The sequence below is a fragment of the Sesamum indicum genome, linkage group LG7, assembly GCF_026168435.1.
Source record: "Sesamum indicum cultivar Baizhima isolate 11 linkage group LG7, ASM2616843v1, whole genome shotgun sequence".
Lineage (NCBI taxonomy): Eukaryota > Viridiplantae > Streptophyta > Magnoliopsida > Lamiales > Pedaliaceae > Sesamum > Sesamum indicum.
Window position 1 is genome coordinate 550618 of NC_142663.1, and position 72089 is coordinate 622706.

The following is a 72089-nucleotide window of genomic DNA, read 5'->3' on the forward strand; positions in this document are numbered from 1 at the left end:
CACAAATTTTTGGAACTAGACCAACGTTTGGGTCGAGTTTCGTCGAATTCTGAGAACGTTCAATATTTAGCTGTTTTGCACGATTTTATTAGAGCATATTTGTTTCCCTTTTATACAAACTTATAGTTATTATTACGTTTAACAAATTTACCACACAAATTCTAGGGTCTTGACCACTGTTTGGGTCAAGTTTCGTCGAATTCTGAGAACGTTCAAAATTTAGCTATTTTGCACTATTTTATTAGAACAATTTTGTTTCCCTTTTATACAAACTTGTAGTTATTATTATGTTTATTAAATATACCACACAAATTCTTGGGTGTAAACCAGCGTTTGGGTTAAGTTTCGTCGAATTCTAAGAACGTTCCACATTTTGCTGTTTTGCACGGTTTTATTAAAGCAAGTTCGTTTTCCTTTTAGACAAACTTGTAGTAATGATTAAGCTTAGCAAATTTACCACATAAATTCTTGGGTCTAGACCAACGTTTTGGTTATGTTTCGTCGAATTCTGAGAACGTTCAAAATTTAGCTGTTTTTCGCGGTTTTATTAGACCAAGTTTGTTTCCCTTTTATACAAACTTGTAGTTATTATTTCTCTTAGCAAATTTACAATAAAACTTCTGGGGTCTATACCAAGGTTTGGGTGAAGGTTCGTCGTATTCTAAGAACGTTGAAAATTTAGTTGTTTTGCACAGTTTTATTAAAGTAAGTTCGTTTCCCTTTTATACAAACTTGTAGTTATTATTAAGCTTAGAAAATTTACCACATTAATTCTTGGGTCTAGACTAACGTTTTGGTGAAGTTTCTTCGATTCTGAGAACGATCAAAATTTAGCTGTTTCGCACGGTTTTATTAAAGCAAGTTCGTTTCCCTTTTATACAAACTTGTAGTTATTATTAAACTTAGCAAATTTACCACATTAATTCTTGGGTCTAGACCAACGTTTTGGTCATGTTTCGTCATATTAGAGCAAGTTTGTTTCCCTTTTATACAAACTTGTAGTTATTATAACGCTTAGCAAATTTACCACACAAATTTTTGGGTCTAGATCAACGTTTGGGTCGAGTTTCATCGAATTCTGAGAAAGTTCATTATTTAGCTGTTTTGCGGGGTTTTAATAGAGCAAGTTTGTTTCCCTTTTATAAGAATCTGTAGTTATTACTAAGCTTAGCAGATTTACCACATAAATTCTTGGGTTTAGACCAACGTTTTGGTCTAGTTTCATCGAATTCTGAAAATGTTCAAAATTTAGCTGTTTTGCACGGTTTTATTAGAGTAATTTAGTTTCCCTTTTGTAAAAACTTGTAGTTATTATTACACTTAGCAAATTTACCACACAAATTTTTGGGTCTTGACCAACGTTTTTTTTTTTGGGTAAATGTAATTTTCATTAATAAAAAAGAATATTACAACAATCATGTGGATCTTGACCAACGTTTGGGTCAAGTTTCCTCGTAATCTAAGAACGTTCAAAATTTAGCAGTTTTCCACGGTTTATTAAAACAAGTTCGTTTTCCTTTTATACAAATTTGTAGTTATTATTAAGGTTAGCAAATTTACCACATTAATTCTTGGGTCTAGACCAACGTTTTGGTCAAGTTTCGACGAATTCTGAGAACGTTCGACATTTAGATGTTTTGCGTGGTTTTAATAGAGCAAGTTTGTTTACCTTTTATACAAACCTGTAGTTATTATTGAGCTTAGCAAATTTAAATTGCTTTCATTGAAAGTTGAACTCAAAACCTCACGCTTACTAAACGAGTGCTCTAACCAACTGAGCTATGAAAGCTCATAAGCTTAGTAAATTTACCACATAAATTCTTGGGTCTAGACCAACGTTTGGGTCAAGTTTTGTCTAATTCTGAAAACGTTCCAAATTTAGCTATTTTGCACGGTTTTATTAAAACAATTTTGTTTACCTTTTATACAAATTTGTAGTTATTATTAAACTTAACAAATATACCGCACAAATTCTTGGGTGTAAACCAACGTTTGAGTCAAGTTTCGTCGAATTCTAAGAACGTTCCACATTTAGCTGTTTTGCACGATTTTATTAAAGCACGATCGTTTCCTTTTTATACAATCTTGTAGTTATTATTACGCTTAGCAAATTTACCACACAAATTTTTGGGTCAAGTTTCCTCGTCGTATTCTAAGAACGTTCCAAATTTAGCTGTTCTGCACGATTTTATTAAAGGAAGTTTGTTTCCCTTTTATACAAACTTGTAGTTATTATTAAGCTTAGAAAATTTACCAACTTAATTCTTGGGTCTAGACCAACGTTTTGGTCAAGTTTCGTCGAATTCTGAGAACGTTCAAAATTTAGCTGTTTTGCGCCGTTTTATTAGAGCAAGTTTGTTTCCCTTCTATACAAACTTGTAGTTATTATTAGGCTTAGCAAATTTACCACACAAATTCTTGGGTCTAGACCAACGTTTGGGTCGAGTTTCATCGAATTCTGAGAACGTTCAAAATTTAGGTGTTTTGCGCGGTTTTATTAGAGCATGTTTGTTTCCCTTTTATACAAACTTGTAGTTATTATTACATTTAGCAAATTTACCACACAAATTCTTGGGTCTTGACCACTGTTTGGGTCAAGTTTCGTCGAATTCTGAGAACGTTCAAAATTTAGCTATTTTGCACTGTATTATTAGAACAATTTTGTTTCCCTTTTGTAGAAACTTGTAGTTATTATTAAGCTTAGTAAATATACCACACAAATTCTTGGGTGTAAACCAGCGTTTGGGTCAAGTTTCGTCGAATTCTAAGGACGTTCCACATTTTGCTGTTTTGCACGGTTTTATTAAAGCAAGTTCGTTTTCCTTTTAGACAAACTTGTAGTTATTATTAAGCTTAGCAAATTTACCACATAAATTCTTGGGTCTAGACCAATGTTTTGGTTATGTTTCGTCGAATTCTGAGAACGTTCAAAAATTTAGCTGTTTTGCGCGGTTTTATTAGAGCAAGTTTGTTTCCCTTCTATAAAAACTTGTATTATTATTAGGTTTAGCAAATTTACCACACAAATTCTTGGGTCTAGACCAACGTTTGGGTCGAGTTTCGTCGAATTCTGAGAACGTTCAAAGTTTTGGTGTTTTGCACGGTTTTATTAGAGCATGTTTGTTTCCCTTTTATACAAACTTGTAGTTATTATTACATTTAGCAAATTTACCACACAAATTCTTGGGTCTTGACCACTGTTTGGGTCAAGTTTCGTCGAATTCTGAGAACGTTCAAAATTTAGCTATTTTGCACTGTATTATTAGAACAATTTTGTTTCCCTTTTGTAGAAACTTGTAGTTATTATTAAGCTTAGTAAATATACCACACAAATTCTTGGGTGTAAACCAGCGTTTGGGTCAAGTTTCGTCGAATTCTAAGGACGTTCCACATTTTGCTGTTTTGCACGGTTTTATTAAAGCAAGTTCGTTTTCCTTTTAGACAAACTTGTAGTTATTATTAAGCTTAGCAAATTTACCACATAAATTCTTGGGTCTAGACCAATGTTTTGGTTATGTTTCGTCGAATTCTGAGAACGTTCAAAAATTTAGCTGTTTTGCGCGGTTTTATTAGAGCAAGTTTGTTTCCCTTCTATAAAAACTTGTATTATTATTAGGTTTAGCAAATTTACCACACAAATTCTTGGGTCTAGACCAACGTTTGGGTCGAGTTTCGTCGAATTCTGAGAACGTTCAAAGTTTTGGTGTTTTGCACGGTTTTATTAGAGCATGTTTGTTTCCCTTTTATACAAACTTGTATTTATTATTACGTTTAGCAAATTTACCACACAAATTCTTGGGTCTTGACCACTGTTTGGGTCAAGTTTCGTCGAATTCTGAGAACGTTCAAAATTTAGCTATTTTGCACTATTTTATTAGAACAATTTTGTTTCCCTTTTATACAAACTTGTAGTTATTATTAAGTTTATTAAATATACCACACAAATTCTTGGGTGTAAACCAGCGTTTGGGTCAACTTTCGTCGAATTCTAAGAACGTTCCACATTTTGCTGTTTTGCACGATTTTATTAAAGCAAGTTCGTTTTCCTTTTAGACAAACTTGTAGTAATTATTAAGCTTAGCAAATTTACTACATAAATTCTTGGGTCTAGACCAACGTTTTGGTTATGTTTCGTCGAATTCTGAGAACGTTCAAAATTTAGCTGTTTTTCGCGGTTTTATTAGACCAAGTTTGTTTCCCTTTTATACAAACTTGTAGTTATTATTTCTCTTAGCAAATTTACAATAAAACTTCTGGGGTCTATACCAAGGTTTGGGTGAAGGTTCGTCGTATTCTAAGAACGTTGAAAATTTAGTTGTTTTGCACAGTTTTATTAAAGTAAGTTCGTTTCCCTTTTATACAAACTTGTAGTTATTATTAAGCTTAGAAAATTTACCACATTAATTCTTGGGTCTAGACTAACATTTTGGTGAAGTTTCTTCGATTCTGAGAACGATCAAAATTTAGCTGTTTCGCACGGTTTTATTAAAGCAAGTTCGTTTCCCTTTTATACAAACTTGTAGTTATTATTAAACTTAGCAAATTTACCACATTAATTCTTGGGTCTAGACCAACGTTTTGGTCATGTTTCGCCATATTAGAGCAAGTTTGTTTCCCTTTTATACAAACTTGTAGTTATTTTAACGCTTAGCAAATTTACCACACAAATTTTTGGGTCTAGACCAACGTTTGGGTCGAATTTCGTCGAATTCTGAGAACGTTCAATATTTAGCTGTTTTGCACGATTTTATTAGAGCATATTTGTTTCCCTTTTATACAAACTTATAGTTATTATTACGTTTAGCAAATTTACCACACAAATTCTAGGGTCTTGACCACTGTTTGGGTCAAGTTTCGTCGAATTCTGAGAACGTTCAAAATTTAGCTATTTTGCACTATTTTATTAGAACAATTTTGTTTCCCTTTTATACAAACTTGTAGTTATTATTATGTTTATTAAATATACCACACAAATTCTTGGGTGTAAACCAGCGTTTGGGTTAAGTTTCGTCGAATTCTAAGAACGTTCCACATTTTGCTGTTTTGCACGGTTTTATTAAAGCAAGTTCGTTTTCCTTTTAGACAAACTTGTAGTAATGATTAAGCTTAGCAAATTTACCACATAAATTCTTGGGTCTAGACCAACGTTTTGGTTATGTTTCGTCGAATTCTGAGAACGTTCAAAATTTAACTGTTTTTCGCGGTTTTATTAGACCAAGTTTGTTTCCCTTTTATACAAACTTGTAGTTATTATTTCTCTTAGCAAATTTACAATAAAACTTCTGGGGTCTATACCAAGGTTTGGGTGAAGGTTCGTCGTATTCTAAGAACGTTGAAAATTTAGTTGTTTTGCACAGTTTTATTAAAGTAAGTTCGTTTCCCTTTTATACAAACTTGTAGTTATTATTAAGCTTAGAAAATTTACCACATTAATTCTTGGGTCTAGACTAACGTTTTGGTGAAGTTTCTTCGATTCTGAGAACGATCAAAATTTAGCTGTTTCGCACGGTTTTATTAAAGCAAGTTCGTTTCCCTTTTATACAAACTTGTAGTTATTATTAAACTTAGCAAATTTACCACATTAATTCTTGGGTCTAGACCAACGTTTTGGTCATGTTTCATCATATTAGAGCAAGTTTGTTTCCCTTTTATACAAACTTGTAGTTATTATAACGCTTAGCAAATTTACCACACAAATTTTTGGGTCTAGATCAACGTTTGGGTCGAGTTTCATCGAATTCTGAGAAAGTTCATTATTTAGCTGTTTTGCGGGGTTTTAATAGAGCAAGTTTGTTTCCCTTTTATAAGAATCTGTAGTTATTATTAAGCTTAGCAGATTTACCACATAAATTCTTGGGTCTAGACCAACGTTTTGGTCTAGTTTCATCGAATTCTGAAAATGTTCAAAATTTAGCTGTTTTGCACGGTTTTATTAGAGTAATTTAGTTTCCCTTTTGTAAAAACTTGTAGTTATTATTACACTTAGCAAATTTACCACACAAATTTTTGGGTCTTGACCAACGTTTTTTTTTTGGGTAAATGTAATTTTCATTAATAAAAAAGAATACTACAACAATCATGTGGATCTTGACCAACGTTTGGGTCAAGTTTCCTCGTAATCTAAGAACGTTCAAAATTTAGCAGTTTTCCACGGTTTTATTAAAACAAGTTCGTTTTCCTTTTATACAAATTTGTAGTTATCATTAAGGTTAGCAAATTTACCACATTAATTCTTGGGTCTAGACCAACGTTTTGGTCAAGTTTCGACGAATTCTGAGAACGTTCGACATTTAGATGTTTTGCGCGGTTTTAATAGAGCAAGTTTGTTTACCTTTTGTACAAACCTGTAGTTATTATTGAGCTTAGCAAATTTAAATTGCTTTCATTGAAAGTTGAACTCAAAACCTCACGCTTACTAAACGAGTGCTCTAACCAACTGAGCTATGAAAGCTCATAAGCTTAGTAAATTTACCACATAAATTCTTGGGTCTAGACCAACGTATGGGTCAAGTTTTGTCTAATTCTGAAAACGTTCCAAATTTAGCTATTTTGCACGGTTTTATTAAAACAATTTTGTTTACCTTTTATACAAATTTGTAGTTATTATTAAGCTTAACAAATATACCGCACAAATTCTTGGGTGTAAACCAACGTTTGAGTCAAGTTTCGTCGAATTCTAAGAACGTTCCACATTTAGCTGTTTTGCACGATTTTATTAAAGCACGATCGTTTCCTTTTTATACAATCTTGTAGTTATTATTACGCTTAGCAAATTTACCACACAAATTTTTGGGTCAAGTTTCCTCGTATTCTAAGAACGTTCCAAATTTAGCTGTTCTGCACGGTTTTATTAAAGGAAGTTTGTTTCCCTTTTATACAAACTTGTAGTTATTATTAAGCTTAGAAAATTTACCAACTTAATTCTTGGGTTCTAGACCAACGTTTTGGTCAAGTTTCGTCGAATTCTGAGAACGTTCAAAATTTAGCTGTTTTGCGCCGTTTTATTAGAGCAAGTTTGTTTCCCTTCTATACAAACTTGTAGTTATTATTAGGCTTAGCAAATTTACCACACAAATTCTTGGGTCTAGACCAACGTTTGGGTCGAGTTTCATCGAATTCTGAGAACGTTCAAAATTTAGGTGTTTTGCGCGGTTTTATTAGAGCATGTTTGTTTCCCTTTTATACAAACTTGTAGTTATTATTACATTTAGCAAATTTACCACACAAATTCTTGGGTCTTGACCACTGTTTGGGTCAAGTTTCGTCGAATTCTGAGAACGTTCAAAATTTAGCTATTTTGCACTGTATTATTAGAACAATTTTGTTTCCCTTTTGTAGAAACTTGTAGTTATTATTAAGCTTAGTAAATATACCACACAAATTCTTGGGTGTAAACCAGCGTTTGGGTCAAGTTTTGTCGAATTCTAAGAACGTTCCACATTTTGCTGTTTTGCACGGTTTTATTAAAGCAAGTTCGTTTTCCTTTTATACAAACTTGTAGTTATTATTAAGCTTAGCAAATTTACCACATAAATTCTTGGGTCTAGACCAATGTTTTGGTTATGTTTCGTCGAATTCTAAGAACGTTCAAAAATTTAGCTGTTTTGCGCGGTTTTATTAGAGCAAGTTTGTTTCCCTTTTATAAAAACTTGTAGTTATTATTAGGTTTAGCAAATTTACCACACAAATTCTTGGGTCTAGACCAACGTTTGGGTTGAGTTTCGTCGAATTCTGAGAACGTTCAAAGTTTTGGTGTTTTGCACGGTTTTATTAGAGCATGTTTGTTTCCCTTTTATACAAACTTGTAGTTATTATTACGTTTAGCAAATTTACCACACAAATTCTTGGGTCTTGACCACTGTTTGGGTCAAGTTTCGTCGAATTCTGAGAACGTTCAAAATTTAGCTATTTTGCACTATTTTATTAGAACAATTTTGTTTCCCTTTTATACAAACTTGTAGCTATTATTAAGTTTATTAAATATACCACACAAATTCTTGGGTGTAAACCAGCGTTTGGGTCAAGTTTCGTCGAATTCTAAGAACGTTCCACATTTTGCTGTTTTGCACGGTTTTATTAAAGCAAGTTCGTTTTCCTTTTAGACAAACTTGTAGTAATTATTAAGCTTAGCAAATTTACCACATAAATTCTTGGGTCTAGACCAACGTTTTGGTTATGTTTCGTCGAATTCTGAGAACGTTCAGAATTTAGCTGTTTTTCGCGGTTTTATTAGACCAAGTTTGTTTCCCTTTTATACAAACTTGTAGTTATTATTTCTCTTAGCAAATTTACAATAAAACTTCTGGGGTCTATACCAAGGTTTGGGTGAAGGTTCGTCGTATTCTAAGAACGTTGAAAATTTAGTTGTTTTGCACGGTTTTATTAAAGTAAGTTCGTTTCCCTTTTATACAAGCTTGTAGTTATTATTAAGCTTAGAAAATTTACCACATTAATTCTTGGGTCTAGACTAACGTTTTGGTGAAGTTTCTTCGATTCTGAGAACGATCAAAATTTAGCTGTTTCGCACGATTTTATTAAAGCAAGTTCGTTTCCCTTTTATACAAACTTGTAGTTATTATTAAACTTAGCAAATTTACCACATTAATTCTTGGGTCTAGACCAACGTTTTGGTCATGTTTCGCATTATTAGAGCAAGTTTGTTTCCCTTTTATACAAACTTGTAGTTATTTTAACGCTTAGCAAATTTACCACACAAATTTTTGGGTCTAGACCAACGTTTGGGTCGAGTTTCGTCGAATTCTGAGAACGTTCAATATTTAGCTGTTTTGCACGGTTTTATTAGAGCATATTTGTTTCCCTTTTATACAAACTTATAGTTATTATTACGTTTAGCAAATTTACCACACAAATTCTAGGGTCTTGACCACTGTTTGGGTCAAGTTTCGTCGAATTCTGAGAACGTTCAAAATTTAGCTATTTTGCACTATTTTATTAGAACAATTTTGTTTCCCTTTTATACAAACTTGTAGTTATTATTATGTTTATTAAATATACCACACAAATTCTTGGGTGTAAACCAGCGTTTGGGTTAAGTTTCGTCGAATTCTAAGAACGTTCCACATTTTGCTGTTTTGCACGGTTTTATTAAAGCAAGTTCGTTTTCCTTTTAGACAAACTTGTAGTAATGATTAAGCTTAGCAAATTTACCACATAAATTCTTGGGTCTAGACCAACGTTTTGGTTATGTTTCGTCGAATTCTGAGAACGTTCAAAATTTAGCTGTTTTTCGCGGTTTTATTAGACCAAGTTTGTTTCCCTTTTATACAAACTTGTAGTTATTATTTCTCTTAGCAAATTTACAATAAAACTTCTGGGGTCTATACCAAGGTTTGGGTGAAGGTTCGTCGTATTCTAAGAACGTTGAAAATTTAGTTGTTTTGCACAGTTTTATTAAAGTAAGTTCGTTTCCCTTTTATACAAACTTGTAGTTATTATTAAGCTTAGAAAATTTACCACATTAATTCTTGGGTCTAGACTAACGTTTTGGTGAAGTTTCTTCGATTCTGAGAACGATCAAAATTTAGCTGTTTCGCACGGTTTTATTAAAGCAAGTTCGTTTCCCTTTTATACAAACTTGTAGTTATTATTAAACTTAGCAAATTTACCACATTAATTCTTGGGTCTAGACCAACGTTTTGGTCATGTTTCGTCATATTAGAGCAAGTTTGTTTCCCTTTTATACAAACTTGTAGTTATTATAACGCTTAGCAAATTTACCACACAAATTTTTGGGTCTAGATCAACGTTTGGGTCGAGTTTCATCGAATTCTGAGAAAGTTCATTATTTAGCTGTTTTGCGGGGTTTTAATAGAGCAAGTTTGTTTCCCTTTTATAAGAATCTGTAGTTATTATTAAGCTTAGCAGATTTACCACATAAATTCTTGGGTCTAGACCAACGTTTTGGTCTAGTTTCATCGAATTCTGAAAATGTTCAAAATTTAGCTGTTTTGCACGGTTTTATTAGAGTAATTTAGTTTCCCTTTTGTAAAAACTTGTAGTTATTATTACACTTAGCAAATTTACCACACAAATTTTTGGGTCTTGACCAACGTTTTTTTTTTGGGTAAATGTAATTTTCATTAATAAAAAAGAATACTACAACAATCATGTGGATCTTGACCAACGTTTGGGTCAAGTTTCCTCGTAATCTAAGAACGTTCAAAATTTAGCAGTTTTCCACGGTTTTATTAAAACAAGTTCGTTTTCCTTTTATACAAATTTGTAGTTATTATTAAGGTTAGCAAATTTACCACATTAATTCTTGGGTCTAGACCAACGTTTTGGTCAAGTTTCGACGAATTCTGAGAACGTTCGACATTTAGATGTTTTGCGCGGTTTTAATAGAGCAAGTTTGTTTACCTTTTGTACAAACCTGTAGTTATTATTGAGCTTAGCAAATTTAAATTGCTTTCATTGAAAGTTGAACTCAAAACCTCACGCTTACTAAACGAGTGCTCTAACCAACTGAGCTATGAAAGCTCATAAGCTTAGTAAATTTACCACATAAATTCTTGGGTCTAGACCAACGTTTGGGTCAAGTTTTGTCTAATTCTGAAAACGTTCCAAATTTAGCTATTTTGCACGGTTTTATTAAAACAATTTTGTTTACCTTTTATACAAATCTGTAGTTATTATTAAGCTTAACAAATATACCGCACAAATTCTTGGGTGTAAACCAACGTTTGAGTCAAGTTTCGTCGAATTCTAAGAACGTTCCACATTTAGCTGTTTTGCACGATTTTATTAAAGCACGATCGTTTCCTTTTTATACAATCTTGTAGTTATTATTACGCTTCGCAAATTTACCACACAAATTTTTGGGTCAAGTTTCCTCGTATTCTAAGAACGTTCCAAATTTAGCTGTTCTGCACGGTTTTATTAAAGGAAGTTTGTTTCCCTTTTATACAAACTTGTAGTTATTATTAAGGTTAGAAAATTTACCAACTTAATTCTTGGGTCTAGACCAACGTTTTGGTCAAGTTTCGTCGAATTCTGAGAACGTTCAAAATTTAGCTGTTTTGCGCCGTTTTATTAGAGCAAGTTTGTTTCCCTTCTATACAAACTTGTAGTTATTATTAGGCTTAGCAAATTTACCACACAAATTCTTGGGTCTAGACCAACGTTTGGGTCGAGTTTCATCGAATTCTGAGAACGTTCAAAATTTAGGTGTTTTGCGCGGTTTTATTAGAGCATGTTTGTTTCCCTTTTATACAAACTTGTAGTTATTATTACATTTAGCAAATTTACCACACAAATTCTTGGGTCTTGACCACTGTTTGGGTCAAGTTTCGTCGAATTCTGAGAACGTTCAAAATTTAGCTATTTTGCACTGTATTATTAGAACAATTTTGTTTCCCTTTTGTAGAAACTTGTAGTTATTATTAAGCTTAGTAAATATACCACACAAATTCTTGGGTGTAAACCAGCGTTTGGGTCAAGTTTCGTCGAATTCTAAGAACGTTCCACATTTTGCTGTTTTGCACGGTTTTATTAAAGCAAGTTCGTTTTCCTTTTATACAAACTTGTAGTTATTATTAAGCTTAGCAAATTTACCACATAAATTCTTGGGTCTAGACCAATGTTTTGGTTATGTTTCGTCGAATTCTAAGAACGTTAAAAAATTTAGCTGTTTTGCGCGGTTTTATTAGAGCAAGTTTGTTTCCCTTCTATAAAAACTTGTAGTTATTATTAGGTTTAGCAAATTTACCACACAAATTCTTGGGTCTAGACCAACGTTTGGGTCGAGTTTCGTCGAATTCTGAGAACGTTCAAAGTTTTGGTGTTTTGCACGGTTTTATTAGAGCATGTTTGTTTCCCTTTTATACAAACTTGTAGTTATTATTACGTTTAGCAAATTTACCACACAAATTCTTGGGTCTTGACCACTGTTTGGGTCAAGTTTCGGCGAATTCTGAGAACGTTCAAAATTTAGCTATTTTGCACTATTTTATTAGAACAATTTTGTTTCCCTTTTATACAAACTTGTAGCTATTATTAAGTTTATTAAATATACCACACAAATTCTTGGGTGTAAACCAGCGTTTGGGTCAAGTTTCGTCGAATTCTAAGAACGTTCCACATTTTGCTGTTTTGCACGGTTTTATTAAAGCAAGTTCGTTTTCCTTTTAGACAAACTTGTAGTAATTATTAAGCTTAGCAAATTTACCACATAAATTCTTGGGTCTAGACCAACGTTTTGGTTATGTTTCGTCGAATTCTGAGAACGTTCAAAATTTAGCTGTTTTTCGCGGTTTTATTAGACCAAGTTTGTTTCCCTTTTATACAAACTTGTAGTTATTATTTCTCTTAGCAAATTTACAATAAAACTTCTGGGGTCTATACCAAGGTTTGGGTGAAGGTTCGTCGTATTCTAAGAACGTTGAAAATTTAGTTGTTTTGCACGGTTTTATTAAAGTAAGTTCGTTTCCCTTTTATACAAACTTGTAGTTATTATTAAGCTTAGAAAATTTACCACATTAATTCTTGGGTCTAGACTAACGTTTTGGTGAAGTTTCTTCGATTCTGAGAACGATCAAAATTTAGCTGTTTCGCACGGTTTTATTAAAGCAAGTTCGTTTCCCTTTTATACAAACTTGTAGTTATTATTAAACTTAGCAAATTTACCACATTAATTCTTGGGTCTAGACCAACGTTTTGGTCATGTTTCGCATTATTAGAGCAAGTTTGTTTCCCTTTTATACAAACTTGTAGTTATTTTAACGCTTAGCAAATTTACCACACAAATTTTTGGGTCTAGACCAACGTTTGGGTCGAGTTTCGTCGAATTCTGAGAACGTTCAATATTTAGCTGTTTTGCACGGTTTTATTAGAGCATATTTGTTTCCCTTTTATACAAACTTATAGTTATTATTACGTTTAGCAAATTTACCACACAAATTCTAGGGTCTTGACCACTGTTTGGGTCAAGTTTCGTCGAATTCTGAGAACGTTCAAAATTTAGCTATTTTGCACTATTTTATTAGAACAATTTTGTTTCCCTTTTATACAAACTTGTAGTTATCATTAAGTTTATTAAATATACCACAGAAATTCTTGGGTGTAAACCAGCGTTTGGGTCAAGTTTCGTCGAATTCTAAGAACGTTCCACATTTTGCTGTTTTGCACGGTTTTATTAAAGCAAGCTCGTTTTTCTTTTAGACAAACTTGTAGTAATTATTAAGCTTAGCAAATTTACCACATAAATTCTTGGGTCTAGACCAACGTTTTGGTTATGTTTCGTCGAATTCTGAGAACGTTCAAAATTTAGCTGTTTTTCGCGGTTTTATTAGACCAAGTTTGTTTCCCTTTTATACAAACTTGTAGTTATTATTTCTCTTAGCAAATTTACAATAAAACTTCTGGGGTCTATACCAAGGTTTGGGTGAAGGTTCGTCGTATTCTAAGAACGTTGAAAATTTAGTTGTTTTGCACGGTTTTATTAAAGTAAGTTCGTTTCCCTTTTATACAAACTTGTAGTTATTATTAAGCTTAGAAAATTTACCACATTAATTCTTGGGTCTAGACTAACGTTTTGGTGAAGTTTCTTCGATTCTGAGAACGTTCAAAATTTAGCTGTTTCGCACGGTTTTATTAAAGCAAGTTCGTTTCCCTTTTATACAAACTAGTAGTTATTATTAAACTTAGCAAATTTACCACATTAATTCTTGGGTCTAGACCAACGTTTTGGTCATGTTTCGTCATATTAGAGCAAGTTTGTTTCCCTTTTATACAAACTTGTAGTTATTATAACGCTTAGCAAATTTACCACACAAATTTTTGGGTCTAGACCAACGTTTGGGTCGAGTTTCATCGAATTCTGAGAAAGTTCATTATTTAGCTGTTTTGCGGGGTTTTAATAGAGCTAGTTTGTTTCCCTTTTTATAAGAATCTGTAGTTATTATTAAGCTTAGCAGATTTACCACATAAATTCTTGGGTCTAGACCAACGTTTTGGTCTAGTTTCATCGAATTCTGAAAATGTTCAAAATTTAGCTGTTTTGCACGGTTTTATTAGAGTAATTTAGTTTCCCTTTTGTAAAAACTTGTAGTTATTATTACACTTAGCAAATTTACCACACAAATTTTTGGGTCTTGACCAACGTTTTTTTTTTTTGGGTAAATGTAATTTTCATTAATAAAAAAGAATAGTACAACAATCATGTGGATCTTGACCAACGTTTGGGTCAAGTTTGCTCGTAATCTAAGAACGTTCAAAATTTAGGAGTTTTCCACGGTTTTATTAAAACAAGTTCGTTTTCCTTTTATACAAATTTGTAGTTATTATTAAGGTTAGCAAATTTACCACATAATTCTTGGGTCTAGACCAACGTTTTGGTCAAGTTTCGACGAATTCTGAGAACGTTCGACATTTAGATGTTTTGCGCGGTTTTAATAGAGCAAGTTTGTTTACCTTTTATACAAACCTGTAGTTATTATTGAGCTTAACAAATTTAAATTGCTTTCATTGAAAGTTGAACTCAAAACCTCACGCTTACTAAACGAGTGCTCTAACCCACTGAGCTATGAAAGCTCATAAGCTTAGTAAAGTTACCACATAAATTCTTGGGTCTAGACCAACGTTTGGGTCAAGTTTTGTCTAATTCTGAAAACGTTCCAAATTTAGCTATTTTGCACGGTTTTATTAAAACAATTTTGTTTACCTTTTATACAAATTTGTAGTTATTATTAAGCTTAACAAATATACCGCACAAATTCTTGGGTGTAAACCAACGTTTGAGTCAAGTTTCGTCGAATTCTAAGAACGTTCCACATTTAGCTGTTTTGCACGATTTTATTAAAGCACGATCGTTTCCTTTTTATACAATCTTGTAGTTATTATTACGCTTAGCAAATTTACCACACAAATTTTTGGGTCAAGTTTCCTCGTATTCTAAGAACGTTCCAAATTTAGCTGTTCTGCACGGTTTTATTAAAGGAAGTTTGTTTCCCTTTTATACAAACTTGTAGTTATTATTAAGCTTAGAAAATTTACCAACTTAATTCTTGGGTCTAGACCAACGTTTTGGTCAAGTTTCGTCGAATTCTGAGAACGTTCAAAATTTAGCTGTTTTGCGCCGTTTTATTAGAGCAAGTTTGTTTCCCTTCTATACAAACTTGTAGTTATTATTAGGCTTAGCAAATTTACCACACAAATTCTTGGGTCTAGACCAACGTTTGGGTCGAGTTTCATCGAATTCTGAGAACGTTCAAAATTTAGGTGTTTTGCGCGGTTTTATTAGAGCATGTTTGTTTCCCTTTTATACAAACTTGTAGTTATTATTACATTTAGCAAATTTACCACACAAATTCTTCGGTCTTGACCACTGTTTGGGTCAAGTTTCGTCGAATTCTGAGAACGTTCAAAATTTAGCTATTTTGCACTGTATTATTAGAACAATTTTGTTTCCCTTTTGTAGAAACTTGTAGTTATTATTAAGCTTAGTAAATATACCACACAAATTCTTGGGTGTAAACCAGCGTTTGGGTCAAGTTTCGTCGAATTCTAAGAACGTTCCACATTTTGCTGTTTTGCACGGTTTTATTAAAGCAAGTTCGTTTTCCTTTTATACAAACTTGTAGTTATTATTAAGCTTAGCAAATTTACCACATAAATTCTTGGGTCTAGACCAATGTTTTGGTTATGTTTCGTCGAATTCTGAGAACGTTCAAAAATTTAGCTGTTTTGCGTGGTTTTATTAGAGCAAGTTTGTTTCCCTTCTATAAAAACTTGTAGTTATTATTAGGTTTAGCAAATTTACCACACAAATTCTTGGGTCTAGACCAACGTTTGGGTCGAGTTTCGTCGAATTCTGAGAACGTTCAAAGTTTTGGTGTTTTGCACGGTTTTATTAGAGCATGTTTGTTTACCTTTTATACAAACTTGTAGTTATTATTACGTTTAGCAAATTTACCACACAAATTCTTGGGTCTTGACCACTGTTTGGGTCAAGTTTCGTCGAATTCTGAGAACGTTCAAAATTTAGCTATTTTGCACTATTTTATTAGAACAATTTTGTTTCCCTTTTATACAAACTTGTAGTTATTATTAAGTTTATTAAATATACCACACAAATTCTTGGGTGTAAACCAGCGTTTGGGTCAAGTTTCGTCGAATTCTAAGAACGTTCCACATTTTGCTGTTTTGCACGGTTTTATTAAAGCAAGTTCGTTTTCCTTTTAGACAAACTTGTAGTAATTATTAAGCTTAGCAAATTTACCACATAAATTCTTGGGTCTAGACCAACGTTTTGGTTATGTTTCGTCGAATTCTGAGAACGTTCAAAATTTAGCTGTTTTTCGCGGTTTTATTAGACCAAGTTTGTTTCCCTTTTATACAAACTTGTAGTTATTATTTCTCTTAGCAAATTTACAATAAAACTTCTGGGGTCTATACCAAGGTTTGGGTGAAGGTTCGTCGTATTCTAAGAACGTTGAAAATTTAGTTGTTTTGCACGGTTTTATTAAAGTAAGTTCGTTTCCCTTTTATACAAACTTGTAGTTATTATTAAGTTTAGAAAATTTACCACATTAATTCTTGGGTCTAGACTAACGTTTTGGTGAAGTTTCTTCGATTCTGAGAACGTTCAAAATTTAGCTGTTTCGCACGGTTTTATTAAAGCAAGTTCGTTTCCCTTTTATACAAACTTGTAGTTATTATTAAACTTAGCAAATTTACCACATTAATTCTTGGGTCTAGACCAACGTTTTGGTCATGTTTCGTCATATTAGAGCAAGTTTGTTTCCCTTTTATACAAACTTGTAGTTATTATAACGCTTAGCAAATTTACCACACAAATTTTTGGGTCTAGACCAACGTTTGGGTCGAGTTTCGTCGAATTCTGAGAACGTTCATTATTTAGCTGTTTTGCGGGGTTTTAATAGAGCAAGTTTGTTTCCCTTTTTATAAGAATCTGTAGTTATTATTAAGCTTAGCAGATTTACCACATAAATTCTTGGGTCTAGACCAACGTTTTGGTCTAGTTTCATCGAATTCTGAAAATGTTCAAAATTTAGCTGTTTTGCACGGTTTTATTAGAGTAATTTAGTTTCCCTTTTGTAAAAACTTGTAGTTATTATTACACTTAGCAAATTTACCACACAAATTTTTGGGTCTTGACCAACGTTTTTTTTTTTTGGGTAAATGTAATTTTCATTAATAAAAAAGAATAGTACAACAATCATGTGGATCTTGACCAACGTTTGGGTCAAGTTTCCTCGTAATCTAAGAACGTTCAAAATTTAGCAGTTTTCCACGGTTTTATTAAAACAAATTCATTTTCCTTTTATACAAATTTGTAGTTATTATTAAGGTTAGCAAATTTACCACATAATTCTTGGGTCTAGACCAACGTTTTGGTCAAGTTTCGACGAATTCTGAGAACGTTCGACATTTAGATGTTTTGCGCGGTTTTAATAGAGCAAGTTTGTTTACCTTTTATACAAACCTGTAGTTATTATTGAGCTTAGCAAATTTAAATTGCTTTCATTGAAAGTTGAACTCAAAACCTCACGCTTACTAAACGAGTGATCTAACCCACTGAGCTATGAAAGCTCATAAGCTTAGTAAATTTACCACATAAATTCTTGAGTCTAGACCAACGTTTGGGTCAAGTTTTGTCTAATTCTGAAAACGTTCCAAATTTAGCTATTTTGCACGGTTTTATTAAAACAATTTTGTTTACCTTTTATACAAATTTGTAGTTATTATTAAGCTTAACAAATATACCGCACAAATTCTTGGGTGTAAACCAACGTTTGAGTCAAGTTTCGTCGAATTCTAAGAACGTTCCACATTTAGCTGTTTTGCACGATTTTATTAAAGCACGATCGTTTCCTTTTTATACAATCTTGTAGTTATTATTACGCTTAGCAAATTTACCACACAAATTTTTGGGTCAAGTTTCCTCGTATTCTAAGAACGTTCCAAATTTAGCTGTTCTACACGGTTTTATTAAAGGAAGTTTGTTTCCCTTTTATACAAACTTGTAGTTATTATTAAGCTTAGAAAATTTACCAACTTAATTCTTGGGTCTAGACCAACGTTTTGGTCAAGTTTCGTCGAATTCTGATAACGTTCAAAATTTAGCTGTTTTGCGCCGTTTTATTAGAGCAAGTTTGTTTTCCTTCTATACAAACTTGTAGTTATTATTAGACTTAGCAAATTTACCACACAAATTCTTGGGTCTAGACCAACGTTTGGGTCGAGTTTCATCGAATTCTGAGAACGTTCAAAATTTAGGTGTTTTGCGCGATTTTATTAGAGCATGTTTGTTCCTTTTATACAAACTTGTAGTTATTATTACATTTAGAAAATTTACCACACAAATTCTTGGGTCTTGACCACTGTTTGGGTCAAGTTTCGTCGAATTCTGAGAACGTTCAAAATTTAGCTATTTTGCACTGTATTATTAGAACAATTTTGTTTCCCTTTTGTAGAAACTTGTAGTTATTATTAAGCTTAGTAAATATACCACACAAATTCTTGGGTGTAAACCAGCGTTTGGGTCAAGTTTCGTCGAATTCTAAGAACGTTCCACATTTTGCTGTTTTGCACGGTTTTATTAAAGCAAGTTCGTTTTCCTTTTATACAAACTTGTAGTTATTATTAAGCTTAGCAAATTTACCACATAAATTCTTGGGTCTAGACCAATGTTTTGGTTATGTTTCGTCGAATTCTGAGAACGTTCAAAAATTTAGCTGTTTTGCGCGGTTTTATTAGAGCAAGTTTGTTTCCCTTCTATAAAAACTTGTAGTTATTATTAGGTTTAGCAAATTTACCACACAAATTCTTGGGTCTAGACCAACGTTTGGGTCGAGTTTCGTCGAATTCTGAGAACGTTCAAAGTTTTGGTGTTTTGCACGGTTTTATTAGAGCATGTTTGTTTACCTTTTATACAAACTTGTAGTTATTATTACGTTTAGCAAATTTACCACACAAATTCTTGGGTCTTGACCACTGTTTGGGTCAAGTTTCGTCGAATTCTGAGAACGTTCAAAATTTAGCTATTTTGCACTATTTTATTAGAACAATTTTGTTTCCCTTTTATACAAACTTGTAGTTATTATTAAGTTTATTAAATATACCACACAAATTCTTGGGTGTAAACCAGCGTTTGGGTCAAGTTTCGTCGAATTCTAAGAACGTTCCACATTTTGCTGTTTTGCACGGTTTTATTAAAGCAAGTTCGTTTTCCTTTTAGACAAACTTGTAGTAATTATTAAGCTTAGCAAATTTACCACATAAATTCTTGGGTCTAGACCAACGTTTTGGTTATGTTTCGTCGAATTCTGAGAACGTTCAAAATTTAGCTGTTTTTCGCGGTTTTATTAGACCAAGTTTGTTTCCCTTTTATACAAACTTGTAGTTATTATTTCTCTTAGCAAATTTACAATAAAACTTCTGGGGTCCATACCAAGGTTTGGGTGAAGGTTCGTCGTATTCTAAGAACGTTGAAAATTTAGTTGTTTTGCACGGTTTTATTAAAGTAAGTTCGTTTCCCTTTTATACAAACTTGTAGTTATTATTAAGCTTAGAAAATTTACCACATTAATTCTTGGGTCTAGACTAACGTTTTGGTGAAGTTTCTTCGATTCTGAGAACGATCAAAATTTAGCTGTTTCGCACGGTTTTATTAAAGCAAGTTCGTTTCCTTTTTATACAAACTTGTAGTTATTATTAAACTTAGCAAATTTACCACATTAATTCTTGGGTCTAGACCAACGTTTTGGTCATGTTTCGCCATATTAGAGCAAGTCTATTTCCCTTTTATACAAACTTGTAGTTATTTTAACGCTTAGCAAATTTACCACACAAATTTTTGGGTCTAGACCAACGTTTGGGTCGAGTTTCGTCGAATTCTGAGAACGTTCAATATTTAGTTGTTTTGCACGGTTTTATTAGAGCATATTTGTTTCCCTTTTATACAAACTTATAGTTATTATTACGTTTAGCAAATTTACCACACAAATTCTTGGGTCTTGACCACTGTTTGGGTCAAGTTTCGTCGAATTCTGAGAACGTTCAAAATTTAGCTATTTTGCACTGTATTATTAGAACAATTTTGTTTCCCTTTTGTAGAAACTTGTAGTTATTATTAAGCTTAGTAAATATACCACACAAATTCTTGGGTGTAAACCAGCGTTTGGGTCAAGTTTCGTCGAATTCTAAGAACGTTCCACATTTTGCTGTTTTGCACGGTTTTATTAAAGCAAGTTCGTTTTCCTTTTATACAAACTTGTAGTAATTATTAAGCTTAGCAAATTTACCACATAAATTCTTGGGTCTAGACCAACGTTTTGGTTATGTTTCGTCGAATTCTGAGAACGTTCAAAATTTAGCTGTTTTTCGCGGTTTTATTAGACCAAGTTTGTTTCCCTTTTATACAAACTTGTAGTTATTATTTCTCTTAGCAAATTTACAATAAAACTTCTGGGGTCTATACCAAGGTTTGGGTGAAGGTTCGTCGTATTCTAAGAACGTTGAAAATTTAGTTGTTTTGCACGGTTTTATTAAAGTAAGTTCGTTTCCCTTTTATACAAACTTGTAGTTATTATTAAGTTTAGAAAATTTACCACATTAATTCTTGGGTCTAGACTAACGTTTTGGTGAAGTTTCTTCGATTCTGAGAACGTTCAAAATTTAGCTGTTTCGCACGGTTTTATTAAAGCAAGTTCGTTTGCCTTTTATACAAACTTGTAGTTATTATTAAACTTAGCAAATTTACCACATTAATTCTTGGGTCTAGACCAACGTTTTGGTCATGTTTCGTCATATTAGAGCAAGTTTGTTTCCCTTTTATACAAACTTGTAGTTATTATAACGCTTAGCAAATTTACCACACAAATTTTTGGGTCTAGACCAACGTTTGGGTCGAGTTTCATCGAATTCTGAGAAAGTTCATTATTTAGCTGTTTTGCGGGGTTTTAATAGAGCAAGTTTGTTTCCCTTTTATAAGAATCTGTAGTTATTATTAAGCTTAGCAGATTTACCATATAAATTATTGGGTCTAGACCAACGTTTTGGTCTAGTTTCATCGAATTCTGAAAATGTTCAAAATTTAGCTGTTTTGCACGGTTTTATTAGAGTAATTTAGTTTCCCTTTTGTAAAAACTTGTAGTTATTATTACACTTAGCAAATTTACCACACAAATTTTTGGGTCTTGACCAACGTTTTTTTTTTGGGTAAATGTAATTTTCATTAATAAAAAAGAATACTACAACAATCATGTGGATCTTGACCAACGTTTGGGTCAAGTTTCCTCGTAATCTAAGAACGTTCAAAATTTAGCAGTTTTCCACGGTTTTATTAAAACAAGTTCGTTTTCCTTTTATACAAATTTGTAGTTATTATTAAGGTTAGCAAATTTACCACATTAATTCTTGGGTCTAGACCAACGTTTTGGTCAAGTTTCGACGAATTCTGAGAACGTTCGACATTTAGATGTTTTGCGCGGTTTTAATAGAGCAAGTTTGTTTACCTTTTGTACAAACCTGTAGTTATTATTGAGCTTAGCAAATTTAAATTGCTTTCATTGAAAGTTGAACTCAAAACCTCACGCTTACTAAACGAGTGCTCTAACCAACTGAGCTATGAAAGCTCATAAGCATAGTAAATTTACCACATAAATTCTTGGGTCTAGACCAACGTTTGGGTCAAGTTTTGTCTAATTCTGAAAACGTTCCAAATTTAGCTATTTTGCACGGTTTTATTAAAACAATTTTGTTTACCTTTTATACAAATTTGTAGTTATTATTAAGCTTAACAAATATACCGCACAAATTCTTGGGTGTAAACCAACGTTTGAGTCAAGTTTCGTCGAATTCTAAGAACGTTCCACATTTAACTGTTTTGCACGATTTTATTAAAGCACGATCGTTTCCTTTTTATACAATCTTGTAGTTATTATTACGCTTAGCAAATTTACCACACAAATTTTTGGGTCAAGTTTCCTCGTATTCTAAGAACGTTCCAAATATAGCTGTTCTGCACGGTTTTATTAAAGGAAGTTTGTTTCCCTTTTATACAAACTTGTAGTTATTATTAAGCTTAGAAAATTTACCAACTTAATTCTTGGGTCTAGACCAACGTTTTGGTCAAGTTTCGTCGAATTCTGAGAACGTTCAAAATTTAGCTGTTTTGCGCCGTTTTATTAGAGCAAGTTTGTTTCCCTTCTATACAAACTTGTAGTTATTATTAGGCTTAGCAAATTTACCACACAAATTCTTGGGTCTAGACCAACGTTTGGGTCGAGTTTCATCGAATTCTGAGAACGTTCAAAATTTAGGTGTTTTGCGCGGTTTTATTAGAGCATGTTTGTTTCCCTTTTATACAAACTTGTAGTTATTATTACATTTAACAAATTTACCACAGAAATTCTTGGGTCTTGACCACTGTTTGGGTCAAGTTTCGTCGAATTCTGAGAACGTTCAAAATTTAGCTATTTTGCACTGTATTATTAGAACAATTTTGTTTCCCTTTTGTAGAAACTTGTAGTTATTATTAAGCTTAGTAAATATACCACACAAATTCTTGGGTGTAAACCAGCGTTTGGGTCAAGTTTCGTCGAATTCTAAGAACGTTCCACATTTTGCTGTTTTGCACGGTTTTATTAAAGCAAGTTCGTTTTCCTTTTATACAAACTTGTAGTAATTATTAAGCTTAGCAAATTTACCACATAAATTCTTGGGTCTAGACCAACGTTTTGGTTATGTTTCGTCGAATTCTGAGAACGTTCAAAATTTAGCTGTTTTTCGCGGTTTTATTAGACCAAGTTTGTTTCCCTTTTATACAAACTTGTAGTTATTATTTCTCTTAGCAAATTTACAATAAAACTTCTGGGGTCTATACCAAGGTTTGGGTGAAGGTTCGTCGTATTCTAAGAACGTTGAAAATTTAGTTGTTTTGCACGGTTTTATTAAAGTAAGTTCGTTTCCCTTTTATACAAACTTGTAGTTATTATTAAGTTTAGAAAATTTACCACATTAATTCTTGGGTCTAGACTAACTTTTTGGTGAAGTTTCTTCGATTCTGAGAACGTTCAAAATTTAGCTGTTTCGCACGGTTTTATTAAAGCAAGTTCGTTTCCCTTTTATACAAACTTGTAGTTATTATTAAACTTAGCAAATTTACCACATTAATTCTTGGGACTAGACCAATGTTTTGGTCATGTTTCGTCATATTAGAGCAAGTTTGTTTCCCTTTTATACAAACTTGTAGTTATTATAACGCTTAGCAAATTTACCACACAAATTTTTGGGTCTAGACCAACGTTTGGGTCGAGTTTCATCGAATTCTGAGAAAGTTCATTATTTAGCTGTTTTGCGGGGTTTTAATAGAGCAAGTTTGTTTCCCTTTTATAAGAATCTGTAGTTATTATTAAGCTTAGCAGATTTACCATATAAATTATTGGGTCTAGACCAACGTTTTGGTCTAGTTTCATCGAATTCTGAAAATGTTCAAAATTTAGCTGTTTTGCACGGTTTTATTAGAGTAATTTAGTTTCCCTTTTGTAAAAACTTGTAGTTATTATTACACTTAGCAAATTTACCACACAAATTTTTGGGTCTTGACCAACGTTTTTTTTTTTTGGGTAAATGTAATTTTCATTAATAAAAAAGAATACTACAACAATCATGTGGATCTTGACCAACGTTTGGGTCAAGTTTCCTCGTAATCTAAGAACGTTCAAAATTTAGCAGTTTTCCACGGTTTTATTAAAACAAGTTCGTTTTCCTTTTATACAAATTTGTAGTTATTATTAAGGTTAGCAAATTTACCACATTAATTCTTGGGTCTAGACCAACGTTTTGGTCAAGTTTCGACGAATTCTGAGAACGTTCGACATTTAGATGTTTTGCGCGGTTTTAATAGAGCAAGTTTGTTTACCTTTTGTACAAACCTGTAGTTATTATTGAGCTTAGCAAATTTAAATTGCTTTCATTGAAAGTTGAACTCAAAACCTCACGCTTACTAAACGAGTGCTCTAACCAACTGAGCTATGAAAGCTCATAAGCATAGTAAATTTACCACATAAATTCTTGGGTCTAGACCAACGTTTGGGTCAAGTTTTGTCTAATTCTGAAAACGTTCCAAATTTAGCTATTTTGCACGGTTTTATTAAAACAATTTTGTTTACCTTTTATACAAATTTGTAGTTATTATTAAGCTTAACAAATATACCGCACAAATTCTTGGGTGTAAACCAACGTTTGAGTCAAGTTTCGTCGAATTCTAAGAACGTTCCACATTTAACTGTTTTGCACGATTTTATTAAAGCACGATCGTTTCCTTTTTATACAATCTTGTAGTTATTATTACGCTTAGCAAATTTACCACACAAATTTTTGGGTCAAGTTTCCTCGTATTCTAAGAACGTTCCAAATTTAGCTGTTCTGCACGGTTTTATTAAAGGAAGTTTGTTTCCCTTTTATACAAACTTGTAGTTATTATTAAGCTTAGAAAATTTACCAACTTAATTCTTGGGTCTAGACCAACGTTTTGGTCAAGTTTCGTCGAATTCTGAGAACGTTCAAAATTTAGCTGTTTTGCGCCGTTTTATTAGAGCAAGTTTGTTTCCCTTCTATACAAACTTGTAGTTATTATTAGGCTTAGCAAATTTACCACACAAATTCTTGGGTCTAGACCAACGTTTGGGTCGAGTTTCATCGAATTCTGAGAACGTTCAAAATTTAGGTGTTTTGCGCGGTTTTATTAGAGCATGTTTGTTTCCCTTTTATACAAACTTGTAGTTATTATTACATTTAACAAATTTACCACAGAAATTCTTGGGTCTTGACCACTGTTTGGGTCAAGTTTCGTCGAATTCTGAGAACGTTCAAAATTTAGCTATTTTGCACTGTATTATTAGAACAATTTTGTTTCCCTTTTGTAGAAACTTGTAGTTATTATTAAGCTTAGTAAATATACCACACAAATTCTTGGGTGTAAACCAGCGTTTGGGTCAAGTTTCGTCGAATTCTAAGAACGTTCCACATTTTGCTGTTTTGCACGGTTTTATTAAAGCAAGTTCGTTTTCCTTTTATACAAACTTGTAGTAATTATTAAGCTTAGCAAATTTACCACATAAATTCTTGGGTCTAGACCAACGTTTTGGTTATGTTTCGTCGAATTCTGAGAACGTTCATAATTTAGCTGTTTTTCGCGGTTTTATTAGACCAAGTTTGTTTCCCTTTTATACAAACTTGTAGTTATTATTTCTCTTAGCAAATTTACAATAAAACTTCTGGGGTCTATACCAAGGTTTGGGTGAAGGTTCGTCGTATTCTAAGAACGTTGAAAATTTAGTTGTTTTGCACGGTTTTATTAAAGTAAGTTCGTTTCCCTTTTATACAAACTTGTAGTTATTATTAAGTTTAGAAAATTTACCACATTAATTCTTGGGTCTAGACTAACTTTTTGGTGAAGTTTCTTCGATTCTGAGAACGTTCAAAATTTAGCTGTTTCGCACGGTTTTATTAAAGCAAGTTCGTTTCCCTTTTATACAAACTTGTAGTTATTATTAAACTTAGCAAATTTACCACATTAATTCTTGGGACTAGACCAATGTTTTGGTCATGTTTCGTCATATTAGAGCAAGTTTGTTTCCCTTTTATACAAACTTGTAGTTATTATAACGCTTAGCAAATTTACCACACAAATTTTTGGGTCTAGACCAACGTTTGGGTCGAGTTTCATCGAATTCTGAGAAAGTTCATTATTTAGCTGTTTTGCGGGGTTTTAATAGAGCAAGTTTGTTTCCCTTTTATAAGAATCTGTAGTTATTAATAAGCTTAGCAGATTTACCATATAAATTATTGGGTCTAGACCAACGTTTTGGTCTAGTTTCATCGAATTCTGAAAATGTTCAAAATTTAGCTGTTTTGCACGGTTTTATTAGAGTAATTTAGTTTCCCTTTTGTAAAAACTTGTAGTTATTATTACACTTAGCAAATTTACCACACAAATTTTTGGGTCTTGACCAACGTTTTTTTTTTTTGGGTAAATGTAATTTTCATTAATAAAAAAGAATACTACAACAATCATGTGGATCTTGACCAACGTTTGGGTCAAGTTTCCTCGTAATCTAAGAACGTTCAAAATTTAGCAGTTTTCCACGGTTTTATTAAAACAAGTTCGTTTTCCTTTTATACAAATTTGTAGTTATTATTAAGGTTAGCAAATTTACCACATTAATTCTTGGGTCTAGACCAACGTTTTGGTCAAGTTTCGACGAATTCTGAGAACGTTCGACATTTAGATGTTTTGCGCGGTTTTAATAGAGCAAGTTTGTTTACCTTTTGTACAAACCTGTAGTTATTATTGAGCTTAGCAAATTTAAATTGCTTTCATTGAAAATTGAACTCAAAACCTCACGCTTACTAAACGAGTGCTCTAACCAACTGAGCTATGAAAGCTCATAAGCATAGTAAATTTACCACATAAATTCTTGGGTCTAGACCAACGTTTGGGTCAAGTTTTGTCTAATTCTGAAAACGTTCCAAATTTAGCTATTTTGCACGGTTTTATTAAAACAATTTTGTTTACCTTTTATACAAATTTGTAGTTATTATTAAGCTTAACAAATATACCGCACAAATTCTTGGGTGTAAACCAACGTTTGAGTCAAGTTTCGTCGAATTCTAAGAACGTTCCACATTTAACTGTTTTGCACGATTTTATTAAAGCACGATCGTTTCCTTTTTATACAATCTTGTAGTTATTATTACGCTTAGCAAATTTACCACACAAATTTTTGGGTCAAGTTTCCTCGTATTCTAAGAACGTTCCAAATTTAGCTGTTCTGCACGGTTTTATTAAAGGAAGTTTGTTTCCCTTTTATACAAACTTGTAGTTATTATTAAGCTTAGAAAATTTACCAACTTAATTCTTGGGTCTAGACCAACGTTTTGGTCAAGTTTCGTCGAATTCTGAGAACGTTCAAAATTTAGCTGTTTTGCGCCGTTTTATTAGAGCAAGTTTGTTTCCCTTCTATACAAACTTGTAGTTATTATTAGGCTTAGCAAATTTACCACACAAATTCTTGGGTCTAGACCAACGTTTGGGTCGAGTTTCATCGAATTCTGAGAACGTTCAAAATTTAGGTGTTTTGCGCGGTTTTATTAGAGCATGTTTGTTTCCCTTTTATACAAACTTGTAGTTATTATTACATTTAACAAATTTACCACAGAAATTCTTGGGTCTTGACCACTGTTTGGGTCAAGTTTCGTCGAATTCTGAGAACGTTCAAAATTTAGCTATTTTGCACTGTATTATTAGAACAATTTTGTTTCCCTTTTGTAGAAACTTGTAGTTATTATTAAGCTTAGTAAATATACCACACAAATTCTTGGGTGTAAACCAGCGTTTGGGTCAAGTTTCGTCGAATTCTAAGAACGTTCCACATTTTGCTGTTTTGCACGGTTTTATTAAAGCAAGTTCGTTTTCCTTTTATACAAACTTGTAGTAATTATTAAGCTTAGCAAATTTACCACATAAATTCTTGGGTCTAGACCAACGTTTTGGTTATGTTTCGTCGAATTCTGAGAACGTTCAAAATTTAGCTGTTTTTCGCGGTTTTATTAGACCAAGTTTGTTTCCCTTTTATACAAACTTGTAGTTATTATTTCTCTTAGCAAATTTACAATAAAACTTCTGGGGTCTATACCAAGGTTTGGGTGAAGGTTCGTCGTATTCTAAGAACGTTGAAAATTTAGTTGTTTTGCACGGTTTTATTAAAGTAAGTTCGTTTCCCTTTTATACAAACTTGTAGTTATTATTAAGTTTAGAAAATTTACCACATTAATTCTTGGGTCTAGACTAACTTTTTGGTGAAGTTTCTTCGATTCTGAGAACGTTCAAAATTTAGCTGTTTCGCACGGTTTTATTAAAGCAAGTTCGTTTCCCTTTTATACAAACTTGTAGTTATTATTAAACTTAGCAAATTTACCACATTAATTCTTGGGACTAGACCAATGTTTTGGTCATGTTTCGTCATATTAGAGCAAGTTTGTTTCCCTTTTATACAAACTTGTAGTTATTATAACGCTTAGCAAATTTACCACACAAATTTTTGGGTCTAGACCAACGTTTGGGTCGAGTTTCATCGAATTCTGAGAAAGTTCATTATTTAGCTGTTTTGCGGGGTTTTAATAGAGCAAGTTTGTTTCCCTTTTATAAGAATCTGTAGTTATTATTAAGCTTAGCAGATTTACCATATAAATTATTGGGTCTAGACCAACGTTTTGGTCTAGTTTCATCGAATTCTGAAAATGTTCAAAATTTAGCTGTTTTGCACGGTTTTATTAGAGTAATTTAGTTTCCCTTTTGTAAAAACTTGTAGTTATTATTACACTTAGCAAATTTACCACACAAATTTTTGGGTCTTGACCAACGTTTTTTTTTTTGGGTAAATGTAATTTTCATTAATAAAAAAGAATACTACAACAATCATGTGGATCTTGACCAACGTTTGGGTCAAGTTTCCTCGTAATCTAAGAACGTTCAAAATTTAGCAGTTTTCCACGGTTTTATTAAAACAAGTTCGTTTTCCTTTTATACAAATTTGTAGTTATTATTAAGGTTAGCAAATTTACCACATTAATTCTTGGGTCTAGACCAACGTTTTGGTCAAGTTTCGACGAATTCTGAGAACGTTCGACATTTAGATGTTTTGCGCGGTTTTAATAGAGCAAGTTTGTTTACCTTTTGTACAAACCTGTAGTTATTATTGAGCTTAGCAAATTTAAATTGCTTTCATTGAAAGTTGAACTCAAAACCTCACGCTTACTAAACGAGTGCTCTAACCAACTGAGCTATGAAAGCTCATAAGCATAGTAAATTTACCACATAAATTCTTGGGTCTAGACCAACGTTTGGGTCAAGTTTTGTCTAATTCTGAAAACGTTCCAAATTTAGCTATTTTGCACGGTTTTATTAAAACAATTTTGTTTACCTTTTATACAAATTTGTAGTTATTATTAAGCTTAACAAATATACCGCACAAATTCTTGGGTGTAAACCAACGTTTGAGTCAAGTTTCGTCGAATTCTAAGAACGTTCCACATTTAACTGTTTTGCACGATTTTATTAAAGCACGATCGTTTCCTTTTTATACAATCTTGTAGTTATTATTACGCTTAGCAAATTTACCACACAAATTTTTGGGTCAAGTTTCCTCGTATTCTAAGAACGTTCCAAATTTAGCTGTTCTGCACGGTTTTATTAAAGGAAGTTTGTTTCCCTTTTATACAAACTTGTAGTTATTATTAAGCTTAGAAAATTTACCAACTTAATTCTTGGGTCTAGACCAACGTTTTGGTCAAGTTTCGTCGAATTCTGAGAACGTTCAAAATTTAGCTGTTTTGCGCCGTTTTATTAGAGCAAGTTTGTTTCCCTTCTATACAAACTTGTAGTTATTATTAGGCTTAGCAAATTTACCACACAAATTCTTGGGTCTAGACCAACGTTTGGGTCGAGTTTCATCGAATTCTGAGAACGTTCAAAATTTAGGTGTTTTGCGCGGTTTTATTAGAGCATGTTTGTTTCCCTTTTATACAAACTTGTAGTTATTATTACATTTAACAAATTTACCACAGAAATTCTTGGGTCTTGACCACTGTTTGGGTCAAGTTTCGTCGAATTCTGAGAACGTTCAAAATTTAGCTATTTTGCACTGTATTATTAGAACAATTTTGTTTCCCTTTTGTAGAAACTTGTAGTTATTATTAAGCTTAGTAAATATACCACACAAATTCTTGGGTGTAAACCAGCGTTTGGGTCAAGTTTCGTCGAATTCTAAGAACGTTCCACATTTTGCTGTTTTGCACGGTTTTATTAAAGCAAGTTCGTTTTCCTTTTATACAAACTTGTAGTAATTATTAAGCTTAGCAAATTTACCACATAAATTCTTGGGTCTAGACCAACGTTTTGGTTATGTTTCGTCGAATTCTGAGAACGTTCAAAATTTAGCTGTTTTTCGCGGTTTTATTAGACCAAGTTTGTTTCCCTTTTATACAAACTTGTAGTTATTATTTCTCTTAGCAAATTTACAATAAAACTTCTGGGGTCTATACCAAGGTTTGGGTGAAGGTTCGTCGTATTCTAAGAACGTTGAAAATTTAGTTGTTTTGCACGGTTTTATTAAAGTAAGTTCGTTTCCCTTTTATACAAACTTGTAGTTATTATTAAGTTTAGAAAATTTACCACATTAATTCTTGGGTCTAGACTAACTTTTTGGTGAAGTTTCTTCGATTCTGAGAACGTTCAAAATTTAGCTGTTTCGCACGGTTTTATTAAAGCAAGTTCGTTTCCCTTTTATACAAACTTGTAGTTATTATTAAACTTAGCAAATTTACCACATTAATTCTTGGGACTAGACCAATGTTTTGGTCATGTTTCGTCATATTAGAGCAAGTTTGTTTCCCTTTTATACAAACTTGTAGTTATTATAACGCTTAGCAAATTTACCACACAAATTTTTGGGTCTAGACCAACGTTTGGGTCGAGTTTCATCGAATTCTGAGAAAGTTCATTATTTAGCTGTTTTGCGGGGTTTTAATAGAGCAAGTTTGTTTCCCTTTTATAAGAATCTGTAGTTATTATTAAGCTTAGCAGATTTACCATATAAATTATTGGGTCTAGACCAACGTTTTGGTCTAGTTTCATCGAATTCTGAAAATGTTCAAAATTTAGCTGTTTTGCACGGTTTTATTAGAGTAATTTAGTTTCCCTTTTGTAAAAACTTGTAGTTATTATTACACTTAGCAAATTTACCACATAAATTTTTGGGTCTTGACCAACGTTTTTTTTTTTGGGTAAATGTAATTTTCATTAATAAAAAAGAATACTACAACAATCATGTGGATCTTGACCAACGTTTGGGTCAAGTTTCCTCGTAATCTAAGAACGTTCAAAATTTAGCAGTTTTCCACGGTTTTATTAAAACAAGTTCGTTTTCCTTTTATACAAATTTGTAGTTATTATTAAGGTTAGCAAATTTACCACATTAATTCTTGGGTCTAGACCAACGTTTTGGTCAAGTTTCGACGAATTCTGAGAACGTTCGACATTTAGATGTTTTGCGCGGTTTTAATAGAGCAAGTTTGTTTACCTTTTGTACAAACCTGTAGTTATTATTGAGCTTAGCAAATTTAAATTGCTTTCATTGAAAGTTGAACTCAAAACCTCACGCTTACTAAACGAGTGCTCTAACCAACTGAGCTATGAAAGCTCATAAGCATAGTAAATTTACCACATAAATTCTTGGGTCTAGACCAACGTTTGGGTCAAGTTTTGTCTAATTCTGAAAACGTTCCAAATTTAGCTATTTTGCACGGTTTTATTAAAACAATTTTGTTTACCTTTTATACAAATTTGTAGTTATTATTAAGCTTAACAAATATACCGCACAAATTCTTGGGTGTAAACCAACGTTTGAGTCAAGTTTCGTCGAATTCTAAGAACGTTCCACATTTAACTGTTTTGCACGATTTTATTAAAGCACGATCGTTTCCTTTTTATACAATCTTGTAGTTATTATTACGCTTAGCAAATTTACCACACAAATTTTTGGGTCAAGTTTCCTCGTATTCTAAGAACGTTCCAAATTTAGCTGTTCTGCACGGTTTTATTAAAGGAAGTTTGTTTCCCTTTTATACAAACTTGTAGTTATTATTAAGCTTAGAAAATTTACCAACTTAATTCTTGGGTCTAGACCAACGTTTTGGTCAAGTTTCGTCGAATTCTGAGAACGTTCAAAATTTAGCTGTTTTGCGCCGTTTTATTAGAGCAAGTTTGTTTCCCTTCTATACAAACTTGTAGTTATTATTAGGCTTAGCAAATTTACCACACAAATTCTTGGGTCTAGACCAACGTTTGGGTCGAGTTTCATCGAATTCTGAGAACGTTCAAAATTTAGGTGTTTTGCGCGGTTTTATTAGAGCATGTTTGTTTCCCTTTTATACAAACTTGTAGTTATTATTACATTTAACAAATTTACCACAGAAATTCTTGGGTCTTGACCACTGTTTGGGTCAAGTTTCGTCGAATTCTGAGAACGTTCAAAATTTAGCTATTTTGCACTGTATTATTAGAACAATTTTGTTTCCCTTTTGTAGAAACTTGTAGTTATTATTAAGCTTAGTAAATATACCACACAAATTCTTGGGTGTAAACCAGCGTTTGGGTCAAGTTTCGTCGAATTCTAAGAACGTTCCACATTTTGCTGTTTTGCACGGTTTTATTAAAGCAAGTTCGTTTTCCTTTTATACAAACTTGTAGTAATTATTAAGCTTAGCAAATTTACCACATAAATTCTTGGGTCTAGACCAACGTTTTGGTTATGTTTCGTCGAATTCTGAGAACGTTCAAAATTTAGCTGTTTTTCGCGGTTTTATTAGACCAAGTTTGTTTCCCTTTTATACAAACTTGTAGTTATTATTTCTCTTAGCAAATTTACAATAAAACTTCTGGGGTCTATACCAAGGTTTGGGTGAAGGTTCGTCGTATTCTAAGAACGTTGAAAATTTAGTTGTTTTGCACGGTTTTATTAAAGTAAGTTCGTTTCCCTTTTATACAAACTTGTAGTTATTATTAAGTTTAGAAAATTTACCACATTAATTCTTGGGTCTAGACTAACTTTTTGGTGAAGTTTCTTCGATTCTGAGAACGTTCAAAATTTAGCTGTTTCGCACGGTTTTATTAAAGCAAGTTCGTTTCCCTTTTATACAAACTTGTAGTTATTATTAAACTTAGCAAATTTACCACATTAATTCTTGGGACTAGACCAATGTTTTGGTCATGTTTCGTCATATTAGAGCAAGTTTGTTTCCCTTTTATACAAACTTGTAGTTATTATAACGCTTAGCAAATTTACCACACAAATTTTTGGGTCTAGACCAACGTTTGGGTCGAGTTTCATCGAATTCTGAGAAAGTTCATTATTTAGCTGTTTTGCGGGGTTTTAATAGAGCAAGTTTGTTTCCCTTTTATAAGAATCTGTAGTTATTATTAAGCTTAGCAGATTTACCATATAAATTATTGGGTCTAGACCAACGTTTTGGTCTAGTTTCATCGAATTCTGAAAATGTTCAAAATTTAGCTGTTTTGCACGGTTTTATTAGAGTAATTTAGTTTCCCTTTTGTAAAAACTTGTAGTTATTATTACACTTAGCAAATTTACCACACAAATTTTTGGGTCTTGACCAACGTTTTTTTTTTTGGGTAAATGTAATTTTCATTAATAAAAAAGAATACTACAACAATCATGTGGATCTTGACCAACGTTTGGGTCAAGTTTCCTCGTAATCTAAGAACGTTCAAAATTTAGCAGTTTTCCACGGTTTTATTAAAACAAGTTCGTTTTCCTTTTATACAAATTTGTAGTTATTATTAAGGTTAGCAAATTTACCACATTAATTCTTGGGTCTAGACCAACGTTTTGGTCAAGTTTCGACGAATTCTGAGAACGTTCGACATTTAGATGTTTTGCGCGGTTTTAATAGAGCAAGTTTGTTTACCTTTTGTACAAACCTGTAGTTATTATTGAGCTTAGCAAATTTAAATTGCTTTCATTGAAAGTTGAACTCAAAACCTCACGCTTACTAAACGAGTGCTCTAACCAACTGAGCTATGAAAGCTCATAAGCATAGTAAATTTACCACATAAATTCTTGGGTCTAGACCAACGTTTGGGTCAAGTTTTGTCTAATTCTGAAAACGTTCCAAATTTAGCTATTTTGCACGGTTTTATTAAAACAATTTTGTTTACCTTTTATACAAATTTGTAGTTATTATTAAGCTTAACAAATATACCGCACAAATTCTTGGGTGTAAACCAACGTTTGAGTCAAGTTTCGTCGAATTCTAAGAACGTTCCACATTTAACTGTTTTGCACGATTTTATTAAAGCACGATCGTTTCCTTTTTATACAATCTTGTAGTTATTATTACGCTTAGCAAATTTACCACACAAATTTTTGGGTCAAGTTTCCTCGTATTCTAAGAACGTTCCAAATTTAGCTGTTCTGCACGGTTTTATTAAAGGAAGTTTGTTTCCCTTTTATACAAACTTGTAGTTATTATTAAGCTTAGAAAATTTACCAACTTAATTCTTGGGTCTAGACCAACGTTTTGGTCAAGTTTCGTCGAATTCTGAGAACGTTCAAAATTTAGCTGTTTTGCGCCGTTTTATTAGAGCAAGTTTGTTTCCCTTCTATACAAACTTGTAGTTATTATTAGGCTTAGCAAATTTACCACACAAATTCTTGGGTCTAGACCAACGTTTGGGTCGAGTTTCATCGAATTCTGAGAACGTTCAAAATTTCGGTGTTTTGCGCGGTTTTATTAGAGCATGTTTGTTTCCCTTTTATACAAACTTGTAGTTATTATTACATTTAACAAATTTACCACAGAAATTCTTGGGTCTTGACCACTGTTTGGGTCAAGTTTCGTCGAATTCTGAGAACGTTCAAAATTTAGCTATTTTGCACTGTATTATTAGAACAATTTTGTTTCCCTTTTGTAGAAACTTGTAGTTATTATTAAGCTTAGTAAATATACCACACAAATTCTTGGGTGTAAACCAGCGTTTGGGTCAAGTTTCGTCGAATTCTAAGAACGTTCCACATTTTGCTGTTTTGCACGGTTTTATTAAAGCAAGTTCGTTTTCCTTTTATACAAACTTGTAGTAATTATTAAGCTTAGCAAATTTACCACATAAATTCTTGGGTCTAGACCAACGTTTTGGTTATGTTTCGTCGAATTCTGAGAACGTTCAAAACTTAGCTGTTTTTCGCGGTTTTATTAGACCAAGTTTGTTTCCCTTTTATACAAACTTGTAGTTATTATTTCTCTTAGCAAATTTACAATAAAACTTCTGGGGTCTATACCAAGGTTTGGGTGAAGGTTCGTCGTATTCTAAGAACGTTGAAAATTTAGTTGTTTTGCACGGTTTTATTAAAGTAAGTTCGTTTCCCTTTTATACAAACTTGTAGTTATTATTAAGTTTAGAAAATTTACCACATTAATTCTTGGGTCTAGACTAACGTTTTGGTGAAGTTTCTTCGATTCTGAGAACGTTCAAAATTTAGCTGTTTCGCACGGTTTTATTAAAGCAAGTTCGTTTCCCTTTTATACAAACTTGTAGTTATTATTAAACTTAGCAAATTTACCACATTAATTCTTGGGTCTAGACCAACGTTTTGGTCATGTTTCGTCATATTAGAGCAAGTTTGTTTCCCTTTTATACAAACTTGTAGTTATTATAACGCTTAGCAAATTTACCACACAAATTTTTGGGTCTAGACCAACGTTTGGGTCGAGTTTCATCGAATTCTGAGAAAGTTCATTATTTAGCTGTTTTGCGGGGTTTTAATAGAGCAAGTTTGTTTCCCTTTTATAAGAATCTGTAGTTATTATTAAGCTTAGCAGATTTACCATATAAATTATTGGGTCTAGACCAACGTTTTGGTCTAGTTTCATCGAATTCTGAAAATGTTCAAAATTTAGCTGTTTTGCACGGTTTTATTAGAGTAATTTAGTTTCCCTTTTGTAAAAACTTGTAGTTATTATTACACTTAGCAAATTTACCACACAAATTTTTGGGTCTTGACCAACGTTTTTTTTTTTGGGTAAATGTAATTTTCATTAATAAAAAAGAATACTACAACAATCATGTGGATCTTGACCAACGTTTGGGTCAAGTTTCCTCGTAATCTAAGAACGTTCAAAATTTAGCAGTTTTCCACGGTTTTATTAAAACAAGTTCGTTTTCCTTTTATACAAATTTGTAGTTATTATTAAGGTTAGCAAATTTACCACATTAATTCTTGGGTCTAGACCAACGTTTTGGTCAAGTTTCGACGAATTCTGAGAACGTTCGACATTTAGATGTTTTGCGCGGTTTTAATAGAGCAAGTTTGTTTACCTTTTGTACAAACCTGTAGTTATTATTGAGCTTAGCAAATTTAAATTGCTTTCATTGAAAGTTGAACTCAAAACCTCACGCTTACTAAACGAGTGCTCTAACCAACTGAGCTATGAAAGCTCATAAGCATAGTAAATTTACCACATAAATTCTTGGGTCTAGACCAACGTTTGGGTCAAGTTTTGTCTAATTCTGAAAACGTTCCAAATTTAGCTATTTTGCACGGTTTTATTAAAACAATTTTGTTTACCTTTTATACAAATTTGTAGTTATTATTAAGCTTAACAAATATACCGCACAAATTCTTGGGTGTAAACCAACGTTTGAGTCAAGTTTCGTCGAATTCTAAGAACGTTCCACATTTAGCTGTTTTGCACGATTTTATTAAAGCACGATCGTTTCCTTTTTATACAATCTTGTAGTTATTATTACGCTTAGCAAATTTACCACACAAATTTTTGGATCAAGTTTCCTCGTATTCTAAGAACGTTCCAAATTTAGCTGTTCTGCACGGTTTTATTAAAGGAAGTTTGTTTCCCTTTTATACAAACTTGTAGTTATTATTAAGCTTAGAAAATTTACCAACTTAATTCTTGGGTCTAGACCAACGTTTTGGTCAAGTTTCGTCGAATTCTGAGAAAGTTCAAAATTCAGCTGTTTTGCGCCGTTTTATTAGAGCAAGTTTGTTTCCCTTCTATACAAACTTGTAGTTATTATTAGGCTTAGCAAATTTACCACACAAATTCTTGGGTCTAGACCAACGTTTGGGTCGAGTTTCATCGAATTCTGAGAACGTTCAAAATTTAGGTGTTTTGCGCGGTTTTATTAGAGCATGTTTGTTTCCCTTTTATACAAACTTGTAGTTATTATTACATTTAGCAAATTTACCACACAAATTCTTGGGTCTTGACCACTGTTTGGGTCAAGTTTCGTCGAATTCTGAGAACGTTCAAAATTTAGCTATTTTGCACTGTATTATTAGAACAATTTTGTTTCCCTTTTGTAGAAACTTGTAGTTATTATTAAGCTTAGTAAATATACCACACAAATTCTTGGGTGTAAACCAGCGTTTGGGTCAAGTTTCGTCGAATTCTAAGAACGTTCCACATTTTGCTGTTTTGCACGGTTTTATTAAAGCAAGTTCGTTTTCCTTTTATACAAACTTGTAGTAATTATTAAGCTTAGCAAATTTACCACATAAATTCTTGGGTCTAGACCAACGTTTTGGTTATGTTTCGTCGAATTCTGAGAACGTTCAAAACTTAGCTGTTTTTCGCGGTTTTATTAGACCAAGTTTGTTTCCCTTTTATACAAACTTGTAGTTATTATTTCTCTTAGCAAATTTACAATAAAACTTCTGGGGTCTATACCAAGGTTTGGGTGAAGGTTCGTCGTATTCTAAGAACGTTGAAAATTTAGTTGTTTTGCACGGTTTTATTAAAGTAAGTTCGTTTCCCTTTTATACAAACTTGTAGTTATTATTAAGTTTAGAAAATTTACCACATTAATTCTTGGGTCTAGACTAACGTTTTGGTGAAGTTTCTTCGATTCTGAGAACGTTCAAAATTTAGCTGTTTCGCACGGTTTTATTAAAGCAAGTTCGTTTCCCTTTTATACAAACTTGTAGTTATTATTAAACTTAGCAAATTTACCACATTAATTCTTGGGTCTAGACCAACGTTTTGGTCATGTTTCGTCATATTAGAGCAAGTTTGTTTCCCTTTTATACAAACTTGTAGTTATTATAACGCTTAGCAAATTTACCACACAAATTTTTGGGTCTAGACCAACGTTTGGGTCGAGTTTCATCGAATTCTGAGAAAGTTCATTATTTAGCTGTTTTGCGGGGTTTTAATAGAGCAAGTTTGTTTCCCTTTTATAAGAATCTGTAGTTATTATTAAGCTTAGCAGATTTACCATATAAATTATTGGGTCTAGACCAACGTTTTGGTCTAGTTTCATCGAATTCTGAAAATGTTCAAAATTTAGCTGTTTTGCACGGTTTTATTAGAGTAATTTAGTTTCCCTTTTGTAAAAACTTGTAGTTATTATTACACTTAGCAAATTTACCACACAAATTTTTGGGTCTTGACCAACGTTTTTTTTTTTGGGTAAATGTAATTTTCATTAATAAAAAAGAATACTACAACAATCATGTGGATCTTGACCAACGTTTGGGTCAAGTTTCCTCGTAATCTAAGAACGTTCAAAATTTAGCAGTTTTCCACGGTTTTATTAAAACAAGTTCGTTTTCCTTTTATACAAATTTGTAGTTATTATTAAGGTTAGCAAATTTACCACATTAATTCTTGGGTCTAGACCAACGTTTTGGTCAAGTTTCGACGAATTCTGAGAACGTTCGACATTTAGATGTTTTGCGCGGTTTTAATAGAGCAAGTTTGTTTACCTTTTGTACAAACCTGTAGTTATTATTGAGCTTAGCAAATTTAAATTGCTTTCATTGAAAGTTGAACTCAAAACCTCACGCTTACTAAACGAGTGCTCTAACCAACTGAGCTATGAAAGCTCATAAGCATAGTAAATTTACCACATAAATTCTTGGGTCTAGACCAACGTTTGGGTCAAGTTTTGTCTAATTCTGAAAACGTTCCAAATTTAGCTATTTTGCACGGTTTTATTAAAACAATTTTGTTTACCTTTTATACAAATTTGTAGTTATTATTAAGCTTAACAAATATACCGCACAAATTCTTGGGTGTAAACCAACGTTTGAGTCAAGTTTCGTCGAATTCTAAGAACGTTCCACATTTAGCTGTTTTGCACGATTTTATTAAAGCACGATCGTTTCCTTTTTATACAATCTTGTAGTTATTATTACGCTTAGCAAATTTACCACACAAATTTTTGGGTCAAGTTTCCTCGTATTCTAAGAACGTTCCAAATTTAGCTGTTCTGCACGGTTTTATTAAAGGAAGTTTGTTTCCCTTTTATACAAACTTGTAGTTATTATTAAGCTTAGAAAATTTACCAACTTAATTCTTGGGTCTAGACCAACGTTTTGGTCAAGTTTCGTCGAATTCTGAGAAAACGTTCAAAATTTAGCTGTTTTGCGCCGTTTTATTAGAGCAAGTTTGTTTCCCTTCTATACAAACTTGTAGTTATTATTAGGCTTAGCAAATTTACCACACAAATTCTTGGGTCTAGACCAACGTTTGGGTCGAGTTTCATCGAATTCTGAGAACGTTCAAAATTTAGGTGTTTTGCGCGGTTTTATTAGAGCATGTTTGTTTCCCTTTTATACAAACTTGTAGTTATTATTACATTTAACAAATTTACCACACAAATTCTTGGGTCTTGACCACTGTTTGGGTCAAGTTTCGTCGAATTCTGAGAACGTTCAAAATTTAGCTATTTTGCACTGTATTATTAGAACAATTTTGTTTCCCTTTTGTAGAAACTTGTAGTTATTATTAAGCTTAGTAAATATACCACACAAATTCTTGGGTGTAAACCAGCGTTTGGGTCAAGTTTCGTCGAATTCTAAGAACGTTCCACATTTTGCTGTTTTGCACGGTTTTATTAAAGCAAGTTCGTTTTCCTTTTATACAAACTTGTAGTAATTATTAAGCTTAGCAAATTTACCACATAAATTCTTGGGTCTAGACCAACGTTTTGGTTATGTTTCGTCGAATTCTGAGAACGTTCAAAATTTAGCTGTTTTTCGCGGTTTTATTAGACCAAGTTTGTTTCCCTTTTATACAAAGTTTGTGTTATTATTTCTCTTAGCAAATTTACAATAAAACTTCTGGGGTCTATACCAAGGTTTGGGTGAAGGTTCGTCGTATTCTAAGAACGTTGAAAATTTAGTTGTTTTGCACGGTTTTATTAAAGTAAGTTCGTTTCCCTTTTATACAAACTTGTAGTTATTATTAAGCTTAGAAAATTTACCACATTAATTCTTGGGTCTAGACTAACGTTTTGGTGAAGTTTCTTCGATTCTGAGAACGTTCAAAATTTAGCTGTTTCGCACGGTTTTATTAAAGCAAGTTCGTTTCCCTTTTATACAAACTTGTAGTTATTATTAAACTTAGCAAATTTACCACATTAATTCTTGGGTCTAGACCAACGTTTTGGTCATGTTTCGTCATATTAGAGCAAGTTTGTTTCCCTTTTATACAAACTTGTAGTTATTATAACGCTTAGCAAATTTACCACACAAATTTTGGGTCTAGACCAACGTTTGGGTCGAGTTTCATCGAATTCTGAGAAAGTTCATTATTTAGCTGTTTTGCGGGGTTTTAATAGAGCAAGTTTGTTTCCCTTTTTATAAGAATCTGTAGTTATTATTAAGCTTAGCAGATTTACCACATAAATTCTTGGGTCTAGACCAACGTTTTGGTCTAGTTTCATCGAATTCTGAAAATGTTCAAAATTTAGCTGTTTTGCACGGTTTTATTAGAGTAATTTAGTTTCCCTTTTGTAAAAACTTGTAGTTATTATTACACTTAGCAAATTTACCACACAAATTTTTGGGTCTTGACCAACGTTTTTTTTTTTTGGGTAAATGTAATTTTCATTAATAAAAAAAGAATAGTACAACAATCATGTGGATCTTGACCAACGTTTGGGTCAAGTTTCCTCGTAATGTAAGAACGTTCAAAATTTAGCAGTTTTCCACAGTTTTATTAAAACAAGTTCGTTTTCCTTTTATACAAATTTGTAGTTATTATTAAGGTTAGCAAATTACCACATTAATTCTTGGGTCTAGACCAACGTTTTGGTCAAGTTTCAACGAATTCTGAGAACGTTCGACATTTAGATGTTTTGCGCGGTTTTAATAGAGCAAGTTTGTTTACCTTTTATACAAACCTGTAGTTATTATTGAGCTTAGCAAATTTAAATTGCTTTCATTGAAAGTTGAACTCAAAACCTCACGCTTACTAAACGAGTGCTCTAACCCACTAAGCTATGAAAGCTCATAAGCTTAGTAAATTTACCACATAAATTCTTGGGTCTAGACCAACGTTTGGGTCAAGTTTTGTCTAATTCTGAAAACGTTCCAAATTTAGCTATTTTGCACGGTTTTATTAAAACAATTTTGTTTACCTTTTATACAAATTTGTAGTTATTATTAAGCTTAACAAATATACCGCACAAATTCTTGGGTGTAAACCAATGTTTGAGTCAAGTTTCGTCGAATTCTAAAAACGTTCCACATTTAGCTGTTTTGCACGATTTTATTAAAGCACGATCGTTTCCTTTTTATACAATCTTGTAGTTAATATTACGCTTAGCAAATTTACCACACAAATTTTTGGGTCAAGTTTCCTCGTATTCTAAGAACGTTCCAAATTTAGCTGTTCTGCACGGTTTTATTAAAGGAAGTTTGTTTCCCTTTTATACAAACTTGTAGTTATTATTAAGCTTAGAAAATTTACCAACTTAATTCTTGGGTCTAGACCAACGTTTTGGTCAAGTTTCGTCGAATTCTGAGAACGTTCAAAATTTAGCTGTTTTGCGCCGTTTTATTAGAGCAAGTTTGTTTCCCTTCTATACAAACTTGTAGTTATTAGTAGGCTTAGCAAATTTACCACACAAATTCTTGGGTCTAGACCAACGTTTGGGTCGAGTTTCATCGAATTCTGAGAACGTTCAAAATTTAGGTGTTTTGCGCGGTTTTATTAGAGCATGTTTGTTTCCCTTTTATACAAACTTGTAGTTATTATTACATTTAGCAAATTTACCACACAAATTCTTGGGTCTTGACCACTGTTTGGGTCAAGTTTCGTCGAATTCTGAGAACGTTCAAAATTTAGCTATTTTGCACTGTATTATTAGAAAAATTTTGTTTCCCTTTTGTAGAAACTTGTAGTTATTATTAAGCTTAGTAAATATACCACACAAATTCTCGGGTGTAAACCAGCGTTTGGGTCAAGTTTCGTCGAATTCTAAGAACGTTCCACATTTTGCTGTTTTGCACGGTTTTATTAAATCAAGTTCGTTTTCCTTTTATACAAACTTGTAGTAATTATTAAGCTTAGCAAATTTACCACATAAATTCTTGGGTCTAGACCAACGTTTTGGTTATGTTTCGTCGAATTCTGAGAACGTTCAAAATTTAGCTGTTTTTCGCGGTTTTATTAGACCAAGTTTGTTTCCCTTTTATACAAATTTGTAGTTATTATTTCTCTTAGCAAATTTACAATAAAACTTCTGGGGTCTATACCAAGGTTTGGGTGAAGGTTCGTCGTATTCTAAGAACGTTGAAAATTTAGTTGTTTTGCACGATTTTATTAAAGTAAGTTCGTTTCCCTTTTATACAAACTTGTAGTTATTATTAAGTTTAGAAAATTTACCACATTAATTCTTGGGTCTAGACTAACGTTTTGGTGAAGTTTCTTCGATTCTGAGAACGTTCAAAATTTAGCTGTTTCGCACGGTTTTATTAAAGCAAGTTCGTTTCCCTTTTATACAAACTTGTAGTTATTATTAAACTTAGCAAATTTACCACATTAATTCTTGGGTCTAGACCAACGTTTTGGTCATGTTTCGTCATATTAGAGCAAGTTTGTTTCCCTTTTATACAAACTTGTAGTTATTATAACGCTTAGCAAATTTACCACACAAATTTTTGGGTCTAGACCAACGTTTGGGTCGAGTTTCATCGAATTCTGAGAAAGTTCATTATTTAGCTGTTTTGCGGGGTTTTAATAGAGCAAGTTTGTTTCCCTTTTATAAGAATCTGTAGTTATTATTAAGCTTAGCAGATTTACCATATAAATTATTGGGTCTAGACCAACGTTTTGGTCTAATTTCATCGAATTCTGAAAATGTTCAAAATTTAGCTGTTTTGCACGGTTTTATTAGAGTAATTTAGTTTCCCTTTTGTAAAAACTTGTAGTTATTATTACACTTAGCAAATTTACCACACAAATTTTTGGGTCTTGACCAACGTTTTTTTTTTTTGGTAAATGTAATTTTCATTAATAAAAAAGAATACTACAACAATCATGTGGATCTTGACCAACGTTTGGGTCAAGTTTCCTCGTAATCTAAGAACGTTCAAAATTTAGCAGTTTTCCACGGTTTTATTAAAACAAGTTCGTTTTCCTTTTATACAAATTTGTAGTTATTATTAAGGTTAGCAAATTTACCACATTAATTCTTGGGTCTAGACCAACGTTTTGGTCAAGTTTCGACGAATTCTGAGAACGTTAGACATTTAGATGTTTTGCGCGGTTTTAATAGAGCAAGTTTGTTTACCTTTTATACAAACCTGTAGTTATTATTGAGCTTAGCAAATTTAAATTGCTTTCATTGAAAGTTGAACTCAAAACCTCACGCTTACTAAACGAGTGCTCTAACCAACTGAGCTATGAAAGCTCATAAGCTTAGTAAATTTACCACATAAATTCTTGGGTCTAGACCAACGTTTGGGTCAAGTTTTGTCTAATTCTGAAAACGTTCCAAATTTAGCTATTTTGCACGGTTTTATTAAAACAATTTTGTTTACCTTTTATACAAATTTGTAGTTATTATTAAGCTTAACAAATATACCGCACAAATTCTTGGGTGTAAACCAACGTTTGAGTCAAGTTTCGTCGAATTCTAAGAACGTTCCACATTTAGCTGTTTTGCACGATTTTATTAAAGCACGATCGTTTCCTTTTTATACAATCTTGTAGTTATTATTACGCTTAGCAAATTTACCACACAAATTTTTGGGTCAAGTTTCCTCGTATTCTAAGAACGTTCCAAATTTAGCTGTTCTGCACGGTTTTATTAAAGGAAGTTTGTTTCCCTTTTATACAAACTTGTAGTTATTATTAAGCTTAGAAAATTTACCAACTTAATTCTTGGGTCTAGACCAACGTTTTGGTCAAGTTTCGTCGAATTCTGAGAACGTTCAAAATTTAGCTGTTTTGCGCCGTTTTATTAGAGCAAGTTTGTTTCCCTTCTATACAAACTTGTAGTTATTATTAGGCTTAGCAAATTTACCACACAAATTCTTGGGTCTAGACCAACGTTTGGGTCGAGTTTCATCGAATTCTGAGAACGTTCAAAATTTAGGTGTTTTGCGCGGTTTTATTAGAGCATGTTTGTTTCCCTTTTATACAAACTTGTAGTTATTATTACATTTAGCAAATTTACCACACAAATTCTTGGGTCTTGACCACTGTTTGGGTCAAGTTTCGTCGAATTCTGAGAACGTTCAAAATTTAGCTATTTTGCACTGTATTATTAGAACAATTTTGTTTCCCTTTTGTAGAAACTTGTAGTTATTATTAAGCTTAGTAAATATACCACACAAATTCTTGGGTGTAAACCAGCGTTTGGGTCAAGTTTCGTCGAATTCTAAGAACGTTCCACATTTTGCTGTTTTGCACGGTTTTATTAAAGCAAGTTCGTTTTCCTTTTATACAAACTTGTAGTAATTATTAAGCTTAGCAAATTTACCACATAAATTCTTGGGTCTAGACCAACGTTTTGGTTATGTTTCGTCGAATTCTGAGAACGTTCAAAATTTAGCTGTTTTTCGCGGTTTTATTAGACCAAGTTTGTTTCCCTTTTATACAAACTTGTAGTTATTATTTCTCTTAGCAAATTTACAATAAAACTTCTGGGGTCTATACCAAGGTTTGGGTGAAGGTTCGTCGTATTCTAAGAACGTTGAAAATTTAGTTGTTTTGCACGGTTTTATTAAAGTAAGTTCGTTTCCCTTTTATACAAACTTGTAGTTATTATTAAGTTTAGAAAATTTACCACATTAATTCTTGGGTCTAGACTAACGTTTTGGTGAAGTTTCTTCGATTCTGAGAACGTTCAAAATTTAGCTGTTTCGCACGGTTTTATTAAAGCAAGTTCGTTTCCCTTTTATACAAACTTGTAGTTATTATTAAACTTAGCAAATTTACCACATTAATTCTTGGGTCTAGACCAACGTTTTGGTCATGTTTCGTCATATTAGAGCAAGTTTGTTTCCCTTTTATACAAACTTGTAGTTATTATAACGCTTAGCAAATTTACCACACAAATTTTTGGGTCTAGACCAACGTTTGGGTCGAGTTTCATCGAATTCTGAGAAAGTTCATTATTTAGCTGTTTTGCGGGGTTTTAATAGAGCAAGTTTGTTTCCCTTTTATAAGAATCTGTAGTTATTATTAAGCTTAGCAGATTTACCATATAAATTATTGGGTCTAGACCAACGTTTTGGTCTAGTTTCATCGAATTCTGAAAATGTTCAAAATTTAGCTGTTTTGCACGGTTTTATTAGAGTAATTTAGTTTCCCTTTTGTAAAAACTTGTAGTTATTATTACACTTAGCAAATTTACCACACAAATTTTTGGGTCTTGACCAACGTTTTTTTTTTTGGGTAAATGTAATTTTCATTAATAAAAAAGAATACTACAACAATCATGTGGATCTTGACCAACGTTTGGGTCAAGTTTCCTCGTAATCTAAGAACGTTCAAAATTTAGCAGTTTTTCACGGTTTTATTAAAACAAGTTCGTTTTCCTTTTATACAAATTTGTAGTTATTATTAAGGTTAGCAAATTTACCACATTAATTCTTGGGTCTAGACCAACGTTTTGGTCAAGTTTCGACGAATTCTGAGAACGTTCGACATTTAGATGTTTTGCGCGGTTTTAATAGAGCAAGTTTGTTTACCTTTTGTACAAACCTGTAGTTATTATTGAGCTTAGCAAATTTAAATTGCTTTCATTGAAAGTTGAACTCAAAACCTCACGCTTACTAAACGAGTGCTCTAACCAACTGAGCTATGAAAGCTCATAAGCATAGTAAATTTACCACATAAATTCTTGGGTCTAGACCAACGTTTGGGTCAAGTTTTGTCTAATTCTGAAAACGTTCCAAATTTAGCTATTTTGCACGGTTTTATTAAAACAATTTTGTTTACCTTTTATACAAATTTGTAGTTATTATTAAGCTTAACAAATATACCGCACAAATTCTTGGGTGTAAACCAACGTTTGAGTCAAGTTTCGTCGAATTCTAAGAACGTTCCACATTTAGCTGTTTTGCACGATTTTATTAAAGCACGATCGTTTCCTTTTTATACAATCTTGTAGTTATTATTACGCTTAGCAAATTTACCACACAAATTTTTGGGTCAAGTTTCCTCGTATTCTAAGAACGTTCCAAATTTAGCTGTTCTGCACGGTTTTATTAAAGGAAGTTTGTTTCCCTTTTATACAAACTTGTAGTTATTATTAAGCTTAGAAAATTTACCAACTTAATTCTTGGGTCTAGACCAACGTTTTGGTCAAGTTTCGTCGAATTCTGAGAACGTTCAAAATTTAGCTGTTTTGCGCCGTTTTATTAGAGCAAGTTTGTTTCCCTTCTATACAAACTTGTAGTTATTATTAGGCTTAGCAAATTTATCACACAAATTCTTGGGTCTAGACCAACGTTTGGGTCGAGTTTCATCGAATTCTGAGAACGTTCAAAATTTAGGTGTTTTGCGCGGTTTTATTAGAGCATGTTTGTTTCCCTTTTATACAAACTTGTAGTTATTATTACATTTAGCAAATTTACCACACAAATTCTTGGGTCTTGACCACTGTTTGGGTCAAGTTTCGTCGAATTCTGAGAACGTTCAAAATTTAGCTATTTTGCACTGTATTATTAGAACAATTTTGTTTCCCTTTTGTAGAAACTTGTAGTTATTATTAAGCTTAGTAAATATACCACACAAATTCTTGGGTGTAAACCAGCGTTTGGGTCAAGTTTCGTCGAATTCTAAGAACGTTCCACATTTTGCTGTTTTGCACGGTTTTATTAAAGCAAGTTCGTTTTCCTTTTATACAAACTTGTAGTTATTATTAAGCTTAGCAAATTTACCACATAAATTCTTGGGTCTAGACCAATGTTTTGGTTATGTTTCGTCGAATTCTGAGAACGTTCAAAAATTTAGCTGTTTTGCGCGGTTTTATTAGAGCAAGTTTGTTTCCCTTTTATAAAAACTTGTAGTTATTATTAGGTTTAGCAAATTTACCACACAAATTCTTGGGTCTAGACCAACGTTTGGGTCGAGTTTCGTCGAATTCTGAGAACGTTCAAAGTTTTGGTGTTTTGCACGGTTTTATTAGAGCATGTTTGTTTCCCTTTTATACAAACTTGTAGTTATTATTACGTTTAGCAAATTTACCACACAAATTCTTGGGTCTTGACCACTGTTTGGGTCAAGTTTCGTCGAATTCTGAGAACGTTCAAAATTTAGCTATTTTGCACTATTTTATTAGAACAATTTTGTTTCCCTTTTATACAAACTTGTAGCTATTATTAAGTTTATTAAATATACCACACAAATTCTTGGGTGTAAACCAGCGTTTGGGTCAAGTTTCGTCGAATTCTAAGAACGTTCCACATTTTGCTGTTTTGCACGGTTTTATTAAAGCAAGTTCGTTTTCCTTTTAGACAAACTTGTAGTAATTATTAAGCTTAGCAAATTTACCACATAAATTCTTGGGTCTAGACCAACGTTTTGGTTATGTTTCGTCGAATTCTGAGAACGTTCAAAATTTAGCTGTTTTTCGCGGTTTTATTAGACCAAGTTTGTTTCCCTTTTATACAAACTTGTAGTTATTATTTCTCTTAGCAAATTTACAATAAAACTTCTGGGGTCTATACCAAGGTTTGGGTGAAGGTTCGTCGTATTCTAAGAACGTTGAAAATTTAGTTGTTTTGCACGGTTTTATTAAAGTAAGTTCGTTTCCCTTTTATACAAGCTTGTAGTTATTATTAAGCTTAGAAAATTTACCACATTAATTCTTGGGTCTAGACTAACGTTTTGGTGAAGTTTCTTCGATTCTGAGAACGATCAAAATTTAGCTGTTTCGCACGGTTTTATTAAAGCAAGTTCGTTTCCCTTTTATACAAACTTGTAGTTATTATTAAACTTAGCAAATTTACCACATTAATTCTTGGGTCTAGACCAACGTTTTGTTCATGTTTCGCCATATTAGAGCAAGTTTGTTTCCCTTTTATACAAACTTGTAGTTATTTTAACGCTTAGCAAATTTACCACACAAATTTTTGGGTCTAGACCAACGTTTGGGTCGAGTTTCGTCGAATTCTGAGAACGTTCAATATTTAGCTGTTTTGCACGGTTTTATTAGAGCATATTTGTTTTCCTTTTATACAAACTTATAGTTATTATTACGTTTAGCAAATTTACCACACAAATTCTAGGGTCTTGACCACTGTTTGGGTCAAGTTTCGTCGAATTCTGAGAACGTTCAAAATTTAGCTATTTTGCACTATTTTATTAGAACAATTTTGTTTCCCTTTTATACAAACTTGTAGTTATCATTAAGTTTATTAAATATACCACAGAAATTCTTGGGTGTAAACCAGCGTTTGGGTCAAGTTTCGTCGAATTCTAAGAACGTTCCACATTTTGCTGTTTTGCACGGTTTTATTAAAGCAAGTTCGTTTTCCTTTTAGACAAACTTGTAGTAATTATTAAGCTTAGCAAATTTACCACATAAATTCTTGGGTCTAGACCAACGTTTTGGTTATGTTTCGTCGAATTCTGAGAACGTTCAAAATTTAGCTGTTTTTCGCGGTTTTATTAGACCAAGTTTGTTTCCCTTTTATACAAACTTGTAGTTATTATTTCTCTTAGCAAATTTACAATAAAACTTCTGGGGTCTATACCAAGGTTTGGGTGAAGGTTCGTCGTATTCTAAGAACGTTGAAAATTTAGTTGTTTTGCACGGTTTTATTAAAGTAAGTTCGTTTCCCTTTTATACAAACTTGTAGTTATTATTAAGCTTAGAAAATTTACCACATTAATTCTTGGGTCTAGACTAACGTTTTGGTGAAGTTTCTTCGATTCTGAGAACGTTCAAAATTTAGCTGTTTCGCACGGTTTTATTAAAGCAAGTTCGTTTCCCTTTTATACAAACTTGTAGTTATTATTAAACTTAGCAAATTTACCACATTAATTCTTGGGTCTAGACCAACGTTTTGGTCATGTTTCGTCATATTAGAGCAAGTTTGTTTCCCTTTTATACAAACTTGTAGTTATTATAACGCTTAGCAAATTTACCACACAAATTTTTGGGTCTAGACCAACGTTTGGGTCGAGTTTCATCGAATTCTGAGAAAGTTCATTATTTAGCTGTTTTGCGGGGTTTTAATAGAGCAAGTTTGTTTCCCTTTTTATAAGAATCTGTAGTTATTATTAAGCTTAGCATATTTACCACATAAATTCTTGGGTCTAGACCAACGTTTTGGTATAGTTTCATCGAATTCTGAAAATGTTCAAAATTTAGCTGTTTTGCACGGTTTTATTAGAGTAATTTAGTTTCCCTTTTGTAAAAACTTGTAGTTATTATTACACTTAGCAAATTTACCACACAAATTTTTGGGTCTTGACCAACGTTTTTTTTTTTGGGTAAATGTAATTTTCATTAATAAAAAAGAATAGTACAACAATCATGTGGATCTTGACCAACGTTTGGGTCAAGTTTCCTCGTAATCTAAGAACGTTCAAAATTTAGGAGTTTTCCACGGTTTTATTAAAACAAGTTCGTTTTCCTTTTATACAAATTTGTAGTTATTATTAAGGTTAGCAAATTTACCACATAATTCTTGGGTCTAGACCAACGTTTTGGTCAAGTTTCGACGAATTCTGAGAACGTTCGACATTTAGATGTTTTGCGCGGTTTTAATAGAGCAAGTTTGTTTACCTTTTATACAAACCTGTAGTTATTATTGAACTTAGCAAATTTAAATTGCTTTCATTGAAAGTTGAACTCAAAACCTCACGCTTACTAAACGAGTGCTCTAACCCACTGAGCTATGAAAGCTCATAAGCTTAGTAAATTTACCACATAAATTCTTGCGTCTAGACCAACGTTTGGGTCAAGTTTTGTCTAATTCTGAAAACGTTCCAAATTTAGCTATTTTGCACGGTTTTATTAAAACAATTTTGTTTACCTTTTATACAAATTTGTAGTTATTATTAAGCTTAACAAATATACCGCACAAATTCTTGGGTGTAAACCAACGTTTGAGTCAAGTTTCGTCGAATTCTAAGAACGTTCCACATTTAGCTGTTTTGCACGATTTTATTAAAGCACGATCGTTTCCTTTTTATACAATCTTGTAGTTATTATTACGCTTAGCAAATTTACCACACAAATATTTGGGTCAAGTTTCCTCGTATTCTAAGAACGTTCCAAATTTAGCTGTTCTGCACGGTTTTATTAAAGGAAGTTTGTTTCCCTTTTATACAAACTTGTAGTTATTATTAAGCTTAGAAAATTTACCAACTTAATTCTTGGGTCTAGACCAACGTTTTGGTCAAGTTTCGTCGAATTCTGAGAACGTTCAAAATTTAGCTGTTTTGCGCCGTTTTATTAGAGCAAGTTTGTTTCCCTTCTATACAAACTTGTAGTTATTATTAGGCTTAGCAAATTTACCACACAAATTCTTGGGTCTAGACCAACGTTTGGGTCGAGTTTCATCGAATTCTGAGAACGTTCAAAATTTAGGTGTTTTGCGCGGTTTTATTAGAGCATGTTTGTTTCCCTTTTATACAAACTTGTAGTTATTATTACATTTAGCAAATTTACCACACAAATTCTTGGGTCTTGACCACTGTTTGGGTCAAGTTTCGTCGAATTCTGAGAACGTTCAAAATTTAGCTATTTTGCACTGTATTATTAGAACAATTTTGTTTCCCTTTTGTAGAAACTTGTAGTTATTATTAAGCTTAGTAAATATACCACACAAATTCTTGGGTGTAAACCAGCGTTTGGGTCAAGTTTCGTCGAATTCTAAGAACGTTCCACATTTTGCTGTTTTGCACGGTTTTATTAAAGCAAGTTCGTTTTCCTTTTATACAAACTTGTAGTTATTATTAAGCTTAGCAAATTTACCACATAAATTCTTGGGTCTAGACCAATGTTTTGGTTATGTTTCGTCGAATTCTGAGAACGTTCAAAAATTTAGCTATTTTGCGCGGTTTTATTAGAGCAAGTTTGTTTCCCTTTTATAAAAACTTGTAGTTATTATTAGGTTTAGCAAATTTACCACACAAATTCTTGGGTCTAGACCAACGTTTGGGTCGAGTTTCGTCGAATTCTGAGAACGTTCAAAGTTTTGGTGTTTTGCACGGTTTTATTAGAGCATGTTTGTTTCCCTTTTATACAAACTTGTAGTTATTATTACGTTTAGCAAATTTACCACACAAATTCTTGGGTCTTGACCACTGTTTGGGTCAAGTTTCGTCGAATTCTGAGAACGTTCAAAATTTAGCTATTTTGCACTATTTTATTAGAACAATTTTGTTTCCCTTTTATACAAACTTGTAGCTATTATTAAGTTTATTAAATATACCACACAAATTCTTGGGTGTAAACCAGCGTTTGGGTCAAGTTTCGTCGAATTCTAAGAACGTTCCACATTTTGCTGTTTTGCACGGTTTTATTAAAGCAAGTTCGTTTTCCTTATAGACAAACTTGTAGTAATTATTAAGCTTAGCAAATTTACCACATAAATTCTTGGGTCTAGACCAACGTTTTGGTTATGTTTCGTCGAATTCTGAGAACGTTCAAAATTTAGCTGTTTTTCGCGGTTTTATTAGACCAAGTTTGTTTCCGTTTTATACAAACTTGTAGTTATTATTTCTCTTAGCAAATTTACAATAAAACTTCTGGGGTCTATACCAAGGTTTGGGTGAAGGTTCGTCGTATTCTAAGAACGTTGAAAATTTAGTTGTTTTGCACGGTTTTATTAAAGTAAGTTCGTTTCCCTTTTATACAAGCTTGTAGTTATTATTAAGCTTAGAAAATTTACCACATTAATTCTTGGGTCTAGACTAACGTTTTGGTGAAGTTTCTTCGATTCTGAGAACGATCAAAATTTAGCTGTTTCGCACGGTTTTATTAAAGCAAGTTCGTTTCCCTTTTATACAAACTTGTAGTTATTATTAAACTTAGCAAATTTACCACATTAATTCTTGGGTCTAGACCAACGTTTTGTTCATGTTTCGCCATATTAGAGCAAGTTTGTTTCCCTTTTATACAAACTTGTAGTTATTTTAACGCTTAGCAAATTTACCACACAAATTTTTGGGTCTAGACCAACGTTTGGGTCGAGTTTCGTCGAATTCTGAGAACGTTCAATATTTAGCTGTTTTGCACGGTTTTATTAGAGCATATTTGTTTCCCTTTTATACAAACTTATAGTTATTATTACGTTTAGCAAATTTACCACACAAATTCTAGGGTCTTGACCACTGTTTGGGTCAAGTTTCGTCGAATTTTGAGAACGTTCAAAATTTAGCTATTTTGCACTATTTTATTAGAATAATTTTGTTTCCCTTTTATACAAACTTGTAGTTATCATTAAGTTTATTAAATATACCACAGAAATTCTTGGGTGTAAACCAGCGTTTGGGTCAAGTTTCGTCGAATTCTAAGAACGTTCCACATTTTGCTGTTTTGCACGGTTTTATTAAAGCAAGTTCGTTTTCCTTTTAGACAAACTTGTAGTAATTATTAAGCTTAGCAAATTTACCACATAAATTCTTGGGTCTAGACCAACGTTTTGGTTATGTTTCGTCGAATTCTGAGAACGTTCAAAATTTAGCTGTTTTTCGCGGTTTTATTAGACCAAGTTTGTTTCCCTTTTATACAAACTTGTAGTTATTATTTCTCTTAGCAAATTTACAATAAAACTTCTGGGGTCTATACCAAGGTTTGGGTGAAGGTTCGTCGTATTCTAAGAACGTTGAAAATTTAGTTGTTTTGCACGGTTTTATTAAAGTAAGTTCGTTTCCCTTTTATACAAACTTGTAGTTATTATTAAGCTTAGAAAATTTACCACATTAATTCTTGGGTCTAGACTAACGTTTTGGTGAAGTTTCTTCGATTCTGAGAACGTTCAAAATTTAGCTGTTTTGCACGGTTTTATTAAAGCAAGTTCGTTTCCCTTTTATACAAACTTGTAGTTATTATTAAACTTAGCAAATTTACCACATTAATTCTTGGGTCTAGACCAACGTTTTGGTCATGTTTCGTCATATTAGAGCAAGTTTGTTTCCCTTTTATACAAACTTGTAGTTATTATAACGCTTAGCAAATTTACCACACAAATTTTTGGGTCTAGACCAACGTTTGGGTCGAGTTTCATCGAATTCTGAGAAAGTTCATTATTTAGCTGTTTTGCGGGGTTTTAATAGAGCAAGTTTGTTTCCCTTTTTATAAGAATCTGTAGTTATTATTAAGCTTAGCAGATTTACCACATAAATTCTTGGGTCTAGACCAACGTTTTGGTCTAGTTTCATCGAATTCTGAAAATGTTCAAAATTTAGCTGTTTTGCACAGTTTTATTAGAGTAATTTAGTTTCCCTTTTGTAAAAACTTGTAGTTATTATTACACTTAGCAAATTTACCACACAAATTTTTGGGTCTTGACCAACGTTTTTTTTTTTTTGGGTAAATGTAATTTTCATTAATAAAAAAGAATAGTACAACAATCATGTGGATCTTGACCAACGTTTGGGTCAAGTTTCCTCGTAATCTAAGAACGTTCAAAATTTAGGAGTTTTCCACGGTTTTATTAAAACAAGTTCGTTTTCCTTTTATACAAATTTGTAGTTATTATTAAGGTTAGCAAATTTACCACATAATTCTTGGGTCTAGACCAACGTTTTGGTCAAATTTTGACGAATTCTGAGAACGTTCGACATTTAGATGTTTTGCGCGGTTTTAATAGAGCAAGTTTGTTTACCTTTTATACAAACCTGTAGTTATTATTGAGCTTAGCAAATTTAAATTGCTTTCATTGAAAGTTGAACTCAAAACCTCACGCTTACTAAACGAGTGCTCTAACCCACTGAGCTATGAAAGCTCATATGCTTAGTAAATTTACCACATAAATTCTTGGGTCTAGACCAACGTTTGGGTCAAGTTTTGTCTAATTCTGAAAACGTTCCAAATTTAGCTATTTTGCACGGTTTTATTAAAACAATTTTGTTTACCTTTTATACAAATTTGTAGTTATTATTAAGCTTAACAAATATACCGCACAAATTCTTGGGTGTAAACCAACGTTTGAGTCAAGTTTCGTCGAATTCTAAGAACGTTCCACATTTAGCTGTTTTGCACGATTTTATTAAAGCACGATCGTTTCCTTTTTATACAATCTTGTAGTTATTATTACGCTTAGCAAATTTACCACACAAATTTTTGGGTCAAGTTTCCTCGTATTCTAAGAACGTTCCAAATTTAGCTGTTCTGCACGGTTTTATTAAAGGAAGTTTGTTTCCCTTTTATACAAACTTGTAGTTATTATTAAGCTTAGAAAATTTACCAACTTAATTCTTGGGTCTAGACCAACGTTTTGGTCAAGTTTCGTCGAATTCTGAGAACGTTCAAAATTTAGCTGTTTTGCGCCGTTTTATTAGAGCAAGTTTGTTTCCCTTCTATACAAACTTGTAGTTATTATTAGGCTTAGCAAATTTACCACACAAATTCTTGGGTCTAGACCAACGTTTGGGTCGAGTTTCATCGAATTCTGAGAACGTTCAAAATTTAGGTGTTTTGCGCGGTTTTATTAGAGCATGTTTGTTTCCCTTTTATACAAACTTGTAGTTATTATTACATTTAGCAAATTTACCACACAAATTCTTGGGTCTTGACCACTGTTTGGGTCAAGTTTCGTCGAATTCTGAGAACGTTCAAAATTTAGCTATTTTGCACTGTATTATTAGAACAATTTTGTTTCCCTTTTGTAGAAACTTGTAGTTATTATTAAGCTTAGTAAATATACCACACAAATTCTTGGGTGTAAACCAGCGTTTGGGTCAAGTTTCGTCGAATTCTAAGAACGTTCCACATTTTGCTGTTTTGCACGGTTTTATTAAAGCAAGTTCGTTTTCCTTTTATACAAACTTGTAGTTATTATTAAGCTTAGCAAATTTACCACATAAATTCTTGGGTCTAGACCAATGTTTTGGTTATGTTTCGTCGAATTCTGAGAACGTTAAAAAATTTAGCTGTTTTGCGCGGTTTTATTAGAGCAAGTTTGTTTCCCTTTTATAAAAACTTTTAGTTATTATTAGGTTTAGCAAATTTACCACACAAATTCTTGGGTCTAGACCAACGTTTGGGTCGAGTTTCGTCGAATTCTGAGAACGTTCAAAGTTTTGGTGTTTTGCACGGTTTTATTAGAGCATGTTTGTTTCCCTTTTATACAAACTTGTAGTTATTATTACGTTTAGCAAATTTACCACACAAATTCTTGGGTCTTGACCACTGTTTGGGTCAAGTTTCGTCGAATTCTGAGAACGTTCAAAATTTAGCTATTTTGCACTATTTTATTAGAACAATTTTGTTTCCCTTTTATACAAACTTGTAGCTATTATTAAGTTTATTAAATATACCACACAAATTCTTGGGTGTAAACCAGCGTTTGGGTCAAGTTTCGTCGAATTCTAAGAACGTTCCACATTTTGCTGTTTTGCACGGTTTTATTAAAGCAAGTTCGTTTTCCTTTTAGACAAACTTGTAGTAATTATTAAGCTTAGCAAATTTACCACATAAATTCTTGGGTCTAGACCAACGTTTTGGTTATGTTTCGTCGAATTCTGAGAACGTTCAAAATTTAGCTGTTTTTCGCGGTTTTATTAGACCAAGTTTGTTTCCGTTTTATACAAACTTGTAGTTATTATTTCTCTTAGCAAATTTACAATAAAACTTCTGGGGTCTATACCAAGGTTTGGGTGAAGGTTCGTCGTATTCTAAGAACGTTGAAAATTTAGTTGTTTTGCACGGTTTTATTAAAGTAAGTTCGTTTCCCTTTTATACAAGCTTGTAGTTATTATTAAGCTTAGAAAATTTACCACATTAATTATTGGGTCTAGACTAACGTTTTGGTGAAGTTTCTTCGATTCTGAGAACGATCAAAATTTAGCTGTTTCGCACGGTTTTATTAAAGCAAGTTCGTTTCCCTTTTATACAAACTTGTAGTTATTATTAAACTTAGCAAATTTACCACATTAATTCTTGGGTCTAGACCAACGTTTTGTTCATGTTTCGCCATATTAGAGCAAGTTTGTTTCCCTTTTATACAAACTTGTAGTTATTTTAACGCTTAGCAAATTTACCACACAAATTTTTGGGTCTAGACCAACGTTTGGGTCGAGTTTCGTCGAATTCTGAGAACGTTCAATATTTAGCTGTTTTGCACGGTTTTATTAGAGCATATTTGTTTCCCTTTTATACAAACTTATAGTTATTATTACGTTTAGCAAATTTACCACACAAATTCTAGGGTCTTGACCACTGTTTGGGTCAAGTTTCGTCGAATTCTGAGAACGTTCAAAATTTAGCTATTTTGCACTATTTTATTAGAACAATTTTGTTTCCCTTTTATACAAACTTGTAGTTATCATTAAGTTTATTAAATATACCACAGAAATTCTTGGGTGTAAACCAGCGTTTGGGTCAAGTTTCGTCGAATTCTAAGAACGTTCCACATTTTGCTGTTTTGCACGGTTTTATTAAAGCAAGTTCGTTTTCCTTTTAGACAAACTTGTAGTAATTATTAAGCTTAGCAAATTTACCACATAAATTCTTGGGTCTAGACCAACGTTTTGGTTATGTTTCGTCGAATTCTGAGAACGTTCAAAATTTAGCTGTTTTTCGCGGTTTTATTAGACCAAGTTTGTTTCCCTTTTATACAAACTTGTAGTTATTATTTCTCTTAGCAAATTTACAATAAAACTTCTGGGGTCTATACCAAGGTTTGGGTGAAGGTTCGTCGTATTCTAAGAACGTTGAAAATTTAGTTGTTTTGCACGGTTTTATTAAAGTAAGTTCGTTTCCCTTTTATACAAACTTGTAGTTATTATTTCTCTTAGCAAATTTACAATAAAACTTCTGGGGTCTATACCAAGGTTTGGGTGAAGGTTCGTCGTATTCTAAGAACGTTGAAAATTTAGTTGTTTCGCACGGTTTTATTAAAGTAAGTTCGTTTCCCTTTTATACAAACTTGTAGTTATTATTAAGCTTAGAAAATTTACCACATTAATTCTTGGGTCTAGACCAACGTTTTGGTCATGTTACGTCATATTAGAGCAAGTTTGTTTCCCTTTTATACAAACTAGTAGTTATTATTAAACTTAGCAAATTTACCACATTAATTCTTGGGTATAGACCAAGGTTTTGGTCATGTTTCGTCATATTAGAGCAAGTTTGTTTCCCTTTTATACAAACTTGTAGTTATTATAACGCTTAGCAAATTTACCACACAAATTTTTGGGTTTAGACCAACGTTTGGGTCGAGTTTTCATCGAATTCTGAGAAAGTTCATTATTTAGCTGTTTTGCGGGGTTTTAATAGAGCAAGTTTGTTTCCCTTTTTATAAGAATCTGTAGTTATTATTAAGCTTAGCAGATTTACCACATAAATTCTTGGGTCTAGACCAACGTTTTGGTCTAGTTTCATCGAATTCTGAAAATGTTCAAAATTTAGCTGTTTTGCACGGTTTTATTAGAGTAATTTAGTTTCCCTTTTGTAAAAACTTGTAGTTATTATTACACTTAGCAAATTTACCACACAAATTTTTGGGTCTTGACCAACGTTTTTTTTTTTTGGGTAAATGTAATTTTCATTAATAAAAAAGAATAGTACAACAATCATGTGGATCTTGACCAACGTTTGGGTCAAGTTTCCTCGTAATCTAAGAACGTTCAAAATTTAGCAGTTTTCCACGGTTTTATTAAAACAAGTTCGTTTTCCTTTTATACAAATTTGTAGTTATTATTAAGGTTAGCAAATTTACCACATTAATTCTTGGGTCTAGGCCAACGTTTTGGTCAAGTTTCGACGAATTCTGAGAACGTTCGACATTTAGATGTTTTGCGCGGTTTTAATAGAGCAAGTTTGTTTACCTTTTATACAAACCTGTAGTTATTATTGAGCTTAGCAAATTTAAATTGCTTTCATTGAAAGTTGAACTCAAAACCTCACGCTTACTAAACGAGTGCTCTAACCAACTGAGCTATGAAAGCTCATAAGCTTAGTAAATTTACCACATAAATTCTTGGGTCTAGACCAACGTTTGGGTCAAGTTTTGTCTAATTCTGAAAACGATTCAAATTTAGCTATTTTGCACGGTTTTATTAAAACAATTTTGTTTACCTTTTATACAAATTTGTAGTTATTATTAAGCTTAACAAATATACCGCACAAATTCTTGGGTGTAAACCAACGTTTGAGTCAAGTTTCGTCGAATTCTAAGAACGTTCCACATTTAGCTGTTTTGCACGATTTTATTAAAGCACGATCGTTTCCTTTTTACACAATCTTGTAGTTATTATTACGCTTAGCAAATTTACCACACAAATTTTTGGGTCAAGTTTCCTCGTATTCTAAGAACGTTCCAAATTTAGCTGTTCTGCACGGTTTTATTAAAGGAAGTTTGTTTCCCTTTTATACAAACTTGTAGTTATTATTAAGCTTAGAAAATTTACCAACTTAATTCTTGGGTCTAGACCAACGTTTTGGTCAAGTTTCGTCGAATTCTGAGAACGTTCAAAATTTAGCTGTTTTGCGCCGTTTTATTAGAGCAAGTTTGTTTCCCTTCTATACAAACTTGTAGTTATTATTAGGCTTAGCAAATTTACCACACAAATTCTTGGGTCTAGACCAACGTTTGGGTCGAGTTTCATCGAATTCTGAGAACGTTCAAAATTTAGGTGTTTTGCGCGGTTTTATTAGAGCATGTTTGTTTCCCCTTTATACAAACTTGTAGTTATTATTACATTTAGCAAATTTACCACACAAATTCTTGGGTCTTGACCACTGTTTGGGTCAAGTTTCGTCGAATTCTGAGAACGTTCAAAATTTAGCTATTTTGCACTGTATTATTAGAACAATTTTGTTTCCCTTTTGTAGAAACTTGTAGTTATTATTAAGCTTAGTAAATATACCACACAAATTCTTGGGTGTAAACCAGCGTTTGGGTCAAGTTTCGTCGAATTCTAAGAACGTTCCACATTTTGCTGTTTTGCACGGTTTTATTAAAGCAAGTTCGTTTTCCTTTTATACAAACTTGTAGTTATTATTAAGCTTAGCAAATTTACCACATAAATTCTTGGGTCTAGACCAATGTTTTGGTTATGTTTCGTCGAATTCTGAGAACGTTCAAAAATTTAGCTGTTTTGCGCGGTTTTATTAGAGCAAGTTTGTTTCCCTTCTATAAAAACTTGTAGTTATTATTAGGTTTAGCAAATTTACCATACAAATTCTTGGGTCTAAACCAACGTTTGCGTCGAGTTTCGTCGAATTTTGAGAACGTTCAAAGTTTTGGTGTTTTGCACGGTTTTATTAGAGCATGTTTGTTTCCCTTTTATACAAACTTGTAGTTATTATTACGTTTAGCAAATTTACCACACAAATTCTTGGGTCTTGACCACTGTTTGGGTCAAGTTTCTTCGAATTCTGAGAACGTTCAAAATTTAGCTATTTTGCACTATTTTATTAGAACAATTTTGTTTCCCTTTTATACAAACTTGTAGTTATTATTAAGTTTATTAAATATACCACACAAATTCTTGGGTGTAAACAGCGTTTGGGTCAAGTTTCGTCGAATTCTAAGAACGTTCCACATTTTGCTGTTTTGCACGGTTTTATTAAAGCAAGTTCGTTTTCCTTTTAGACAAACTTGTAGTAATTATTAAGCTTAGCAAATTTACCACATAAATTCTTGGGTCTAGACCAACGTTTTGGTTATGTTTCGTCGAATTCTGAGAACGTTCAAAACTTAGCTGTTTTTCGCGGTTTTATTAGACCAAGTTTGTTTCCCTTTTATACAAACTTGTAGTTATTATTTCTCTTAGCAAATTTACAATAAAACTTCTGGGGTCTATACCAAGGTTTGGGTGAAGGTTCGTCGTATTCTAAGAACGTTGAAAATTTAGTTGTTTTGCACGGTTTTATTAAAGTAAGTTCGTTTCCCTTTTATACAAACTTGTAGTTATTATTAAGCTTAGAAAATTTACCACATTAATTCTTGGGTCTAGACTAACGTTTTGGTGAAGTTTCTTCGATTCTGAGAACGTTCAAAATTTAGCTGTTTCGCACGGTTTTATTAAAGCAAGTTCGTTTCCCTTTTATACAAACTTGTAGTTATTATTAAACTTAGCAAATTTACCACATTAATTCTTGGGTCTAGACCAACGTTTTGGTCATGTTACGTCATATTAGAGCAAGTTTGTTTCCCTTTTATACAAACTAGTAGTTATTATTAAACTTAGCAAATTTACCACATTAATTCTTGGGTCTAGACCAACGTTTTGGTCATGTTTCGTCATATTAGAGCAAGTTTGTTTCCCTTTTATACAAACTTGTAGTTATTATAACGCTTAGCAAATTTACCACACAAATTTTTGGGTCTAGACCAACGTTTGGGTCGAGTTTTCATCGAATTCTGAGAAAGTTCATTATTTAGCTGTTTTGCGGGGTTTTAATAGAGCAAGTTTGTTTCCCTTTTTATAAGAATCTGTAGTTATTATTAAGCTTAGCAGATTTACCACATAAATTCTTGGGTCTAGACCAACGTTTTGGTCTAGTTTCATCGAATTCTGAAAATGTTCAAAATTTAGCTGTTTTGCACGGTTTTATTAGAGTAATTTAGTTTCCCTTTTGTAAAAACTTGTAGTTATTATTACACTTAGCAAATTTACCACACAAATTTTTGGGTCTTGACCAACGTTTTTTTTTTTTGGGTAAATGTAATTTTCATTAATAAAAAAGAATAGTACAACAATCATGTGGATCTTGACCAACGTTTGGGTCAAGTTTCCTCGTAATCTAAGAACGTTCAAAATTTAGCAGTTTTCCACGGTTTTATTAAAACAAGTTCGTTTTCCTTTTATACAAATTTGTAGTTATTATTAAGGTTAGCAAATTTACCACATTAATTCTTGGGTCTAGGCCAACGTTTTGGTCAAGTTTCGACGAATTCTGAGAACGTTCGACATTTAGATGATTTGCGCGGTTTTAATAGAGCAAGTTTGTTTACCTTTTATACAAACCTGTAGTTATTATTGAGCTTAGCAAATTTAAATTGCTTTCATTGAAAGTTGAACTCAAAACCTCACGCTTACTAAACGAGTGCTCTAACCAACTGAGCTATGAAAGCTCATAAGCTTAGTAAATTTACCACATAAATTCTTGGGTCTAGACCAACGTTTGGGTCAAGTTTTGTCTAATTCTGAAAACGATCCAAATTTAGCTATTTTGCACGGTTTTATTAAAACAATTTTGTTTACCTTTTATACAAATTTGTAGTTATTATTAAGCTTAACAAATATACCGCACAAATTCTTGGGTGTAAACCAACGTTTGAGTCAAGTTTCGTCGAATTCTAAGAACGTTCCACATTTAGCTGTTTTGCACGATTTTATTAAAGCACGATCGTTTCCTTTTTACACAATCTTGTAGTTATTATTACGCTTAGCAAATTTACCACACAAATTTTTGGGTCAAGTTTCCTCGTATTCTAAGAACGTTCCAAATTTAGCTGTTCTGCACGGTTTTATTAAAGGAAGTTTGTTTCCCTTTTATACAAACTTGTAGTTATTATTAAGCTTAGAAAATTTACCAACTTAATTCTTGGGTCTAGACCAACGTTTTGGTCAAGTTTCGTCGAATTCTGAGAACGTTCAAAATTTAGCTGTTTTGCGCCGTTTTATTAGAGCAAGTTTGTTTCCCTTCTATACAAACTTGTAGTTATTATTAGGCTTAGCAAATTTACCACACAAATTCTTGGGTCTAGACCAACGTTTGGGTCGAGTTTCATCGAATTCTGAGAACGTTCAAAATTTAGGTGTTTTGCGCGGTTTTATTAGAGCATGTTTGTTTCCCCTTTATACAAACTTGTAGTTATTATTACATTTAGCAAATTTACCACACAAATTCTTGGGTCTTGACCACTGTTTGGGTCAAGTTTCGTCGAATTCTGAGAACGTTCAAAATTTAGCTATTTTGCACTGTATTATTAGAACAATTTTGTTTCCCTTTTGTAGAAACTTGTAGTTATTATTAAGCTTAGTAAATATACCACACAAATTCTTGGGTGTAAACCAGCGTTTGGGTCAAGTTTCGTCGAATTCTAAGAACGTTCCACATTTTGCTGTTTTGCACGGTTTTATTAAAGCAAGTTCGTTTTCCTTTTATACAAACTTGTAGTTATTATTAAGCTTAGCAAATTTACCACATAAATTCTTGGGTCTAGACCAATGTTTTGGTTATGTTTCGTCGAATTCTGAGAACGTTCAAAAATTTAGCTGTTTTGCGCGGTTTTATTAGAGCAAGTTTGTTTCCCTTCTATAAAAACTTGTAGTTATTATTAGGTTTAGCAAATTTACCATACAAATTCTTGGGTCTAAACCAACGTTTGCGTCGAGTTTCGTCGAATTTTGAGAACGTTCAAAGTTTTGGTGTTTTGCACGGTTTTATTAGAGCATGTTTGTTTCCCTTTTATACAAACTTGTAGTTATTATTACGTTTAGCAAATTTACCACACAAATTCTTGGGTCTTGACCACTGTTTGGGTCAAGTTTCTTCGAATTCTGAGAACGTTCAAAATTTAGCTATTTTGCACTATTTTATTAGAACAATTTTGTTTCCCTTTTATACAAACTTGTAGTTATTATTAAGTTTATTAAATATACCACACAAATTCTTGGGTGTAAACAGCGTTTGGGTCAAGTTTCGTCGAATTCTAAGAACGTTCCACATTTTGCTGTTTTGCACGGTTTTATTAAAGCAAGTTCGTTTTCCTTTTAGACAAACTTGTAGTAATTATTAAGCTTAGCAAATTTACCACATAAATTCTTGGGTCTAGACCAACGTTTTGGTTATGTTTCGTCGAATTCTGAGAACGTTCAAAACTTAGCTGTTTTTCGCGGTTTTATTAGACCAAGTTTGTTTCCCTTTTATACAAACTTGTAGTTATTATTTCTCTTAGCAAATTTACAATAAAACTTCTGGGGTCTATACCAAGGTTTGGGTGAAGGTTCGTCGTATTCTAAGAACGTTGAAAATTTAGTTGTTTTGCACGGTTTTATTAAAGTAAGTTCGTTTCCCTTTTATACAAACTTGTAGTTATTATTAAGCTTAGAAAATTTACCACATTAATTCTTGGGTCTAGACTAACGTTTTGGTGAAGTTTCTTCGATTCTGAGAACGTTCAAAATTTAGCTGTTTCGCACGGTTTTATTAAAGCAAGTTCGTTTCCCTTTTATACAAACTTGTAGTTATTATTAAACTTAGCAAATTTACCACATTAATTCTTGGGTCTAGACCAACGTTTTGGTCATGTTACGTCATATTAGAGCAAGTTTGTTTCCCTTTTATACAAACTAGTAGTTATTATTAAACTTAGCAAATTTACCACATTAATTCTTGGGTCTAGACCAACGTTTTGGTCATGTTTCGTCATATTAGAGCAAGTTTGTTTCCCTTTTATACAAACTTGTAGTTATTATAACGCTTAGCAAATTTACCACACAAATTTTTGGGTCTAGACCAACGTTTGGGTCGAGTTTTCATCGAATTCTGAGAAAGTTCATTATTTAGCTGTTTTGCGGGGTTTTAATAGAGCAAGTTTGTTTCCCTTTTTATAAGAATCTGTAGTTATTATTAAGCTTAGCAGATTTACCACATAAATTCTTGGGTCTAGACCAACGTTTTGGTCTAGTTTCATCGAATTCTGAAAATGTTCAAAATTTAGCTGTTTTGCACGGTTTTATTAGAGTAATTTAGTTTCCCTTTTGTAAAAACTTGTAGTTATTATTACACTTAGCAAATTTACCACACAAATTTTTGGGTCTTGACCAACGTTTTTTTTTTTTGGGTAAATGTAATTTTCATTAATAAAAAAGAATAGTACAACAATCATGTGGATCTTGACCAACGTTTGGGTCAAGTTTCCTCGTAATCTAAGAACGTTCAAAATTTAGCAGTTTTCCACGGTTTTATTAAAACAAGTTCGTTTTCCTTTTATACAAATTTGTAGTTATTATTAAGGTTAGCAAATTTACCACATTAATTCTTGGGTCTAGGCCAACGTTTTGGTCAAGTTTCGACGAATTCTGAGAACGTTCGACATTTAGATGATTTGCGCGGTTTTAATAGAGCAAGTTTGTTTACCTTTTATACAAACCTGTAGTTATTATTGAGCTTAGCAAATTTAAATTGCTTTCATTGAAAGTTGAACTCAAAACCTCACGCTTACTAAACGAGTGCTCTAACCAACTGAGCTATGAAAGCTCATAAGCTTAGTAAATTTACCACATAAATTCTTGGGTCTAGACCAACGTTTGGGTCAAGTTTTGTCTAATTCTGAAAACGATCCAAATTTAGCTATTTTGCACGGTTTTATTAAAACAATTTTGTTTACCTTTTATACAAATTTGTAGTTATTATTAAGCTTAACAAATATACCGCACAAATTCTTGGGTGTAAACCAACGTTTGAGTCAAGTTTCGTCGAATTCTAAGAACGTTCCACATTTAGCTGTTTTGCACGATTTTATTAAAGCACGATCGTTTCCTTTTTACACAATCTTGTAGTTATTATTACGCTTAGCAAATTTACCACACAAATTTTTGGGTCAAGTTTCCTCGTATTCTAAGAACGTTCCAAATTTAGCTGTTCTGCACGGTTTTATTAAAGGAAGTTTGTTTCCCTTTTATACAAACTTGTAGTTATTATTAAGCTTAGAAAATTTACCAACTTAATTCTTGGGTCTAGACCAACGTTTTGGTCAAGTTTCGTCGAATTCTGAGAACGTTCAAAATTTAGCTGTTTTGCGCCGTTTTATTAGAGCAAGTTTGTTTCCCTTCTATACAAACTTGTAGTTATTATTAGGCTTAGCAAATTTACCACACAAATTCTTGGGTCTAGACCAACGTTTGGGTCGAGTTTCATCGAATTCTGAGAACGTTCAAAATTTAGGTGTTTTGCGCGGTTTTATTAGAGCATGTTTGTTTCCCCTTTATACAAACTTGTAGTTATTATTACATTTAGCAAATTTACCACACAAATTCTTGGGTCTTGACCACTGTTTGGGTCAAGTTTCGTCGAATTCTGAGAACGTTCAAAATTTAGCTATTTTGCACTGTATTATTAGAACAATTTTGTTTCCCTTTTGTAGAAACTTGTAGTTATTATTAAGCTTAGTAAATATACCACACAAATTCTTGGGTGTAAACCAGCGTTTGGGTCAAGTTTCGTCGAATTCTAAGAACGTTCCACATTTTGCTGTTTTGCACGGTTTTATTAAAGCAAGTTCGTTTTCCTTTTATACAAACTTGTAGTTATTATTAAGCTTAGCAAATTTACCACATAAATTCTTGGGTCTAGACCAATGTTTTGGTTATGTTTCGTCGAATTCTGAGAACGTTCAAAAATTTAGCTGTTTTGCGCGGTTTTATTAGAGCAAGTTTGTTTCCCTTCTATAAAAACTTGTAGTTATTATTAGGTTTAGCAAATTTACCACACAAATTCTTGGGTCTAGACCAACGTTTGGGTCGAGTTTCGTCGAATTTTGAGAACGTTCAAAGTTTTGGTGTTTTGCACGGTTTTATTAGAGCATGTTTGTTTCCCTTTTATACAAACTTGTAGTTATTATTACGTTTAGCAAATTTACCACACAAATTCTTGGGTCTTGACCACTGTTTGGGTCAAGTTTCTTCGAATTCTGAGAACGTTCAAAATTTAGCTATTTTGCACTATTTTATTAGAACAATTTTGTTTCCCTTTTATACAAACTTGTAGTTATTATTAAATTTATTAAATATACCACACAAATTCTTGGGTGTAAACAGCGTTTGGGTCAAGTTTCGTCGAATTCTAAGAACGTTCCACATTTTGCTGTTTTGCACGGTTTTATTAAAGCAAGTTCGTTTTCCTTTTAGACAAACTTGTAGTAATTATTAAGCTTAGCAAATTTACCACATAAATTCTTGGGTCTAGACCAACGTTTTGGTTATGTTTCGTCGAATTCTGAGAACGTTCAAAACTTAGCTGTTTTTCGCGGTTTTATTAGACCAAGTTTGTTTCCCTTTTATACAAACTTGTAGTTATTATTTCTCTTAGCAAATTTACAATAAAACTTCTGGGGTCTATACCAAGGTTTGGGTGAAGGTTCGTCGTATTGTAAGAACGTTGAAAATTTAGTTGTTTTGCACGGTTTTATTAAAGTAAGTTCGTTTCCCTTTTATACAAACTTGTAGTTATTATTAAGCTTAGAAAATTTACCACATTAATTCTTGGGTCTAGACTAACGTTTTGGTGAAGTTTCTTCGATTCTGAGAACGTTCAAAATTTAGCTGTTTCGCACGGTTTTATTAAAGCAAGTTCGTTTCCCTTTTATACAAACTTGTAGTTATTATTAAACTTAGCAAATTTACCACATTAATTCTTGGGTCTAGACCAACGTTTTGGTCATGTTACGTCATATTAGAGCAAGTTTGTTTCCCTTTTATACAAACTAGTAGTTATTATTAAACTTAGCAAATTTACCACATTAATTCTTGGGTGTAGACCAACGTTTTGGTCATGTTTCGTCATATTAGAGCAAGTTTGTTTCCCTTTTATACAAACTTGTAGTTATTATAACGCTTAGCAAATTTACCACACAAATTTTTGGGTCTAGACCAACGTTTGGGTCGAGTTTTCATCGAATTCTGAGAAAGTTCATTATTTAGCTGTTTTGCGGGGTTTTAATAGAGCAAGTTTGTTTCCCTTTTTATAAGAATCTGTAGTTATTATTAAGCTTAGCAGATTTACCACATAAATTCTTGGGTCTAGACCAACGTTTTGCTCTAGTTTCATCGAATTCTGAAAACATTCAAAATTTAGCTGTTTTGCACGGTTTTATTAGAGTAATTTAGTTTCCCTTTTGTAAAAACTTGTAGTTATTATTACACTTAGCAAATTTACCACACAAATTTTTGGGTCTTGACCAACGTTTTTTTTTTTTGGGTAAATGTAATTTTCATTAATAAAAAAGAATAGTACAACAATCATGTGGATCTTGACCAACGTTTGGGTCAAGTTTCCTCGTAATCTAAGAACGTTCAAAATTTAGCAGTTTTCCACGGTTTTATTAAAACAAGTTCGTTTTCCTTTTATACAAATTTGTAGTTATTATTAAGGTTAGCAAATTTACCACATTAATTCTTGGGTCTAGGCCAACGTTTTGGTCAAGTTTCGACGAATTCTGAGAACGTTCGACATTTAGATGTTTTGCGCGGTTTTAATAGAGCAAGTTTGTTTACCTTTTATACAAACCTGTAGTTATTATTGAGCTTAGCAAATTTAAATTGCTTTCATTGAAAGTTGAACTCAAAACCTCACGCTTACTAAACGAGTGCTCTAACCAACTGAGCTATGAAAGCTCATAAGCTTAGTAAATTTACCACATAAATTCTTGGGTCTAGACCAACGTTTGGGTCAAGTTTTGTCTAATTCTGAAAACGATCCAAATTTAGCTATTTTGCACGGTTTTATTAAAACAATTTTGTTTACCTTTTATACAAATTTGTAGTTATTATTAAGCTTAACAAATATACCGCACAAATTCTTGGGTGTAAACCAACGTTTGAGTCAAGTTTCGTCGAATTCTAAGAACGTTCCACATTTAGCTGTTTTGCACGATTTTATTAAAGCACGATCGTTTCCTTTTTACACAATCTTGTAGTTATTATTACGCTTAGCAAATTTACCACACAAATTTTTGGGTCAAGTTTCCTTGTATTCTAAGAACGTTCCAAATTTAGCTGTTCTGCACGGTTTTATTAAAGGAAGTTTGTTTCCCTTTTATACAAACTTGTAGTTATTATTAAGCTTAGAAAATTTACCAACTTAATTCTTGGGTCTAGACCAACGTTTTGGTCAAGTTTCGTCGAATTCTGAGAACGTTCAAAATTTAGCTGTTTTGCGCCGTTTTATTAGAGCAAGTTTGTTTCCCTTCTATACAAACTTGTAGTTATTATTAGGCTTAGCAAATTTACCACACAAATTCTTGGGTCTAGACCAACGTTTGGGTCGAGTTTCATCGAATTCTGAGAACGTTCAAAATTTAGGTGTTTTGCGCGGTTTTATTAGAGCATGTTTGTTTCCCTTTTATACAAACTTGTAGTTATTATTACATTTAGCAAATTTACCACACAAATTCTTGGGTCTTGACCACTGTTTGGGTCAAGTTTCGTCGAATTCTGAGAACGTTCAAAATTTAGCTATTTTGCACTGTATTATTAGAACAATTTTGTTTCCCTTTTGTAGAAACTTGTAGTTATTATTAAGCTTAGTAAATATACCACACAAATTCTTGGGTGTAAACCAGCGTTTGGGTCAAGTTTCGTCGAATTCTAAGAACGTTCCACATTTTGCTGTTTTGCACGGTTTTATTAAAGCAAGTTCGTTTTCCTTTTATACAAACTTGTAGTTATTATTAAGCTTAGCAAGTTTACCACATAAATTCTTGGGTCTAGACCAATGTTTTGGTTATGTTTCGTCGAATTCTGAGAACGTTCAAAAATTTAGCTGTTTTGCGCGGTTTTATTAGAGCAAGTTTGTTTCCCTTCTATAAAAACTTGTAGTTATTATTAGGTTTAGCAAATTTACCACACAAATTCTTGGGTCTAGACCAACGTTTGGGTCGAGTTTCGTCGAATTTTGAGAACGTTCAAAGTTTTGGTGTTTTGCACGGTTTTATTAGAGCATGTTTGTTTCCCTTTTATACAAACTTGTAGTTATTATTACGTTTAGCAAATTTACCACACAAATTCTTGGGTCTTGACCACTGTTTGGGTCAAGTTTCTTCGAATTCTGAGAACGTTCAAAATTTAGCTATTTTGCACTATTTTATTAGAACAATTTTGTTTCCCTTTTATACAAACTTGTAGTTATTATTAAGTTTATTAAATATACCACACAAATTCTTGGGTGTAAACAGCGTTTGGGTCAAGTTTCGTCGAATTCTAAGAACGTTCCACATTTTGCTGTTTTGCACGGTTTTATTAAAGCAAGTTCGTTTTCCTTTTAGACAAACTTGTAGTAATTATTAAGCTTAGCAAATTTACCACATAAATTCTTGGGTCTAGACCAACGTTTTGGTTATGTTTCGTCGAATTCTGAGAACGTTCAAAATTTAGCTGTTTTTCGCGGTTTTATTAGACCAAGTTTGTTTCCCTTTTATACAAACTTGTAGTTATTATTTCTCTTAGCAAATTTACAATAAAACTTCTGGGGTCTATACCAAGGTTTGGGTGAAGGTTCGTCGTATTCTAAGAACGTTGAAAATTTAGTTGTTTTGCACGGTTTTATTAAAGTAAGTTCGTTTCCCTTTTATACAAACTTGTAGTTATTATTAAGCTTAGAAAATTTACCACATTAATTCTTGGGTCTAGACTAACGTTTTGGTGAAGTTTCTTCGATTCTGAGAACGATCAAAATTTAGCTGTTTCGCACGGTTTTATTAAAGCAAGTTCGTTTCCCTTTTATACAAACTAGTAATTATTATTAAACTTAGCAAATTTACCACATTAATTCTTGGGTGTAGACCAACGTTTTGGTCATGTTTCGTCATATTAGAGCAAGTTTGTTTCCCTTTTATACAAACTTGTAGTTATTATAACGCTTAGCAAATTTACCACACAAATTTTTGGGTCTAGACCAACGTTTGGGTCGAGTTTTCATCGAATTCTGAGAAAGTTCATTATTTAGCTGTTTTGCGGGGTTTAATAGAGCAAGTTTGTTTCCCTTTTTATAAGAATCTGTAGTTATTATTAAGCTTAGCAGATTTACCACATAAATTCTTGGGTCTAGACCAACGTTTTGGTCTAGTTTCATCGAATTCTGAAAATGTTCAAAATTTAGCTGTTTTGCACGGTTTTATTAGAGTAATTTAGTTTCCCTTTTGTAAAAACTTGTAGTTATTATTACACTTAGCAAATTTACCACACAAATTTTTGGGTCTTGACCAACGTTTTTTTTTTTTGGGTAAATGTAATTTTCATTAATAAAAAAGAATAGTACAACAATCATGTGGATCTTGACCAACGTTTGGGTCAAGTTTCCTCGTAATCTAAGAACGTTCAAAATTTAGCAGTTTTCCACGGTTTTATTAAAACAAGTTCGTTTTCCTTTTATACAAATTTGTAGTTATTATTAAGGTTAGCAAATTTACCACATAATTCTTGGGTCTAGACCAACGTTTTGGTCAAGTTTCGACGAATTCTGAGAACGTTCGACATTTAGATGTTTTGCGCGGTTTTAATAGAGCAAGTTTGTTTACCTTTTATACAAACCTGTAGTTATTATTGCGCTTAGCAAATTTAAATTGCTTTCATTGAAAGTTGAACTCAAAACCTCACGCTTACTAAACGAGTGCTCTAACCCACTGAGCTATGAAAGCTCATAAGCTTAGTAAATTTACCAATAAATTCTTGGGTCTAGACCAACGTTTGGGTCAAGTTTTGTCTAATTCTGAAAACGTTCCAAATTTAGCTATTTTGCACGGTTTTATTAAAACAATTTTGTTTACCTTTTATACAAATTTGTAGTTATTATTAAGCTTAACAAATATACCGCACAAATTCTTGGGTGTAAACCAACGTTTGATTCAAGTTTCGTCGAATTCTAAGAACGTTCCACATTTAGCTGTTTTGCACGATTTTATTAAAGCACGATCGTTTCCTTTTTATACAATCTTGTAGTTATTATTACGCTTAGCAAATTTACCACACAAATTTTTGGGTCAAGTTTCCTCGTATTCTAAGAACGTTCCAAATTTAGCTGTTCTGCACGGTTTTATTAAAGGAAGTTTGTTTCCCTTTTATACAAACTTGTAGTTATTATTAAGCTTAGAAAATTTACCAACTTAATTCTTGGGTCTAGACCAACGTTTTGGTCAAGTTTCGTCGAATTCTGAGAACGTTCAAAATTTAGCTGTTTTGCGCCGTTTTATTAGAGCAAGTTTGTTTCCCTTCTATACAAACTTGTAGTTATTATTAGGCTTAGCAAATTTACCACACAAATTCTTGGGTCTAGACCAACGTTTGGGTCGAGTTTCATCGAATTCTGAGAACGTTCAAAATTTAGGTGTTTTGCGCGGTTTTATTAGAGCATGTTTGTTTCCCTTTTATACAAACTTGTTGTTATTATTACATTTAGCAAATTTACCACACAAATTCTTGGGTCTTGACCACTGTTTGGGTCAAGTTTCGTCGAATTCTGAGAACGTTCAAAATTTAGCTATTTTGCACTGTATTATTAGAACAATTTTGTTTCCCTTTTGTAGAAACTTGTAGTTATTATTAAGCTTAGTAAATATACCACACAAATTCTTGGGTGTAAACCAGCGTTTGGGTCAAGTTTCGTCGAATTCTAAGAACGTTCCACATTTTGCTGTTTTGCACGGTTTTATTAAAGCAAGTTCGTTTTCCTTTTATACAAACTTGTAGTTATTATTAAGCTTAGCAAATTTACCACATAAATTCTTGGGTCTAGACCAATGTTTTGGTTATGTTTCGTCGAATTCTGAGAACGTTCAAAAATTTAGCTGTTTTGCGCGGTTTTATTAGAGCAAGTTTGTTTCCCTTCTATAAAAACTTGTAGTTATTATTAGGTTTAGCAAATTTACCACACAAATTCTTGGGTCTAGACCAACGTTTGGGTCGAGTTTCGTCGAATTCTGAGAACGTTCAAAGTTTTGGTGTTTTGCACGGTTTTATTAGAGCATGTTTGTTTCCCTTTTATACAAACTTGTAGTTATTATTACGTTTAGCAAATTACCACACAAATTCTTGGGTCTTGACCACTGTTTGGGTCAAGTTTCGTCGAATTCTGAGAACGTTCAAAATTTAGCTATTTTGCACTATTTTATTAGAACAATTTTGTTTCCCTTTTATACAAACTTGTAGTTATTATTAAGTTTATTAAATATACCACACAAATTCTTGGGTGTAAACCAGCGTTTGGGTCAAGTTTCGTCGAATTCTAAGAACGTTCCACATTTTGCTGTTTTGCACGGTTTTATTAAAGCAAGTTCGTTTTCCTTTTAGACAAACTTGTAGTAATTATTAAGCTTAGCAAATTTACCACATAAATTCTTGGGTCTAGACCA

The 72089-nt window shown here is 32.5% G+C and overlaps 1 non-coding gene across 1 annotated transcript; it reads right to left on the bottom strand.

Moving 5' to 3' along the window:
• Positions 1 to 26359: 26359 nt before the first annotated feature.
• TRNAT-AGU (transfer RNA threonine (anticodon AGU)) lies at positions 26360 to 26433 on the bottom strand. Its single transcript has one exon. It is a non-coding gene; the product is annotated as a tRNA-Thr (tRNA).
• Between the last annotated feature and the right edge of the window lie 45656 nt (positions 26434 to 72089).